Raw genomic sequence first — 72,089 nt, forward strand, 5'->3', positions numbered from 1 at the left:
GTGAGCATGGTAGTAGGTAGGGCATTGGATCAGTAGCTGAGGGTTCTCATCTTTAGATACAACCACGACTCAGAGAAATTCTGTGGGCTTTGGAAACCTCAAAGCCCATCCCCAGTTATACACCTCTCACAAGACCACACCTTTTAATCCTTCCCAAAACAGTTCCACCATCTAAGGACCTAGCATTCAAATATATGAGACTAGGGGGCCATTCTCACTCAAACTCCTAGAAGGGTTGCAGGAATGAACTTAGTGTTTACTTCCCTGCTCCAGGGAAATCAGAGATAGGCAGCAAGACACTAGAACAATATTTTGCTACAAAATCAGTGTGTTGTAGTCAGGATGCTTCAGAGTATGAACACACACACACACACACACACACACACACACACACTTGAAATGAAACATTAAGGGGAGTGAAAATGTATCAGATTCAACCATGGAAATAGGGACAGGAGAATCCTAGACTGAAATGAAAATTTAAAAGGTTACTATCCAGGAGAAATATTAGCTATGCCAGAGGGTCAGTGTTGAAGGTAAATGGCCAAGAATATGCTGCTTTTAGACTTGCCTGTGCCAGCTTGATCATCCATTCAGTGCACAGAGAAACCTAACACATTGCTTTCTTTCGATATGTCCATGTTGTACTGGAAACACCCACTGGATCATTATTCCAGTTGATCCATAACTTTTCACATTTAGAAAAATATTAGGGTTGACAATCTTCATGACGGGACGTTTCCTGAACGTCCTGGAATTTCACATCCATGCATCCAAAATATCTATGTGTTAATTTGTAATCTTTATCAAACACCCAAACCTATTTATGAGGAAGATTTAGTTTTAGATTCTTAGTACTCAGGTTTTGTTGTTGAAAAGTACCATATGCACAAATATTTTGATGTTGAGATATTTTTGGGTCTACTGTTGTTAAAAAAGAAAACATGAAAGCTATGTTTCACTGGAGTATTCTATTTTTAAAGCAACACAAAATAGAGGAATATAAGTACTCCCATGATTGATGGTGTCTTTCAAGGAAAGAGAACAGTGGAGAAGAAGGTTGACTACTGGAAAATCCACTGCCCCCAATGATCTATAATGTCTTCATATTCTATTGACTATTTTTGGACCTTGTTTGATAAGCAAACCATTGAGATTAAATAACAGAATTAATTCCAGTACTGTGTCAGGTCTGAAGGAGGAGTCAATCTACCACATTGATGTTCATAGTTTTCATATTTGAGATTGAGAGTAATAAAATCTTGCGCTTAAAATGTGGAATGTTGATTCACACTGCTCTACCATGGGTATGCCTGCAGCCATGAAGCTTTGTGAAATTTATGAGAAATGCAACAGGGTTGCAGTTCAGTTTGCCAGACATCACACAAACAGGTAGCAGTCAAGGCTAGTCACTGAAATACAAACGCCAACATGCTCAACTGGTTTAAATTAACTCTCTACACTTAGTTGACTGGAGTCCCCAAAAAGTCTAAATCTTTAAGGTGAACTTAGGTATGGTCCCTGTGTCCACATGGAGGGAAGATATTTTGGAAAAAAGTTTCTGTATTAATTAATTTATAATTTATAGCGTCATAGATTACCATTGTTTAAAAGATGGACATTCCTAAAATTCCCCACTATATTCTTACAACACTTAGTCTACCTAATTCAATGCTGACTTTTTTTTTTTTTTTTTAACCATTCTAGTATTTACCTAAACTCCTCTGAAAAATACAAAGTCACTCTATACTGTTCTCTGCTTTGGGAGATTTAAAGATGTACTTTAGCTATTTTGACGTTCCTCCAGGGTATAGCTCATCTGCTGCTTCTTCTCTTTCTGCACTAACATGTATCTAAATGGTGCTTATACAGAAAACAGTTGTGTTCTTTGCTGCTCCTGTACACTGTTCTTTCCCTGGTTCTCTGTCCTTGATGCTTTGCTGTTTTCTCCTATGGGTCAGATTTTGCTACCCAAGGAAAGCCGCCCTGTTTGTTTCATTCAATTCCTACCTTTTCATCTCTAGATTTGCTCTCTGGGAATTCTTTCCTAATATTTTTTTGTTTTGTTTTGTTTTAATTTTCTTTATTCATTTTACAAACCAACCACAAGTTCCCCCACCCTCACCTCATGCTGCTCCCCAGCCCCATCTCTTCTAATCCCCCAACCCTCTCCACTGCTCAGAAAGGGTACGTCCTCCCATGGGGAGTCAGCAAAGCCTGGCACATTAAGTCCAGGCAGGGCCAATCCCCTCCCTGCTGCATCAAGGCTGAGCAAAGCATCCAACCATAGAGAATGGGTTCTAAAAAGCCAGCTCATGCACCAGAGACAGATCCTAGTCCCACCACCAGGTATTAGTCTCCAGGCATCTGTACTGGCCTGCCCTTGGGGTTCTGACAGGATATACCCTCAGCTGCAGCCACTAAGAGCACCACCTGTGCACATTCACTACTTTCCCTTTTAAAAGGGTCCTACCTACTTTCCATTCTCTCTCTCTCTCTCACTCTCTCTCTCTCTCTCTCTCTCTCTCTCCTCTCTAACTCTGCCTGTCTTTCCTCTCTCCTACTGCTCCTGACCCTGGAGGCCCATCTTCCCCCTCCCCTTTCCCCTTTTTATGGTCTTTTTCCCTAATAAAAATCCCCTCTGCTTGAACCTTGTCTCACAGCATCTTTCTTAAATTACAACACCAGGGAACCCTCAAACAGACCAAACTACATAAGTTTTGCCCATATGCAGAGGGTCTAGTTACGTCCCATGCAGGCCCCCCAGATGTCAGTCTAGAGTTCACGAGCTCCCATGTTCTGGGAGCTGTCAGCTGTCTCTGTGGGTTTCCCCATCATGATCTTGACCTCCCTTGCTCATATGATCCCTCCTCCCTCTCTTCGACTGGACTCCCAGAGTTCAGCCTGGTGCTTGGCTGTGGATCTCTGCATCTGCTTCCATCAGGTACTAGAGGAAGGCTCTATGATGACAACTAGGGCAACCATCAATATGATTACAGGGTAAGGCCGGTTCAGGCACCCTCTCCATTATGGATAGGAGTCTTAGCTGGGGTCATCCTTGTGGATTCCTGGGAAATTGCCTAGCCCCAGGTTTCTCCAAAACCCACGATGGCTTCCTCTGTCAGGATATCTCTTTCATTGCTCCTCCATTCCATCCTGCACCCAACTTGACCATCTCATTTCCTTTTGTTCCCATCTCCCATCCACTCCCCTTTGCAACCCCAAGTTTACCCAGAAGGTCAAGTGTATTATCTGTTCTTATCACTTTCAAAAAAAAATGTTTTTGAGATTGTAATTTAATTACATCCCTGCTTGCCTCTTCTTTCCTTCCTCCAAACCCTCACATAGGCCCTTTCGCATTAGTTTCCAGTATTTTAAATTACAATTTATCATCCCATGTTGGGTTTTTATATTTCAAGTGCTTCCCTCTCTCTGACAGTTTTGCCGTCCAGCTTGCTGTTCTTATTGTAAGATAACAATGTCGCCTTTTACCTCTTTAAGGATATTAATTCTAGTTGAGGTTCATCATTTATAGGTCCCGAATTCCACTGCTTGATGTGAGAGTATAAATCGCCATATGGCAAGGATGATCTTTCCTCATTATTATATTTTTTGAAATGTGATTCTTTGTCCTGGCTGGTCCCGCCACCCTTCTTGGCCCCAAAGAAGCACACAGACACTATATTAATTATAAATCTGTTGTCCGATTTCTAGGGTTTTTTATTTGGTTAGCTCTGTTTTAATTATTTACCTATTTCTATTAATCTAAGTATTTCCATGTGGTCTTATCTTACCAGAGAAGTGTCCAGACCTTCCTCCACCATGGGGCAATTACTAAGCATCTCCAAAGAGAAGAGAGCGATTTTCTGTTTGTCCCTACTTATACCCTGATTCTGACCAGCTATGTCACTTCCTGTCTGGCTTATTAGCCAATCAGTATTTTATTCATTAGCCAATAAAAGAAACATATAGAGAAGAACATTCCCCCATCTATTATTATTGCTGTTGTTGTTGTGTTTTTCGAAACAGGATTTCTCTGTATAACTACCCTGGAACTAGTTCTGTAACCCAGGCTGGCCTCGAACTCACAGAGATGTGCCTGCTTCCCCAGTGCCGACCCTCAATTTTAATGATGTGCTCTTCATATACTCCTAAGACCTCAGCAGCCACATAATGTCCTCCACATCTTTACCTTCTTCCTGGTCTTAATGATAGATACTCCATGCTTTCTTATTTTCCCTTTTAGCACTCTCCAGAATTGCTTGCACCTTCATATACCTATCGATCGTGTATTCACGACAATCTTAGCTTCTCCTACGGTGTGTGCTAAAATGCTTATGCCTTCACATATTAGGCAGTTCCATTTAAATTATTTGTTATAATTTAAATAGTGGTAACAGCCACTGATCCCAGTTCCTCTACTGGAGGATGCCCTGAGTGAGGTAACATAGACTCAGAAAGACGAATATGGTATGTATTCACTTGTGAGTGGATATTAGCCTTAAAGTAGAGGAAAACCATACTACAATCCACAAGGAAGGCTGGGGCTGGTGGAGTGGGGAGCAGGGCACATGATTCTCACTGCGAAGGGGAAATAGAAAAAGACATCACAGGTGAGTGAGGGAAGGGTCTGGAAGGGTTGGCATAAGGGTTATAAGTGGACAACTGGAATCAGGGGCACCTCTGGGATGAGATAGAAGCATACTGCAATGGGAACTCCCAGGGATCTATGAGGGGGACCCCTAGGAAGAGTCCTAGCAATGGGAAGTACGGATCCTGAACAGCCTGTCTCCTATTTTCTTTCTTTTTATTTTTTTTGAAATGGGCAATTTTATGTTTTATTATTATTATTTTTCCCTACATTAATTAATTTTAATTTTTTATTTTTTTATTTTATATAACCAAGTCCATTTAAATGAAAACAAACATTTATAGACAATATTTGGGAATTTGGGCGTCGTTCTTTCCAAACTACTTCCTGCTGGTAAGGGACGCTGTCATGGGGGATTCGAAGAAGATTCAGAAATCCTGGCTGTAGTCTGTAAGGCTGCTTTGTCCAGCTGTTTTGAATGTAGGATCACCTTGTACTCTGTTTCAGGCGGTCTGGCTTGATTAAACCACATTAGTCTGGAAGGAATCCACAGCTTTTCATTTTCTGTGGAAACAAAAATAGAAATCCTTTTCCTCAGTAACTTGTCCTTGAACTTAAATTTTGGAGTCAAAGCATTTTTTTAAATTTAATTTATTATTTTACATGTCGATCCCAGTTCCCTCTCCCTCCCTCCATCCCTCCTTCCCTCCTTCCTTCCATTTTACCCTCTCTGCCCTCTCACATGCACTCTAACCACCCTCCCCTCCCATCCCCCCACCCCAATTCCATATGTAGGGGAATGCCATCCAGTTGGGGTCATATAGATCTGGCCTGTTCCCTATTTTCATGTCTTAGAAACATTACTTACATTAATGAGATGCCTCAGTCGGTAGTTCTGGCCAGTGAGCCTAATGACCTGCATTTTATTCCCTGAATCATAGTAGCAGAAAAAGAAAAACGATTCCTGAAATTTGTCTACACACACACACACACACACACACAAACACACACACACACACACACACAGAGAGAGAGAGGGGGGGGCTTAAAATATTTAAAACATATAACAAGATCACTGTCATTTTAGAGAGTTTCAAGAAGAGATTTAAGTGGCTAGTTTTGCCTATTGAAATGGAAATCTATCATATATATATATATATATATGTATGTATGTATGTATGCACAGAGATTTAGAAAAAACCTCTACAATTGATAAATAGCTGACAAGTAATGTGATGTCCTTACTGTGACAGTTCCTGGTATGTATGTGCCTTATTAACCTCCCCACAGACGAATATAAAACTACAGAGATTAGGCTACACTCAACTGTGCATCTAGCATTCTGTGTTCAAATTAAAGATTATTATGTGTACTACCTATCATACCCATCTTTGTGTCACCACGAAGAAAGCAAAATAAACACCCAACAAGTGCGAGAATGACTGCGAACAAGCACATGCGTGTGCTCACACACACGAGCATACACTTGCATGCATGCATGCATGTATTGATTGAGAGTATATGGTGAGAGGGGAAATGCTACCAGGCGTGAAAGAGACGCTCATGCGAAGAGGAAAAGATTGATCTGCAGAAGGGAAAAGAGCTACCAAACTGCACTAGAGGTCAGTCACCTCTAAGTCACAGGAAGCACCCACATAGCAGAGCCATTGCAGGAAAAGCTGCTGAGCTGATGGAGCCCTTAGACCACAGTCAGGGCACATAAGGGTCTTTCTGTTGTGCTTAGTCGTTGGTTGACTTGCCCTAAGTACAGGTACTCTGAGGTGTACATACTAATTAATTAATATAGGAAGATTGGAAATATCCTGGGCAATAACACACCCATTCTCCATGAAAAAAGGAGTTGATGGGGATGTTCTCATAACTGCTCAATAGGACATCCTTTACAAAACAGATATGACAGGTGTCAGGTACTAGATAATCATGACGATCCGATTATGGATGCTTTGTCTTTCTTCTGCTTATTGGAGTGTCTATTATTATTTCTCACTCTAGACAAAGGTGTGTTCTCATGCATATCTGAAGAATACATCCTGTACTTTATGTGTATTTTAATAATACCTGTTATATCTTGCTGTTGCTTTATTGAATGTGCAAATACCACTTGGGAAATTTTGGAAGCTGTTACAAGTAGACATGATTAAATCTTTGACCGTCAATGGCTGTACAACATTCACTAGTTTTTAGTCTGTTCTCTATTGCTAATTTATATTGTTCCTAAATTTTGCCCAGCCCGACAATGCTTCAATGCTTCCAGTTATATTGTATGGTCCCTCCAAGCTTGTCACTAGAATAGATACCACAATGTATAATTACCAGGTCAAGTGGAAACATATGCTTAGATTATTTTTTTTATCAACAATATGTGAGAATGTTCTGTGTTGGGGAAACAACAGGAGGCTTGAATACTTTCAAAAGATAAAATTCTGTAGGCTAGAGGTTGAATCGATTATTTTCAGTACAACTGTGGATAAGAATCTCATCAAACAATGACAAGCTTCACTACAACACAGTTTGGAAATTTGTGTGGGAATCTTTAAAGAGGTCCATTTTAAAAAGCTATATGAATTTAGGATGCTTGAGAAGTTAAATGGAGCTCAGCCTTCTGGAGGAGGAACCTAAAATTAGATGCCTTAGCCACTGAAAGCTATCACAATTCTCATCTGTCTCCAAGCAATGCATGCTGTAAAGATGCTTAAAGTAACTAATCCTTTCATTCAGATGAAAATATCTGGGGATGCTCACAGTATAATACAAGGGAAAGCCTCCTCTGTTCTTTCTTCCTTTCTTCCTTTTTTTCAAGTTTTTGGCTGAAAAATAATTAAAATTAGCATGTATAGCATTATGAATCATTGTAGCATTATTTTTAACACAAAATTTAGTTCCCATTTTTTCTCCTCATTCCCTGACCTCCCCTTGTGCTCTTTCATTTGCATATAACAGGATATCTGATAAATACAAATGAAAACTGCTTTGGAATTCTGTATCATCCAAATCAGAATGATTAGCCTTAGATGCTACAAGTGCTGCTGAGACTTGGGGAAGGAGAACTCCTTATTTATTAATAGCAGGAATGTAAACTAGTATAACCATCATAGAGGTCAGTGTGTAGGTTTGTCACAACATTTAAAAAAAAACATGCATCTTCTGTGTGACCCAGTTCTATCATGCTTGGGCATATATCCAAGGACTTTATGTCCTCATAAAAAAGCATGCATTTGTGTTTATTGCTGAATTAAATTATTCACAAAAGTAGGAAAATAAGAATTAGCCTAGGTGAGCATCCACCCAGAAAATTCCCTTTTGTGCCCAAGCTAAAGCAGACTACCTACAGTCCATCTCTGCCCTTGGCACTCTGTCCTTCCTAATCTCTGACAAGAAAGTTCAAAAGGGTATCAGCGTTGAGCCTTTTGAAATCTAGTGAATTAATCTAATGGAATTGTTTGGTGAAGACACTAAAACTCAGGTGAATACAGTGATCTCCAGGCATGTTTTAGAAGCCTACAAAGTTAGTGCTGCTACTACAGCCAAAACTTCCTTTGTTTTGAGACCTCATTTCTATAGGTATTCAAGACAAAGCTAAGACATGTTCAGAGATTATCTACAGGGCTTCAGTGTTCCCCCAAGGGGAAGCTTTCTCTCTCATATCTCCATTTGGTTGTAGACTTGAAGTTCAAAAGACACTTTGACTCAGGGCCAGACACACTGAAATCCACCCAATAGCCACAATTTTAAGGAAGCCAGTCAGGTATTGGGGCTTTATTCATGAAGAAAGAGGTGATGATTTGGCCATAGTGAAACCATATGTTTATGACATTAGTGATGAATATGTCTTATAGCCCATAGAAATAAATTTCAAACAGAAACTTCTCTTCTATACTCTTCTAACAAGAGACAAAATACCAGATGGGAAAGATGGGCTCTAGGCCCCACACCTTTCTGACTGAGGAACTATTTGTAGTTGAAAGTTTCTGGGGGAGAGAGAACCACTCTTTTTTCAAATTTTATTTTTAATTAAAATATGACATTTCCCTCCCCCTCCTGTCTAATCTCACACTCTCAAATTCACAGCCTCTGTGTCTTCTTTAATTATTATTGCTGCATACATATATAAATACATAAAAATACAACCTGCTGAGTCCATTCAGAGTTGCTCATGTTTGCTGGTAGGGTCCCCATGACCCAGCCAATGGCTCTATACTCAAGTACATATGGGCAGCACTAATTGTATTGAATGGGTTATTTTTTAAAAGACATGATGTTGGGAGTGGAAATGTATTGAGGAGGATATGGGAGGGTATGGAGGGAAAGTAATTGGGATAGATACAATCATAGTTAATTGTTTATGTGTATGAAATTCTCAAGACTAAGTAATACTGTAAAATGATGACCTCTGCACACTTTGTCTTTTTTAGAAGGACCAGGAAGAGCTTTTCACTAAGAATAATTCAAAATTATTAATTCAATAACTTTTCTCATCTGAACAATGATTGTTAATCCTTCAAACTCAGGCCACAGAAAGTTTAACACAAGCTCTTTGACACATTTCCATGATGAACCTTTCTAGGACATGCAGCCTCAGTGGTGACCCTAAGCCTCCTTCTAACATACAGGCTGCTTTTTAGTGCATTGTAGAGTAAGGTAAGGGGGGCATGGAGTGATGAAGCATGTTACTTTCTATATTTAGGTAACATTTTTCAGATACTTGAATGGCATAAAGATAAGCCATGTGTATACTTGGAGAAAAGCTTTCCAAGCAAGAGGAATTACAAGGACAAAGCCCTAGGTGATATCAACATAAGTACTGAGTAAATATTACAAGACATAAATGAGTTGATAAACATTAGCTATTATTACATGGCATGGCCGCAACACATATTGGCATCTTTCATAAATGTTCATTGACTATGTAAACTGTTGCCTAGGAAGAAGGCATGCCAATAAATGTTGAATTTCTAATATGATCTGGATACTTTCCAACTTTTGGGGCTCACATCTCCAACCCTTATTAGCGATGAGGCCCTGGACAGGAGACTTATTTTCTCTGTGGCTGATACATTCATTTGGAAAAATAAGTCTAATAATGCAGGGCCATCTATCTTGGGTTGTAAGAATTAAAGAAGTTAATCTATGTTACAGCATCTGGCGCTTGTCAACCTTGCCCATGCTTTTGCAATAATTATGTTATGGATGAGGATACCTAAGACTGGATGGGTAAAGAAGCTTGCCCCCTGGCAGGTACATTAAAGAAAATAGGCCAAAGAAATAGGAAGTTAGGTCTTTCCAATGGCAAAGCCCCTGTGACTTCCTATGCATACAGCCCACCAGAATGGGAGGATAGCTATGCAATGTAGGAGCATCCTGTGCTTCTTTACCCAGGCTCCAGGGAAATGAGCTTGAGTGCAGACTCACTAGAACAATTTTTCAGTGGTGTTTTCCTCATCTGGCTTTTGAACTGGTCCTTATCCTTTAGTACAATGCAAAACAGGCATCTTCTGAATGGATACTTGAAGGCTTCAGTAGAAAAGGTCTGTGTTTAGCCTGAAAAAAAAAATGTCACCCAATGCTTTGGTGCAAGCAGCAATTCCCCTCCAGTCCCTATTCAGTAGGGGATGATTGTCTCTTCTAGTTTTCTATTCACTGCCTGCAAGCGAACCCCACATTTATTTACATCGTGGTTGACAAAGCACTTAATCTTTACAATCTGAATGACTTACATCCATACAGAGGCACCCCATGGTCCCAGCAAAGAGTGTGCAGCAAATCCCTTAATTCTGACATACATTATTTAATTCTATTTCTGATGACTTTAAATCACAGTCTCTGTGTGCAGTTCTGTCTCAGCAGATGGCAAACGGACCATTTTTTCTCCATCTGGAGCTGGCTCTATGGCTATTTTTGGCTTAAGAGTTTGATGACGGGGAATAAAAAGGGAAATTTTGGGGTCTGCTGGTTGTTATCTTTCTAGCCATGGGCTTGCCTTCCCTTTCTCCTGATTTGTTTTATGGATGTCAACTTTCATGTCTTTGTGTTTCAAATTCATGTTATCCTCAACGTACAGCTTTCTTGTGATGAATCAGAAACGATAGACTAAAAACAGTGAAGGACAGGAAAAGATGGAAAGAAAGACTTCATGACTACAATAGTTTCAGAAAACAAATATCTCATAATAACATATTTTGTCTGTTGCAAATTAGTTTGGAGTTAGTTTACTCATCAAAATGCCAAAAGACAAATGAGAACTCAAAAAAGAGGAATGTGAAATTTGTGTATTTGCAAACACACTCAAATATGTTCTGGCTGTGAGGGCACGTGCTTCCCACCAGCTCATCGTGACAAATTTATCCCACAAAGCATTCCTCTCCGATGAGCTGCTGATAGACAGGGAAAGAAGCTTAGGTTAGGGAAGAATCGTTTACAGAATGAGGCATCGCCAAGAGACCTCAGAGAGCTTCTCATCAAGACACTGAGGTTGCAGTTGGATACACAAGACTTTTGTGGCTTGGCCAATATCTCAGGAGCTTGGGAAGGGCATATACTGGGCTGGAATCTCATCACAGGTTCATTGAGTCATGGTGTGCTCGTGAGCTGACATAAAAGACAACATACAAGATTTTTAATTATAGTTTTCAAAAGTTATGAGGATCTAGGACATCGCTAAAGAGAAAACAGGCTCATGACTTCAGATACAGAGAAATCCAACATTTCATCTAATGGCTTCCAAATACCCTTCCATGGCATTTGACATTCTGCAGCAGTATCTTGGAGAATGCCAGAGAGGAGACAAAGGGCCTCAGGAGCTAGAATTCGAGCAGAAATATCCCTCCCAGAACTCATCATTAAATCAGAACTCTGCTTTCTTGATCTTTTGCTCTATCTCATATACATGTACACATACATGGATGCATGCATGCAAGTATACATACATACACGCATGCATGTACATACATACATACAAGAACACATATCACGCACAAGCTTGCATGCATACATGCACTCAAACACATGCACACCATACATACATACATGCATATATGCATATAATCAAATAAACAGTCAGAAACCAAAGAACATCAAGATAAGGTGATTGGTGTCCCCTCCTCTGTGGGCCACCTCTCCCATCCCCAGTTTTGCGTCTGCAGTTCTTTACGTAGGGTTGAGACCCTCATGGCTTTACCCACACGCAGTTTGACTGACTTATCTATGGGTGTCATTTTTGTGCAGTTCACGTTTGGGCAGTCTGATGAGATTTTATGGATGTAGGCAGGAGACACAATCTCATAGCAAACTCCCTGATCCTTTGGCTTTTACAATCTTTCCACCCCTACTTCTGTGCCCTGAACCTTGGGTACAGGAGTGTTTGTTAGATGGATCCACTGGGTAATAACAATGAATGAAAAAGGGGGGTGCAGATTTGAAGGATAGCAGAGGGGTGGTATGTGGGAAGGTTTGGAGGGAGGAGGGGAGAAATGCTGTAACTGAGTTACAATATCCAAAAACAAAGGGGAGTGTGTAGGGGATGAGAACATGAGGGAAAGGGATGGAGGTTAAGAGGGAAGGGAAGGGATGGAGAGGGAGAGCACAGGAAGAGATATCTTAGTAGGGAGAGCCACTATGGGCTTAGGGAGAAACCTGGTGCTAGGGAAATTCCCAAGAAAACACAAGGATGGTCCCAGTTATGACTCCTAGCATTAGTGGAGAGAGTGTCTGAACTGGCCGTCTACAGTAACCAGATTGGTGATTGACTACCCTATTATCATAGATCCTTCATCCAGTAATTGATGGAGCCAGATGCAGAAATTTACAACCAAGCACCAGACTGAGCTCCGGGAATCCAGGTGAAGAGAGGGAGGAGGTAATACATTAGCAAGGCAGGTGAAGATCTTGATGGAGAAATCTACAGAGACGGCTGAACCAAGCTTGTAGAAACTCATGAACTCTGGACCGACAGCTGTGGAACCTCCATGGGACCAAACTAGACCCTCCATATGTGGGAGACAGTTGTGAAGCTTAAGTTTTCTGAGGGGCCCCTAGCAGTAGGACCAGGATCTATCCCTGGTGCAAGAGATATCTTGTTGGAGTCCTATGAGGGGATGCCATGCTCAGCCTTAATGAAGGAGGGAGGGGTTTGGTCCTACCCAAACTTAATGTGCCAGCCTTTGTCAACTGCCTTACCTTTTAGGAGGAAAGGATGGGTAGTGGGCTGGGAGGAGGTGGGGTGGGTCTGGGAGGAAGTATTTTGGTTGGAATGTAAAATGAATTTTTTTAAAACTTAATAAAAAAAAGGGAAAAAGTTAGGCTAATTGGGTTTCACTAGCATGTTTGTAGCTGAACAAATCATTATATAATTTTCTCAAAATTACTGATGGTGCTTTTGGGAATGCTCCAGAAAGATCTCACTTCTCTGGGCTCCTCACCCTGTCTCTGCAGTTTAGCCCTCCTCAGTCTGAATTAGAAAAGTCACATAGCTGGATCATGGGGGTGGGACCAAAGATGTTGATGCTGCATTCCAGAACTTGCCTTCCCCAGCCTGGTACCAGAGTCAAGGTAAACCAAGGGTAAACCCAGGCAGTTATGTTTTTAACCAGTATACAAATCAATGGTTCCAGGAATTACAAAAGGACCCCTCAAAGAGAATATTTTAGACAGAGATCTAAGAAAACTGAAATCCAATTCAGGGGCATCAGAGGGGTGTGAAGTACTGGCACCAATAGATGGACCAATTCAGGGTCCACTAAGAGTCTCATGACTCAAGTGGCCTAAGAAAGAAGGAACTCTGGAAGTCAGGAGAAAAGCAAGTCTGCTCCTCTGGCACAGGGCCTGCAAGGGTAGGCTTGTGGATACTTGACTGAAGATCCTCATCATACAACAGTATCTGTCCCGGGGAACCTTCTGAGAGTCACTACAGCTGGGACCGGGCACACCTCAATAACCTGTTGGGGCATTTTCTCTCACATCTGAACTGTCATCTGTCAGCTACATGCTATTCTTAAGTTCGGCATATACTTAGACTACCTAATTCTGTCTATTTCCTCTCAATTGCCAGTACTTGCAGGGTACTGGGCTCCTTTAGTTTTTTTTTTTTTTTTTTTTTTTTTTTTTGTTTTTGTTTTGTTTTTTGTTTTTTGTTTTTTTTTTGGTTTGTTTGTTCTACATTTTATGCTTCATTTTCTTTTTCTAAAAAGTACCATTACCAAGTTTGTCCTCATGTCAATGCTTTGCCGGTGCTCTGGGAGAGCCAAGACAGTTGGAAGGGATAGGATTGCATCCACAGGTACTGAGGAACCACTTGAATCTAGAGGGTGGGCATAATATTCAGCCTGAGATTAGCAAGGGATGGGCAGAAGGCATTGATGTTTTCTTTAAAGAAGAAGTACAGCCTTTGCTGAAGAATCAGGGAGCTCCGTTTCTGGCAGCTCTTTACTACAGCTCTGAACTACACAGAGACAGGGTCACTGGCATGATCTGATTGGAAAGTTCCTTAAAGATGGAGCTATCTTGCGTCTCCATGAGAGTAGCATTGCTTGTAGACATCAGTTACAGAATCTGCTGTTGACAGTGGAGAAACTCACGGAAATCATTCTTAAAGTCTCCCTGAGGCATAGCTGCCTCTTTTCTTCACATGTTTCTATTACTAGGGACCATTGAGATCTTCGGATCTGTAGGTTTATACTTTTCATTGCACTTGGGGAAACCTCGGATGAATGTCGCATCTTCGAGGTTTTAATTTCGTTTCTCTTCTTTAGGGTTTCAAATTAATTTCATATCAGGTTAGACATGAAAGCTGCTATTTTTCCCTTCTTAATCCCTTTGTGTAGCACCCACTCCCCCCCCCATCACACACACACACTATCATAACGGGGTTACAGGCTTGCACAACGATGCTCAAATTTCACACGGGTTTCTGGGATTTGAACTCATGTCCTCATACTTACAGAGCAAACCCTGTTGCCTACTGAGTCATCTAGTGTCTGCCATCACAAGCAAGTGACAAAAATAGCTTTGCTTTTTTCATAGGTAATTCTCCCGTCACTTTTGGATACCTTAATCTCTGTGACATCACTATTATATTTAAAGACACTTCCTTATTTCTATGAAATATCCTTATGCTAAACTATAGGGAGTATAGTTAATAATAACTCTCAATATCTTTGATACCAAATGACATATCCTTACGTAGTTAGGTCCACTGATACTGGGGAATGTTTCTTTTCCCTATGGGCTGAATTTCCGGTTTTCCTGCATATTTTTGACTTTTTTTTTTTTTTGGAAGATGCACGCATTAGATATAAATATTTTAAATAAGAAAATAGTTTCTTGCACTGAGTCTTGTCAAGAGGGATTGGAGCAGTTGTTAGCCTAATGCTCATTATTACTCACTAATGAGGCTATAGCCTTCTGTGGATTCTATACACCGGAGCCAATACTGCTCTGCAGCCTGGCTGGAGGTTCCATGTGCTACTCCCAGCCCTGGGTTGAGCAGTAGGCACAGTCACTATTCTTTCAGATGACTTTCTCCGGGGCCCTGCTTATTCCTTCTCTTCACACGTTCACCCATGCCCAGGAAGACCATCTGCAGATCTGGAGACTAGTTCTATCCGTTCAGCTCTTCTCCTGCCTTAGCCTTTTCCTGAGATTTCAAAACACCATCATCTGCCTTCTCAATCCAACACGTTCATGTGGAATAGGTCCCCTACCAAGTTGTGAGCACCGCAAGCAGGGCAGATCTCTTGCCTCCTGCAAGAGTTCGGCTTCCCGCTGCAAGGTGCTTAGCAACAGAGACTGTGAGCGAAAACTCGGCGCTGGCACTCAGCCCACGCTCACTGCTTTCGCTTTAAGAGTCTAATCAAAACACTAGTGACCGAACCTCAAATCCCTTCCAAGTCTCACGTTCTAGATCTCTCTCCTTCCTGGGGTGAGTTCTGATTCTTCTGCCCACCGTGGAGAAGGGATCCCGGCGGCTCTGCTGATCTAAGTGGCTGTGTGTCCATGGTGTTTTCCTTCTCAGGGCTGAGGGAGATTCCTGCAGCAGTGTTCCTTTAAAATCACCACAGAATCCGTGGAAACTAAATAAAGGCATTCACTTTTCTCACCATTTCCATTTCAATCTTTTTTTGTTTTGTTTCTCACTTTTAAAACAAGTGACTGCTAACTCTCTTCACTGTCAAATAATCAATGTCCAGCATAACATTCATCAAGTGGAAATGATACCTAAGTGTTGGTTAAAATGATAAATTGCTGTAAACTACACTTACTGATTGTAATTGTTTTAATGTGAGATAATTTGTGGGGTTTTTTTGGGTTTTTTTTTTTTTTTTTTTTGGTTTCAGAGCTGTGTTTCAGGAGTGATACAGTTTTGTTTTCCATATTCCTCCATAGGAGGCAAGGTAGATAAGAAGGCATGAGCTGGGTAGTTTCTACTCTATCTTATCAAATAGAGACTGTAAAGGAATTGTGAATTCTCATCCAGACGTTTCTGTCTCTGATATGCTCTAGAGTTTAAACGAAATTGTTATTTTTAAACTTGTAGTCTGTTTAAAGTATCTGAGATTTTAGGTGACCTCTTTCTGATTGAAAGTTTGAAGTCTATGTGGACAGTAGCCAATAATTTCGATTTCTCATGTAAATATGAAGAAATTTAATTTAAAAGATATAGTTTCCATGACAAAAAAAAAATGTTTCTCTTTATAACTTGACAACAAGAACATCTACTGGCTTCTTGCCAGGCTGAGAATTCAGAATCCAATTAAACGAAGCAATTTTAATTGACTTAATTAAAGAACGGCTCTTCAAATTGAGCACAAGAGCAGGTTTAAATAATCCTAAATAGATTAAAATACTGCAAAATCGGGAGAATAAGAGAGTGTCCATCTATATTTCACAGGGGTATTTCACGTGTAACCAGCTGTTTGTGCCCTGAGAGAAGATCAGGGCACTGGGTGATGTGGTTCACAGTGCATACTGCTCCCAATATTCATGTTGGGTGGCTCTGGAAAAACGGTAAAGGAGTGGTTCCAAACAATCCATCATCCCGTCTGCTTCTGTTGATGTATTACGTCCTTGTGAGGTCTTGGGCGTCCAGGGCAACTAGCTCCCCGATTCAGTGCTCTGTCCCTAAGCTCTATAGAGCAACCAAGACAGAACTGTCTGACCCCTTCTGTTGCCCATATTTGGATGGATGGCTTATTTATTTTCCATCATTACACTTGGAACTCTAAGATAAGGCTTTTCACTACAGGTTGGACATCCTTAACATGAAAATATAAATTTCCAATACTCCTAAATCGACTGCTTTTTGAGGACTGACATGATGCCATAACTAGAAGACCCCGCACAATGAAACTAGTTCAGATGCAAAATTATTAAAAGTATTATACCAACCTGACTTCAGGTCGTACACATGAGGTGCATACGATGCACAATGGAGTTTATGTTTAAACTTGGGTTCTATTAGCATATGTGAATAGACCAAATATCAAGTTATCTGAAACATTCTGCCTCAAATTACTTCATATAATGGACATTCAACCCATTTTATATTTGGATTTAGCAATGATTGAGAGATCTTAAAAATATTCCTGTCTGTAAACTGTATCAACATGGTTTAAGGAATGCAAATATGGTACATTATTACATTATCCTGAATATTATCAAATATTGATTGAATCATTATCACTCATGGGCCTGTGTTAGAATTCTACCATGGATAGAACTGATAATGCTAATCTAGATGGGAAAACTGGGGATTTGGGCTAAGGTTGCTTGAAGCTGAACTGTTCTCTGCATGTTACTAACTCTGTGTTTAGACTAGATTCTTTCCCTTGCTGGTTCCCAGTGTTCTCATCACTGGATGTGGTCCAGCTGGAAGGATCCTGAGCATCATGACTGTAAAATACGTGTTGTGCTGAGAAGTACTGTGAATCCTTAGCAAGGATGTGAGCAGTAAAGTGGCTGGGGACTCTGCCCGCAGACATGAACTGAACGACCATATATGTATCAATGTTTTTGCAAACTTTCAAGGATTCTGTTTCTTTATTTGGAAAAATAATAATACCATTTTTAGGGGTGGATGCTGTGAAAGATGAAAGGAGATACTTGGTGTGTTGTATGTAAGGAGTTCTTGAAATATTGTGCTAACTGAGTGATTTGTATCATTACACGGTAATATTTTCTCCTCCTCTCCTTCAATTCAGACATTAGTATGTACCCCAGGGTGTTTTCCAATGCCAGCTGCTTGTCAAGAAATGAATGCTGTGTGTCACTTTGATAAGCTGTTCTTTTCATGGTGCCTTCATGGGAGGAGGTTGTTTTTAATCTGTAGATGTCAAAAACACACTTAATAATATCTGCTCATCCTAAAGAAACCCTTTTTACCAACAGCATTTTGGTGCCTTTTCTAAAGCCAAAGTTACACTTAGACGACTGAAGCACTTTTGGTTAACCCCCCCCCCCTCTTTACATAAGCTGAAGAATTTTCACATTAAAAATGAAAAGTTGTAAAGAGAAAGACTGTGTATCTGTATGTATGAGTGTGTATGTGCTTATGTGTGTATACAAAAATAGGTGTGTATAAAGAAAGGTAGATAGGTAGGGCATTGGTGGTGCACACCTTTAATCCCAGAACTAGGGAGGCAGAGGCAGGTGGATCTCTGTGAGTTCGAGGCCAGCCTGGTCTACAGAGCGAGTTTCAGGTCAGGCTCCAAAGTAATATAGAGAAAGCACGTCTCTTAAAAAGAAAGGTAGATAGTAGACAGATGGTCACTGCAGGTGTCTGGGTAAGTAGATAAGCATCACATAGAGTCACAGAAAGGAGATATGGATGGAGATGGCTCCATCCATAAAATAAATAAAGTGTTTGCAGTTCAAGTAAAGGTATTGACACCAGACCCCAACATTCATGTAAAAGTTCATGTGTGTGAAACACCAACCTGTAATTCCAGCAATGGGAATGAGAAGATCCTGTGGGTTTGCTGGTCACCCACTCTAACCAATTGTTTAGCTCCAGATTCAATGTGAGACTCTGACTCTTAAAATTAAGGTGAAGACTAATAGGGGCAAATATCTGATGATGACCTCTGGCTTTCGCATGGACACCTGCACACACAGTCACACAGACACAGACACCCCTCACTTCCCACATACACGGGAGATCTTGTCCCTTTCCCCTTCTGTGAGGGACCTTATATGAATCTCTTAGAATCCTCCTTGTATCCTAGTTTCTCTGGCAGTGTGAATTATAGGCTGGTGATCCTTTGCAATGGAATCTTGAAATTTGCACATAAGTGGATGGAACTTGAAGAAACCATCCTAGTTTCTTACCTAGTTTGTGACTAGGTAAGCTAGTCACAAAAAGAGGAATATGGTATGTACTCACTCATATATGGATTTTAGACCTAGAGCAAAGGATCTCTGTGTGTTTTTTAGTGTAATGAAGTTCCTAATAAAGATTAACCTTTTACTTAAGCTGTTATGAGAAGGAAACTGGTATACAACTGAAAGAAAACTTCACAGTATCACTCAGTTTTCATGGTATCTCCAGTAAACAGACACAGTTGTTTGAGACTTTGAACTGAAATTGACTGGAGGTAGTAGGTACCTGTTGTTATTAGTGAGATGCTATAAATTTCCACAACGCAGTGGATCAGTTACTATAATTTTCATCTCTAGATAATATAGGGAAATACAAGGTAACTGTGTTAATCAATAGAAATGACAATAGAAACTGCATGATTGACAGTATCAGAGGCTTTTCCAGGAAAAAGAATAAACTTAAATTCAGTTAACTACCAATGCTGCACTTGCTATGAAAATCAGTAATAAGATAGCTTTAAAGATGCTGTTATCGCTTTCAACTATAGGGCAGTGTGTTGTAAGATAACACTTGTTCTTTTAACACCCAATCCAACCGCCCATTATTGCTTTGAAGATAGTAATCAGAACTAGGAGCAACACAGATGAAAAAGGAAATTGTAGTTCCCTCTCCAGGAATAAGTAGATTTTTTTTTTTTTTTTTACCTAAAACAGATTTCAGGATATGTTCAAAAGATATTTGTAGGAAAGAGGAAGCACATCTTAGAGTATTATGCCCAGAAAGAAAATACAATGCGGTATGTGAAATAATTTATTAACAAATGATACTGTCTTGGTCTCTGTTCTATTACTGTAAAGAGACACTGTGACCAAGGCAACTCTTACAAATTAAAGCTTTTGTTTGGAGCTAGTTTATAGTTTCTGAGGCTTAGTTCATTATCATCATGGTGGGGAACAGGGTGCTGTAGCAGTAGCTGAGAGCTACATGCTGATTCACACACACACACACACGCGCGCGCGCGCGCGAGAGAGAGAGAGAGAGAGAGAGAGAGAGAGAGAGAGAGAGAGAGAGAGAGAGAGAGAGAGAGAGAAACACCTAAGGCTGGCATAGGCTTTCGAAATCTCAAAGCTCAAGTGACCCTTCCCAGTGTCATACTTCCTCGAACAAGGCCACAACTGGTAATCCTTCAAAACCTTTCAAATAATGCCACTCCCTAGTGACTAAGCATTCAAATATGTGTGGCAATGTGAGCATTCTTATTCAAATTACCACATGCAGCAATCTGTTGTTATGTCTGTATTCTAGAACAGCATTTGAAACTACCTCTAGTGGCATGGAGCTGATCAAAATAGAAATTAATTTCCTGCTTATGCTACGTGAAAGTATTTGATAACCCATCATTTGATTATGTAGGAGTAAGGTTTTTCCTTCCGCTGCTGGTCTTGTCCTGCCGCCGCGCCAGCCCCAAATAATGCACAGAGACTCTGTATTTGATATAATGCTGTTGGCCAGTTACTTGTTTCTTATCAGCTTGCTCTGTCTTAAGTATTAACCCATTTCTATGTATTTCCACGTGGTTTCACCTTCCGGGTAATGGGGCAGGCATCTGGTCTCCCCGGTCTCTCCATGCAGACTTCTCCTTACTACTTCTTCTTTCCTCCTCGTTTCCTAGTCCCGCCTATCTAGCTTTCCTATTGGCCAACAGTGCTTTATTAATTAACCAGTATGAGAAACATATTTACAGAATGACATCTCCCATCAACTCCTCTTTTCTGTCTAAAAATAAAAAGAAGGGTTTTAACGTTAACATAATACAATATATCACACAACAGTTATCAAATAAGAATCACAGTTAACAATATTTAGTTCATTAACATTTAGCAAGATTAAAAGAAACTATTCTATCATTTATACTATATTTGTGAGTCTAAAGTCCTATATGTAACTTATCTTTAAGCTTAACTAAGGAAAACTATAACCATAACTATCTGTCTTCAACTCCTTCAAAGAGACAGAAGGATAATATATAAACTCTAGAAATGACAGAGACATATTGCCTTGTCAGCCACCTGAAGTTCTTCTGAAATTTTCCATCTTCAGCCCATAGGCCATAGTGTGTCTGGCAGACTCTTCCATGAAGCAGGAATTCTGTAGCAATGTCCATTTTGAATCAGCAGTCACTTTTCTGTGGGTCCTGTATGTCCAGTTTATACAGCATAAAGTCAAACAGTCCAGACAAGAGCAGTATCTTGTCTAAATGGCTAGTCTTGCCATATTGGAAGTAAATTCCATAATGAGTTTCTTCAATGTCCATTTTCCTTTTTGACGCAGGTGGTGTTGCCAGGAGCATTTATGTCTCATTGTCAAGAAAAACCCTAAACCATTTTAAATGCCATGTTCTGTAGATCTTTGAAAGGTTTAAAGAATGCGTATTTATCTCAAATACATCTCTATATATCTAGAAATACTAACTCTCCTAAGTATAAGTTTTGACTATGATAGGTAACTATCTATAATCTGCACTAAATTATACATTACATTTCTAACTGAGCTATATAAACACAATACCTAAATAAGAGGAGAAATATACATATCACAAAATTGACCTTAAATTGTTTCAATAAATGAAAATCCATTCCAAAACAAAGTATTCATATCTATACCATAATCCCATTTTTACTTTTAAAAAGATATTGGTTGTGATCATTAATCATTTATAACCAACCCCATTTAAATGAAAACAAACATTTATAAACAATATTAGGGAATTTGGGTGTTGTTCTTTCCAAACTACTTCATGCTGGTAAAGGGCACTGTCATGGGGATCCTAAGAAGATGCAGGAATCCTGGCTGTAGTCTGCAAGTCTGGCTTGTCCCAACTGTTTTGAATGTTGGATCACCTGGGATGCTGTTTCAGGTGGTCTGGCTTGATCAAACCACATTAGTCTGGAAGGAATCCACAGCTTTTCATTTTCTCTGGAAACAAAAATAGAAATCCTTTTTTCCCAGTAACTTCTCCTTAGACTTAAAATTTGAAGTCAAAGCATTTTTAAAATATATAAATTGAATTAATCCAGCAGTATTTCCTTTAACAGTTGTTTCCTCAGCAGTCAAACAATATAAAGACAATATAACACCATACAGTAACCAGATTCTCTCTGAGTTTTTCATTTTTATGTAGCTTATTATTACTCTCTTTCTTCTTCTATTTTTTAATTTTTTGAGACAGGGTTTCACTGTGTAACTCTTATCCGTCCTGGAATTTACTTTGCATACCAGGTTTACTTTGAAATCACAAGAGATCTGCTTGCCTCTGTCTCTCAAGTGCTGGGATTAAAGGCATGTGCCACCACACCCAGTTCCTCTTTGTCTTTTTAAAACCATGACCATGTTATTCTTTTTTTTTTTCCTTCCCATGTCTATGTATATTTTAAAACACATTGTAAACCTTTAACGCTTTTTTTTTTAAAAAAATGTGAATCTGTCTTTACTGTAAATCTTTACCTTTTTCTGGCCACGAGTCTTTTATCTGGTAAAAAACAACATTGCTAAAATGAAAGTTATAGTTGTTTCTGCCTCGGTTTATCAAAGATGGTGGTGGCTATTTTACCGCCAGCACTGAGAGCTGTGTTCACTGCCTTGGTTTATGCTGCATCCAGCACCATGTTGCTGGCTTGGAGATGTGGTCACTGCCATTGCCAGCTCTCATACACACCAATGAATTGTTAGAAATCCAGAGAAGCTTTTCTACTAGGTTGATAAGGAATGCTGTGGTAAGGGTCCATTAACACTTCCGGATCCTGTAGACCAACTCATTCTCTTTCAGGCATGGTTAAGAAAGCGATTAACTAAGTAGGGCTCACAGGGGCTCACAGAGACAGAAATGACAATCATGGAGCCTGCATGGATCTGCTCTGGTCCTCTGCACGTTATGGTTGTGTAGCTTGGTGTTCTTATGGGAGTGAGTCCTAACAGTGGAAGTGGAGATATCTGTGACTCTTTTGCCTGCAATTAGGATCCTTTTCCTCCTACTGGATTGCCTCATACAGCCTTGATATAAGTCTCTGTGCCTAGTCTCACTGTAGTTTGTCATTCCATTATCCCTGGGAAATAGAGGAAGAGTGGATCTGGAGGAGAGGGGAAGTGTGGAGAGGGCTTGGGAGGAATGGAAGGACGGACGGGGGGTGGAAATTGCAGTCAAGATGTTAATATATGAGAGAAGAATAAAACGTCTGATGCTTATGCTAGAATAACATTCCTAGTATCTTAGAGGGGATGGCATTCTGTACTAGCAGGGGCCACTTTATAAAACCTATCATTCATAAGCAAGGCTGATAAAATGGGCATCACAATTAGACTAGCAGTGATAGTGTATTTAATGGCAGCAGTTGATGACTGTGGCTAAGAGGTACCCTAAGAAGGAGATTGAGAAATAACTACCAAGGTACTACTAGGCTCCTGCTAATCAAAGACTGATGCTAAATACCAAAAATTTTAATACAGGATTCTTTCCATTTTCTAGACTTAACATAGTTCACAACCCATCACCAGATCCTCGGAAAATATCTTCACTGTCATCAAATCTATGTAAAAATAGTACATATAATAATCCATCTTCCACCCCTTCCCCAGAAAAAAAAAATTGTTGCATTTTCCAGAATAGGCACTGGGGAGATGAATAGCACAGATGATTTGAAGACTGCTGATTATACGTTCCAAACTGTTATTAATGCCAGGAAAGCTAGATGCCATTTCATCCACTGGTTATGGCGTTAATGAGACTTGATACAAGCTATGCAGTGAGTTAGATTCACTCTGATCTTTCCACATAATGCATGCAATGAATTCACACATTGTGGCTTCACTGTGCAGTTCAGAGTTAACAATGGGTGATGATTCTTGCCATGGAATTAATCCCCCTGGCATCTTAAATGACAGTTTCATACCAGCAGAAGTAAGTTTGTAAACCCTGTCAATCAAAAGCAAGGATAATGTAAAGAACCAAGGCATATGCATTCTCTCTCATATCATGTGCCTCTTTATCTGTCTCTGGTGGTACTTGAAATACATAATGGTCATGGTAGGCACAGCCAAGTGGAGTCTCTGAAGCTGACCCCAACTCCACAAACCAAAAACCGTTAAATCAGAATCAGTAATCCCTGTAGGGCTGATAATAGATTAATGTCACGTCTCCCCATCTCCGTCTGTGATATAGAAAACGTCTGTTACTGTGTTAGCTACATTTATGTAGCTGTGACCAAAATACCTAACGGTAACAATTCAAGAAAGGGGATAATTATTTGGATCACATACCTTGAGGTGGAATCCATCTTGGTAGAGAAAGCATGGTATAGCGGTTAAGAACATGATAACCAGAAAATGGTGCAATGAAGGATGGAGAAGTGAGCCAGGGCCAGATGCAGCCACGAGGACATACCTACAATGATCTGCTTCCTCTAACTTCTCACCACCTACTTATAGTACCACCATACTATGACTCCATCAAGATCCTAGTCCCTGAGGAGGTCCCATCACTTCCAATATGCCCATCAGTAAGCAGCAAATGCCAACACGAGAGCCTGTAGGGAACATTCCACACGGAAATAATAATTATACTGTTGAATGTACATGAACAGACTCCATCAGTTGATGAGGACCTGAGACAGAGAGTAGGAGTTAACATTCCCAGGGTAACTACATTCGTGATTGAACATCTACAGTCTCCCCATTGACGGATGGGGACTGGAGACACAGGATAGGAGATAGCACTCCCAGGGGTAATCTTCAAATAAGCGTAGGTGTTGAGGGGATATATCCACTAGACTCTTGTTCTTTGGAGTTGAAATGCTGAAGCACCTCCTCCAGAGTTTTTCCATCAGTTCCCAGAAAGACAAATCTCCAGTATCCCAATCCCACAGTGGCTCAAAAACAGACTATATTGGCTTCTTTTCTAGTAGCATTTTCTCTAGGAGCTTAAGCCCAACAAAATAAAATAAAACAGGCAGGATGAATGTTATCTCCAAATTGATTGAAATGATCTATGCACAAGATCAACACTCCAGTTTACAGGTACGAGAAATGTGAAACATATCAAAAATAAATCTCAAGTTGCTTTTGATCAGTTATAAGAGAGCTTTCTAAAAATATCCAGAAAATACAGGCAAAACAATGATAAAATTGGAAAAGTAACTACGACAAATTATATACATACCCAAGAGACTTATGACTCAGAAAGATATATATGTATATATAATGTTTATAATATATATATTTGTACATATATCTAACAATAACAAAGAAAAAGAGATAGCAAATCTGACAGGAAGTGAGCTGGGTTCATGGAAAGGACTTAAGGGAGGATAGGGAAGGGGAAAATGATGTAATTATGTTTTAATGAGAAATGAAAATATATTTATACAGAAAGAAGAGATTCTGGTTAAAACCATGTCAGTGGGGGATGGATGAGCAAACTGTGGTACAATCATACATCAGTATAAAAATGGAACATCAAAGTTCATGCATTGCAGTCAGTTTCAAAATGCTTATAATGATGGAAACAAAAGAAAGAGCTCACTAATTCAATTAATGTAAAATTGTAAAAACATTACAGACTCATCTATAATGATGGAAATATTTTATATTGTTTGGTGTGTGTGTGTGTGTGTGTGTGTGTGTGTGTGTGTGTGTGTGTGTGCCTGACTGTGTATGGGTGCAGGTTGGGGCATGCCCGGGTATGAATGTGGAGGTCTGAAGGCAGCCCTGGGTGTCGGTTCTCTCCCTTCACTCTGAGACAGGTTTCTTGTTTACTCTGCTTGTTCTAGGCCAGCTGGACCATGGCTTCTGGGATCTCTCCTGCCTCCACCTTCCATCTCGTTACAGGTGCACTGGAATGCACAGACTTTTTATCCCCCCTGCATCTGCCCAACACTCCAGCAGCAGCGGTCAACACATTCCTTAATATCTTTCCACTTTATTTTCTGAAATAAGAGTCCTTAACTTAACCCAGAGCTCACCAACTTGATTAGACTAGCTAGTTCACAAACCTCAGAGATCATCATGTCTCTGCCTCCCTAGTGCTAGGATGGCGGGGATACCTGGATTTTTTTCCATACATATATAAGCACCAATGTATTTCTGCCATGAATAGTCTAGAGGTCTCATTGTGGGTTATTGGCTCATTAGGCCAAGTTGTAAAGGAGATGTTCAGCTATAACAGTGTTGGAGGGTCACGTGTTTTCACAAAGCGTCCTATTTTGAGAAAGACGGTAAAAGACATTCAGAGAATTCAGAGAAGATCCAGGAAATTTTGTTTGGCTAGAACTCATGTCAGAGTTTCTAGATCAATGAAAAGAAAGAGATGCATCTGAAGGGGAGGCAGTCACAGCTGCAGAGAACTGAGGAGTCCAAGGATAGGAGCTATACCTGTATCCTCTGTCTTCTTATGGGGCTGGCATACACAGGTGCAAAGTACATAATAAGATCCATTCTGGTTTATTCAGATAGAAAGTGCAGTTGAAGCTGAAGGTATTGGTGAGGGGTGGGGTGTAGACTTGTACCAGGAGTTTGCAGTGGCAATCATCTCTGGTATAATCTTTGAATTTCATTTACATATATTAAATCCTTCTGCTTTAACTTGTGCTGTTTAGGGCATTTCTGTTTTATTCAACCAAACCTAACCACACCTGTTTCTCTTTACATTCTGCTATGCATCTGGAGTCTAGATACCCCAATTTAATCACTAGAGTACAGTATGCCATCAATGTAGCACTCAAACAATAAGATGAATTAACATAGGGTAATTTATAGATCCAGAAAAAAAATTGAGTTCAAGAACTTAGAATCATTTTCATAGAGGAATGTGGATATTTTTCTCAGAGGAAATAGTACATCGAAGTCTTCAGAAATTGACCCTGATGCTGCAAACCACTCAAGGTGTTATTTTGGTTTCCATTTGGCTTAGCAGAATTAATAGACGATTCATTTTCTTGCACCTTTGATGGCATTCACTTTTATGGCCAATGTTCCTAAGAGCAAGAATCATTATGTTACTTAGATAATTAAGCCAAGTGCTATTCTTCCTGGGATGAGTTCACATGTTGTTATGATGAGATGAAGTTGCTCCTTAGAAGTAGCAAATGCAAAGCAACATCTCAGTATGAAGGCCACCCAAGAGTGCAGGGCAATTGAAGGATGCAGACAGCAGTCCCCGTAGCTCAGTGCTTCTGCTACTTCCTCAGTAGGAGTCACCCATCACTGCATGCCTGAAAAAGGTTAAGGTCCCTCAGATTGCTGCCCCATGCCTTTGCTTGCATGGCAGTCATTAGCATGCTTGAATGGTCACCCTCCTCCATCTCAAGCTTGTCTGGGTGTTTGATGGATGCTTTGATTTGCATGTGATGAAAGGCAGCATGCATTTCAATTAACAGGAGGCTAAGAGTTCCAGAAGTCCTCTTGCCTAGTATCATCAGAGAGCCAATGAATGGAGTGGTCACAGCATTGGGGAACTGAGTTCAAATCCCCATTAACCCAGCTGATGTGAGAGCCCATATAAGCCATATAACTATTAAGAGTTTGTTTATTGTGCCGCCAACAACTCAAATTCACTGAATTCCTCCTAAGATATAGGTGGTCCATTGGGGAGAGTTAAAAAAAAATCAACTAGAGTTTCTGCCTTATAAAAAGTCCATGGTGAAAAACAATACTGGCAAAAAAAATCAACTAATGAAATTGTTCATAATGATATGCTTCTATATTCATAAATCACAGCTCTGTCCAGTTGTCATCAAAATGCTTCTCCCAGCAGCAGATGAGAGTGGGTACAGGGACCCATAGGCAGACATTTTGCAGAGAAAGGGTCTAAATTGGAGGGATCCATCCGATCACTTCCCTTGAAGATCAGGAAACCATGCAGAAGAGAGGGAGGAAAGACAAGGTCTCAGAAGGGATGGAGGACACCAGGAGAACATGGCCAGCCAAGTCAACTAAGCAGGATTCACATGGGCTGAAATGGCAAACACTGGCATGGGTGGGTGGGAGGGTGGGTCTGCACCAGGTGTTCTGCATGTATTTTATGGCTGTTAGGTTGGCGCTTTGTGGTATTCCTGTGTATCTCTGACTCCTTCACCTACTCTTGAGACTCTTTTCCTCTTATTATGTTGCCTTGTCTGGCTTTGAGAGGAGGTCTTTGCCTTGTCTTTTTGTATCTTCCTTTTCCCTATTGGGTTGTCATCCCTTGGAGGACTGTTTTTTTTTTTTTTTTTTTTTTTGGAAGAAGAAATAGATGGGGAGTGGACCTCAGGGAGAGGGGGTGTGGGGGAGAACCTTTTCCTTGAGGAGAGCCCATGTGGACTCAACTACTCCATTCATTGGGAATAATGACCTTGCAAAGCTTCAAATGTTGGACACCTCTGAGGTCTGTCCAGGGATCTGATGTAGTACTGAGGACAAAAGCTCAGAGCACCATATGAGACCAGCTCTCTACTGTCATACTTCCTGTGTGAGAGGAGAGATGTTGGGAAGGACAAAGTCCACATGCAAACTGCCTGCCCTGTGGCAGAGTCCCCGGTCACCAGAGCCTAAGGAAGACTTAAGTATATCTTGGATTATGTGGTGGCTGTGTAGACTAGCAAGCCTCAGGAGATGACACAGAATTGAGATTCTAATTCATGGCTAATGTGGCTACCAGTGCTTACCTGATTAAGTAAAGGAGATGGGATGTCTGTATGACCCAGATGACCAAGTAAATTGCATGTTTGCCCAAGCAACTTTATTAAACTGCGTTCTTCTTGGGAGGAAAAGGAAGAAGTTTTCTATATGCTCTATGCCACAAAGACAAGCTAGGTTGGCAGGAGAAAGAGTAGAGGAAAGAAAAGGAGCAGAGTGAGGAGGAAAAGACAGGGAAAGAATAGAGGGATCTGGAGAGAGAGGGAGAAGGAAATGTTGGACGTATTGGATAAAAGTAGTTCATGGTGGAAATGTCATAGTCTACACTGAGTAGTTTTTTCAACAAGATGATGTTAATAAAAGAATTTAAAGTTTAAAGTGCTCAGTAACTAAAACATACACTAATGCTCCAGAAATAATAATTTTACAAGTCGGTAATAATGCATTTAATGATGGGCTTGAATGTACTTGAACTACTCCAAGCACTGGCTCCGTAAATATTTCTAGCATTCATTAGGGGTATGGGGGTGGGGGTCAGTTCTGCAGGAAGCCTCAGACTTGGCCTGTTCTGCCCTCTCTCTTACTTACAGTGTTCAGACACTACCGTAGACTGTGCTGGAATGGCAACTTCTGAGACGGGGAAGGAGTTGCCATAGTAACCCGGCCTCTCTTCCAGTCCCTCTCTTATCCCCTAAAACAGGGTGTTCTTTGAGTTTTTGCATGGCTAATCTTGTTGACCCAAGGAATAAAATTCAGGATGGGTTTCTTTTTGTAGTTCCTCAGCTATGGTACTAGAAAAAAACATGAATGGGTAAAGATTCCCTGACTCTTGAGGGATTGGTTGGCAATGAATTTGTAGACTTCTGTTGTCCCTTGCTGCCAACCTATAATTATAAACAAATGTCTGTAAATGGCAGCATAGTTTGCTACACTATGTGCATGTGTGCGGGTGTGTGCGTGTGTGCGTGTGTGCGTGTGCTTGTGTGTGCGTGTGTGCGTGTGTCTTGACTCACTACAGTTAAAGAAAAGTCAGTACCAAGCCGGCAGTGCACCTCTTTCACAACTCTTTGTTTCTTTTTCTGTCGCTGTGGAAACTAGGTATCTTTTCACCTCTCTCTCTCTCTCTCTCTCTCTCTCTCTCTCTCTCTCTCTGTGTGTGTGTGTGTGTGTGTGTGTGTGTGTGTGTGTGTGTGTGTGTCACTGTCTGTCTGTCTCTTTCTCTCTGTCTTTTCGAGACAGAGTTTCTTTGTATAATAGTCCTGGCTGGCCTGAAACTCATTATTCACTTATAGTGGACTAGGCTGGCCTCGAACCCACAGAGATCTGCCCCCACTGCCTCCTAAGTAAGGAGAAATGTAAGAAAGAAATCTTTAGTTTTGTAGTTGACATTAAACACCTACCTTAGGTTTGATTCTTTCTGCCTCCTTCTCAGGGTGACTCCGTAGCAGATTTTATTTAAGAACCCCTTTCCTATTATTTCTTTTCATCTACCCACCCCAATTTTTAGGAACAAAAGTATAATACTGACACTTAATGTTTAATTACTGTGGTTCTGCTCATTCAAGCTCTATGGGATCCAAGATCACTTTGCTTTACACCAAGCTTATTATCAAGCCCTGAAGCACTGTGCTGCACAAACAAATATACTGTAGAGATTTCCCGAGCACACTGATCAAGGAAAAATGAACACAGATTAAATAAAAAAAAAAAAATGTATCAGTACCTGCTCCACCTGTTTGGAGGGGAAGACTTGTTTTCACAGGCATCTGACAGGGGCAGATAAGGAGTGTGGAGAAGTCACTTCTGATCAGTGAGTTTGTGTCCAGAGGCACCAGCTGCAGCTAATTCACTCTGGTATTTCGGGGATGGATTTCAGAACTCATCTAATGAGTGTCCACCGTGGCCTTAATGAGATCCTTGCCCAGACAAGATGAGCGCCCAGCAGGCAGCTCTTGAACACAGCAAGGCACAGATACTGAAAGTTCATTTTCCCCAAACATACCAAATATTTTCCACAGAGCCACCTAATGGAATCAAACTACCCTTTCTGCAGACTGCAGTTGTCAACAATGTCTTACACACGCCAAATAAAGTAATGCTAACACTTGTACTTCCAAGTATGTTGATTCAAGTGTGTGTGTCAGGTTGGCCCAGGGTGGTTGTGATGGTTCTACCAAGTTAGTAGACACTAGGCTAGCAGAGATCCTTGGTAGGAGAGAAGAGCACACTGGTAACAGGATTATGGGGAGGCTCCCAACTATGCTGAGCCTCAGTTTTTAACCAAGTTGACACCAATGATTTTCAACCAAATATAAAGGAACAAAATTATATATAAAATTAAATAAAATATGCAACAGATATTGAGTGTTGGTGAATGTAAAATTCTATGTTCAGAAAAAAATATCTATTCATGTAAATAATACTTAACCAATTAAAAAGCATAACTAAAGTATAATAATTTCACATATACAAAACAAAAAAATACAATGAATATTGAATCCACCATCTGTCTTATGACTTTGAATCTTCCAACTTAGGGATGTACTATGTATCTCTAGTTACATAAATAGTCTTTAAGGTCTTTCAAGAAGGCGTAAAATTCTCTCCCTTGAGAATCATTATATTGTTTTCTAGATCCTTCCATTATTCATTACTCTAATTTTAGCTGTTTAACTTGAGCTAGAACTACACTTTCCAAACATTTCAATTCTATCCTTTTCATGTGTTTTACATATGGATTTTCTTTTCATAAAATAAAATGGGGGGATTTTTCAGTTTCTAGGGTCCATTCTGTCAACAACACTTGAATCTTTGCTGCTGATATCTTATGCTTGATTATTTTTCTTGCCTTTTAATTCTTTAAGTATCACATAAAAAATGAATCAGATAAAGACTCGTAGACTGTATCATTTAAGGCCTTATCCAGTGTTTCTTCTGAAGATAGTGTCATTTGAGATCTAATCTCAGGATTTCTTTTGAAGACTATCAACTCATCAAGGTAAGAAATCAAGTCAAACCCTGCCCATTAAGTTGCAGGCACATTCCCTCATCCTGGAACTGGGCTTCTAATTTCATTTTCTTCTTTCTAACAAGGAAGGTCCAATCAGATCTCTTAACTCAGGATATGGTAAATACATTTGGTTCTTTAGCAGTCTCAGATGTTATAGTTAAACATATGAGATGCTCTTTGGATTATTTGATTCTCTTCCTGAAAACACTATTTGTTTCTAGAGAATTTCTTCTCACTGGTATAATATGATATCCTGTGTCCTGACCAATCGTGTTCCCTAATTAAAGGAGGCTACCAGATAACCTGTGGTGAAACTTAAGTGTAGTAGTGACTTCAGCAAACAGAACCTGGTTTTCATTCAGGTTTGCTACACAGGATCCACCTCTGATGGGAGATGTCATTCTGTATATGTTTCTCATACTGGTTAATGAATAAAGCACTGTTGGCCAATAGGAAAGGAAGATAGGAGGGACTAGGAGACAAGGAGGAAATAGGAAGTAGGAAGGAGGAGTCAGCATGGAGAGACCGGGGAGACCAGACGCCTGCTCCACTCCCTGGTAAGGAGACCACGTGGAAATACATAGAAATAGGTTAATAATTAAGACAGAGCTAGCCGATAAGAAACTAGTAATGGGCCAACAGAATTATATCAAATACAGAGTGTCTGTGAGTTAATTGGGGCTGGCGCGGCGGTGGGACAAGACGTGGCGGCAGGCAGAAAAAACCGTACTCCTTACACACCTCCACTAAATGCTGCAGCTGATCATGAACAGAAGTATCTCTTACTGGTAAGACAATGCCAATAGGCCTTATACGATTCTGATGATGTGTTTCTAGTACATAGTCAAGCCAGCTGCAAAATTATACCTCACTTCATTAAGCAAAATTTAGGCTAACCCTGATGTCAAAGAATTTTCCTTATTAACATTTTCCCTTTTTGTTCCCTATGAGGTTATAGTAGAATAAATCCAGTGGCCAACTTCTGGGCTTAAATTGGCTGATGACAGGCTCCTTGGACTCTTGAACCAGACAAGTGGGTTTGCCACAGTATACATCTTATAGTAGACAACAGTGACAGAGTAATCATCAGTCTCATCGATGCCTGTGGCAAAGCCCGCCAAGGATGCTGTGAATGCTTTCCTTGCCTGTTCTACTCCTCTAATAAGGGAAAAACTGTCCTAGCTACTTTCCTAACTATGTTCTTAGTAGGAATTCCAGTGCTACTAATAGTCTTGCTTTTTACATATTACAGATGTTACCTTGCTCATATGACAAGCTCCAAAGATGCAAACCATAGACGAATGGCTGATGAATTATCACCATCAGTTAGGTTTTGTCCAGGCCCCTTAAATAGACTCTCCTCTGAGGTACTCTGGCTACTGCCCCTTCATTCTCAGTTTGAAGCAGCTAAGAGTTGTCATTACTCCCAAACACCCTAACATGAGTTAGGATGACCTCTTGGAGGCAGTGAGAAACAAGGAGTTAGACAGACTCCATAGTAGTCAGACAGATAGGGAGAGGGGCCACAGTTAGGCAATAAAGGCAGCAAATCTCCAAGATGACCAGCAACTTCCTCAGCCTCCTGACTTGAGACAAAAGCCATCCTCACTGATGGACTGGCTCAACAAACTCAATGTCAGATCAGGACATATGTCTCAAAACAGTTGTTACCAATCAACCTTCCTATCTGTCTTCAAATGACCAACCTAAAATGGGGAAGGAAAATTCTTCATAGGCTTAAAAACAGCAGCCCTTTAAAACAGACTGATTTTTCAAATTCCCAAGTAGATTCTCTTCTTTACAGATGGTCTTTGTGTCTTCTGAATGTATGTGTGTTTCTTTACCCCCAATAAATGTCTTTTAAAGAAATATATATATATATATATATATATATATATATATATATATATACATATATGTGTGTATATATACATTCATATATATTTGAGATCATTGGCAATTTTGACATTTATTTTGTAGTTTATATTATTTTAAAATTCATCTTTATGTAAATAATAAAGTTTAGATTGATTGTTTCTCAATTATTTATCTATCTATTTTTGTCTTGCTTTATACCAGATAATATCTTCTGGTCAATGGTAGATGTTAAGTAACACCCACTAAGCGTTTTCGAGCTTCAAAGTTTCATAATAAATCTCCATTCTCCTCACAGAATGGAGTTAATCATATTCACTATTCTAACAAATGTCTGCCTCTTCTTAGTTTTTTTTCCTACTCTCAACCTGTAGCATAATAGCTCATAGTAGATATGTGATGACTAGCTGAATTTTGAAACAGTATCATGAGATCATATGCTGAATCACTGAAAGGGTGGTGCATATAAATGATGCATTGAGAGTTTAGAGAAGTTTTACTATGAGTTTTAATAATTGAGGGATTCTTAAATTATAGATCACAAATTTGAATCGGGCTTTAAATTATACCAGTACTGGTGTTCTTTTTATTTCTTTATTGGCAAAAGAACACAGTTATAAAATCTTTCCTCTTCATAGATTTTTAAGTGTTTAATATGACATTGATGTTCATAAACACAATTTCATATAGCAAATTTCTAGTACTTGATTTATCTAGCATGAGAAATTTTCTTTCTTCCTTCCTTCCTTCCTTTCTTCCTTCCTTCCTTTCTTTCTTTCTTGTCTCCATTCCTTCCTTCCTTCTTTTTTTTCCTTCCTTCCTTCCCTCCTTTCCTTATTGGTTAGTTAACTTTATGGTTCTGAGAACCCAGATTCTTGCCTAAGCTTAGGGAACATAGCTGTAAGCCTAGTTTTTAGGAGCTGAGGCCTGAACACTAAGTCTGACACTACCCCGGGTTACTTACACAGAGAGTACAAAGCTAGCCAAAGTCATCTCTATGTAAGGAGAGAGGCGAGGCTTGAAAAATCATCAGCTCATTATCCCGCTAGGCATCAGCTCTTTATCCCGCATCTTCATCAGAACTGGGATACCATTTTTTATTTTGTAGATTCCCTCAGTGTTACCTGGAATCATATCAGGCTCTAGGATTTTGTAGTGTTTGGTTAACTGTAAGGTTTTTGTAAATTTCTATAAGAACTCAAACAGAAAATCCAAGCCATCAGAATCACAGGAATAAGACATATCAGTGCAATGGTAATCTTGTGTGAAATCTCCCCCACTTCACTTTGGCTAGCTTTGCACTCTCTGTGTAAGTAACCCCAGATAAAAGCTGATCGATCCATGTCATTTTGTATGAACATGTACACTTTTTTCTAAAGATTTATTTATTCATTATATATACAATATTCTATCTGCAAGTAACCCTGCAGACCAGAAAAGGGCAGCAGATCTCATTACAGATGGTTGTGAGCCACCATGTGGTTGCTGGAAATTGAACTCAGGACCTCTGGAAGAATAGTCAGTGCTCTTAACCAATGAGCCACCTCTCCAGCCCAAATGTGCACTTTTAACAAGACCTGCTGATACAGACTACCTTGCATGTCCCTTTGTAATTATGAACTAGTGTTTCAATCGAACCTGAATGCAACATCATACAAGAGGGCTGTTGAGGAGAAGCAGTGTAGAAATGTGTTTCCAGACCCGTGGCAATGTGGGTCATGAGTATCTTCTGAAGTCCCTGTGGAAAAGGCTTTGTTTGCAAAGGGTCACCTGCCAGATTTGCTTTTCTCTGTTTTGTTAATTTAAAAACCAAATTGACAGTGTAATACTTGTGTACAATGCAATGTGATTTGTTCAGCCTCCACTGCAAACTCTCCATCCCCTCTCACTTGGCCATATCTCCCTTCCTTCTCTCTCTCCCTCCCTCCCTCTCCCTCCGCTCTGTCCCTCCCTCCCTCCCTCCTTCCATTCCTTTTTTCTCTCTGTGCCTATACAGGCTATCATATTTTTTGAGTGTTCGTTTCCTTCCTCTGAGAGGTAAGATTTACAAAATTCAGAACTTTGCTGCTCTGTCTCTTGCGAGGAATGCACATTTCTCTATCCTTTAACCTAATTTTTGCTAAAACTTTGTATCTGGATCATTCAGACACTTGATACCCTTATAAATGTCTGATCTATTCACTGAATAGGCTATTAATATGTCTTCTTCATCTGTACCATAAACAGACTTGCAATTTCTACTCCCCAGAAGACATCAAAAGTACAATAGAACATTTATAGAAGCAAGCTCAAAATCCACCTGGGGCTTCTGCACTGAATGTCACGGCAGCTTTAAGCCGCAACCCCCAGAAACCAGCTGGGTGGCCCTTTCCTCATAATTTAATTTTTCAAACAAGATGTTACTTTTCCTCTTTATATATCTGACCTACTTGAGAGCAGTGGGTGGAAATGAGCAAAGCTTATGGCCGAAATTACAACTAGTTTATCACATGACGATCTGAACATTAACAAATTAAAATGTATAGAAACATGCAAATGGTATGCCCAAAGGCTGTACTCATAATAAACCAATTAACATGTTTTTGAAATGTGGCAACCTACAGTGTCTAGTGAGGTGAAGCAACATATATTGACAGCTGTGGAAGCTGACTAACTAAACAGCTCGAGCTGAAAACACATTATAGTTTAAGCTCTTGAAGCAAGCCTGAACTGACAGAAATCTTCCTTGTGTATTTGGATTCATTACTTACTTTTGAACATAATAAGTGATTTATATAACAAATAAAAATTAAAAAGTAGACCAAAATGTCTCAACAAATACCAGAAAACTGTCTTTTTCTATTCTTTATACATAACAAAATTCTATGTTGCCAGAAAACAAAACTAAACTGTATTTGGAAACACACAAAAAAAATAATAACTCCCTTGAAAATAACTTCTAGGCACAAAGCAAAAGAAGAAAAACAAAGACAAAATTCAGTAGCAAATCTGAGTAGAGGCAATTCTAAATGACGAGGATGCATGCGTTCTAGAACTGGCGGATTTCACAAATCCACACAAACAACAGTCGGATTGCATGTTCTGTAAGGAAGAACGCGGGACGCCTTTGCCAGCAACACCAGTCCGCCAGCTGGAAATCAGCATAGAGCGAGAGGGCGGGGCCTTGCGGCGCAGCACAGATGCTGGGGACAATTATGTGACACAGCAACTGCTGCTGCTGGGCTTCAACTAAGAACTGCGAAGATGCCAGCGTCCTCCCACGGCAGGATGACTGGGGGATGACTGTGGGATGACTGTGGGATGATGGAGGGATGATGGAGGGATGATGGAGGGATGACGGGGGATGACTGTGGGATGATGGAGGGATGACTGTGGGATGACTGTGGGATGATTGAGGGATGATGGTGGGATGACCGAGGGATGACTGTGGGATGACCATGGGATGAATGTGGGTTGATGGTGGGATGACAGTGGCATGAATGTGGGATGACGGTGGAATGACTGTGGGATGACTGTGGGATGACTGTGGAATGGTGGTGGGATGACTGTGGTATGACGATGGGATGACTGTGGGATGATTGAGGGATGACTGTGGGATGATGGAGGGATGACTGTGGGATGATGGTGGGATGATGGAGGGATGATGGTGGGATGACTGTGGGATGAGGTTGGGATGACTGTGGGATGACTGCGGGATGACGGTGTCATGATGGTGGGAAGACTGTGGGATGATGGTGGGATGATGGAGGGATGACGGTGGGATGACTGTGGGATGACTGTGGGATGATGGTGGGATGACTGAGGGATGAGGTTGGGAAGACTGTGGGTTGATGGAGGGATGATGGTGGGATGATGGTGGGATGACGGTGGGATGATGGTTGGATGATGGAGGGATGACTGTGGGATGATGGAGGTATGACTGTGGGATGATGGAGGGATTACTGTGGGATGACTGTGGGATGACTGTGGGATGATGGTGGGATGACGGTGCGATGATGGTGGGATGATGGAGGGATGACTGTAGGATGACTGTGGGATGACTGTGGGATGACTGTGGGGTGACTGTGGGATGATGGAGGGATGACTGTGAGATGACAGTGGGATCACTGTGGGATGATGGTGGGATGACTATGGGATGATGGTTGGATGATGGTGGGATGGTGGTGGGACGACAGTGGGATGACCGTGGGATAACGATGGGATGACTGTGGGATGACAGTAGGATGACTGTGGGATCACTCTGGGATGACTGTGGGAAGACTGTGGGATGACTGTGGGATGAAGGTGGGATGACTGTGGGATGACTGTGGGATGATTGAGGGATGACTGTGGGATGATGGAGGGATGACTGTGGGATGACTGTGAGATGATGGTGGGATGACGGTGGGATTATGGTGGGATGACTGTGGGATGATTGAGGGATGACTTGGGATGATGGAGGGATGATGGTGCGATGACTGTGGGATGATGGTGGGATGCCAGTGGGATGACTGTGGGATGATGGTGGGATGACGGAGGGATGACTGTTGGATGACGATGGGATGATGGTAGGATGACGGTGGGATGACGGAGGGATGCCTGTGGGATGCCTGTGGGATGATGGTGGGATGACGGTGAGATGACCGTGGGATGACCGTGGGATAACGGGGGGATGACTGTGGGATGACTGTGGGTTGTAGCAGGGATGACTGTGGGATGATGGTGGGATGACTGTGGGATGATGGTGGGATGACTGTGGGATAATTGTGGATGACTATGGGATGATGGTGGGATTACTGTAGATTGATGCAGTGATGACTGTGGGATGATGGTGGGATGACTGTGGGATGACTGTGGAATGATGGTGGGATGACTGTGGGATGATGATGGGATGATGGTGGGTGTAGAGAGCCACTGGTGCCATTCCCGAAGATGGTGCAGGTTTCCTGTCCATAAGCCAGCAAAGCGCAGATGCGTGATCCAAATCATGGGGTGACCGTTACAAGCCTTGCGGGCTGCAACTGTCAGTAATGGACACGGCTCCTCTCTATAAGCAGAGCCCTTTTTCCTCCTCGGGGTCTTCCCTCAACTTGCTGTAATGATCCGCGCAATAAACATAGCTGCAGAAGCATACTGTTGTTGAGCTTCGTTCTTGCAGGCAAGGAGATAGCGCTCCACAAGTGGTGCTGAAACCCTGGAAACTGACATCAGCGGCACAAGGAGGACCCTTCAGTCAGCTGGAGAGGATTCAGAACTGTGGCAAACAGGTAACAAAATAAGGTACGTTCTGATAGACATGCTATCAGGAAAGCATGTCAGAAGCAGAACGTGACGAAAAGTTGGGTGCACGCAAAAAGAAAAAGGCTAGCAAAGAGAAAGTAAAAGAGCCCCGAGAGACTGATGAAAAAAATAAAAATAAAAAAAAAAATAAAACAGAAAAGAAACAGAATAATAAAAAAAGCCACAGATGGAGAGAATCTGGATACTGTATGGTATTATATTGTCTTTGTATTATTTGACAGCTGAGGAAACAACTGTTAAAGGAAATGTTGCTGGATTAATTCAATTTATATATTTTAAAAATGCTTTGACTCCAAAATTTAAGTTCAAGGACAAGTTACTGGGGAAAAGGATTTCTATTTTTGTTTCAACAGGAAATAAAAAGCTATGGATTCCTTCCAGACTAATGTGGTTTGAGCAAGCCAGACCGCCTGAAACAGAGTACCAGGTAATCCTACATTCAAAACAGCTGAACAAAGCAGCCTTGCAGTTAAGTCAGATGTTTCCTGTTTTAGAGGAGGATGGAAATCGTACTCATCAACCTTTGGAACAAAGGAATTGGCTGAATCTGTCCATGCTTATGGCATTAATGCTAACTACACCTCCTCACAAGTAGAGAGACTGTCTGCTATGGCTATGACCCCTGCAGACTGGATGTTTGTCATAAAAGCATGCCACACTATGGGGCAATATTTGGAATGGAAAGCCTTATGGCATGATCTTAGCCAATCACAGGCCTCCATTGATGCACGATTAAAAGGAGGATTGATGGTAGTCAGAGAATTGATTTGGTGCAGGACCAAATTGACACACTCTTGTAGCTAGCCCAAATGGGCTGTCAATGGAAATATTCCAATTTATGTGTCACCAGTGTACAATATGAAAATTATACAAGAGCTGCAAACCTTTCTAAACAACTTTTTCAGTATCTTTTAGGTGAATAGGAGAATTTGATAGCCTGATGGACCAACTTCGAATGGCTATCGTCCATGTGAATTCCACCCGTGTGGACGCCTCTCTATCAGAAGGATTGTTCTCCTGGATCTCCACCGCTTTTTCCCACTTTAAGGAGTGGGCGGGTGTAATGGGGTTGGCCTGCTTTTATGTGGTGGGGTGGTGCTCCTGCTCTGGTTGGTGTGTAAGCTACGTGCTCAACAGACACATGACAAAGTGGTTATCGCTCAAGCCCTAGCTGCTATGGAGATAGGCTCCTCTCCCCCTGTGTGGCTAAGCATGTTTAAAAATGGACATTAATTGTCCAATAGGACAGCCCTTGCACCCTGAGTCTTCTATGACATTGCACCAGGTTAGGGTGTCCATTTTTTACCAGAAACAGCCCTAATGCTCTGTGGGGTTTTTTCCCATCTCACGCAGACAGGTGCTTCTTTAGTTTAGCCCACTGTAATAAATTCTTCACGCTCAGGTTGTCTGGCTTAGCACTGCACTCCAGGTTGTCTCTGGCCATGAGCAGCTCCGAGGAGGGCAAGTCTGGTTGCCTGTGGGTTGGTGTCCTAGGCCCCACCTCCAGGGAAAAGATGCCGGACGGGTATGGCACTGACTTGGCTGAGTACCAGGACTCAGGGTCATTACAATGTCCATCTCGTTACTGGAGATCAGACCACTACCCTTGCCTGTTGCGTTTATAAAACAAAAAAGGGGGAGATGTAGAGAGCCACCAGTGCCATTCCCGAAGATGGCGCCGGTTTCCTGTCCATAAGCCAGCAAGGCGCAGGTGCGCGATCCACGTCATGGGGTGACCATTACGACCTTGCAGGCTGCACCTGTCAGCAACGGGCACGGCTCCTCTAGATAAGCAGAGCCCTTTTTCCTCCTCGGGGTCTTCCCACCATGTGCTGTAATGATCCGCGCAATAAACACAGCTGCAGAAGAATCCTGTTGTTGAGCTTCTTTCATGCAGGCAGGCGATAGCGCTCGAAAGGTGGGATGACTGTGGGATGACGGTGGGATGACTATGGGATGACTGTGGTATCACTGTGGGATGATGGTGGGATTACGGTGGGATGATGCTGGGATGACTTTGGGATGACTGTGTGATGATGGTGGGATGAGGGTGGGATGACGGTGGGATGATGGTTGGATAACTGTGGGATGACTATGGGATGATGCTGGGATGACTTTGGGACGATAGTGGGATGACGGTGAGATGATCGTGGGATGACTAAAGAATGACTGTGGGATGACGTTGGGATGACTCTGGGATCACTGTGGGATGACTGTGGGATGAAGGTTGGATGAATGTGGGATGACGATGGGATGACGTTGGGATGACTGTGGGATGTTTGTGGAATGACGGTGGGATGACCGTGGGATGACGGTGGGAGGACTATGTTATGACTGTGGGATGACTGTGGGATGATTGTGGAATGACGGTGGGATGACCGTGGGATGACGGTGGAATAATTTTGGGATGACTGTGGGATGACGGTGGGATCACTGTGGGATGACTGTGGGATCACTCTGGGATCACTGTGGGATGATGGTGGGATGAATGTGGAATCACTGTGGGATGACGGTGGGATATTGGTGGGATGACGGTGGGATGACTGTGGGATGACTGAGGGATGATAGAGGGATTACGGTGGGATGACTGTGGGATGACGATAGGATGACTGTGGGATGACTGTGGGATGATGGTGGGATGACTCTGAGATGACGGTGTGATGATGGTGGGATGACGGTGGGATGATGGTGTGATGATGGTGGGATGACGGTGGGATGACTGTTGAATGATGGTGGGATTATTGTGGGATGACCGTGGGATGACTCTGAGATGACCGTGGGATGACGATGGGATGACGGTGGGATCACTCTGGGATCACTGTGGGATGATGTTGGGATGACTGTGGGATCACTGTGGGATGATGGTGGGATGACGGTGGGATGACTGAGGGATAATGGAGGGATGACGGTGGGATGACTATGGGATGACGGTAGGATGACTGTGGGATGACTCTGAGATGACGGTGGGATGACTGTGGGAAGACTGTGGATGACGGTGTGATGACGGTGGGATGATGGTGGGATGACTGTGGGATGATGGTGGAATGACGGTGGGATGACGGTGGGATGATGGTGGGATGACGATGGAATAATTTTGGGATGACTGTGGGATGACGGTGGGATCACTGTGGGATGATGGTGGGATGACTTTGGGGTGACGGTGGGATGACACTGGGTTCACTGTGGGATGATTGCGGTATGACTGTGGGATGATGGTGGGATTATTGTGGGACGACCGTGGGATGAATGTGGGATGACGGTGGGATGACGGTGGGATGACTATGTTATGACTGCGGGATGACTGTGGGATGATGGTGGGATGACGGTGGGATGACGGTGGGATGATGGTGGGATGACGATGGAATAATTTTGGGATGACTGTGGGATGACGGTGGGATCACTGTGGGATGACTGTGGGATCACTCTGGGATCACTGTGGGATGATGGTGGGATGACTGTGGGATGATGGTGGGATGACTTTGGGGTGTCGGTGGGATGACTCTGGGATCACTGTGGGATGATTGCGGGATGACTGTGGGATGATGGTGGGATGACGGTGGGATGACGATGGGATGACTGTGGGATGATGGTGGGATGACTGTGGGATGACTGTAGGATGATGCAGGGATGACTGTGGGATGATGGTGGGATGACTGTGTTATGACTGTGGGATGATGGTGGGATGACAATGGGATGATGGTGGGACAACTGTGGGATGACTGTGGATGATGGTGGGATGACGATGGATGATGGAGGGATGAGTGTGGGATGATGATGGGATGATGCTGGGTGTAGAGAGCCACTGGTGCCATTCCCGAAGATGGTGCCGGTTTCCTGTCCATAAGCCAGCAAAGCGCAGATGCGTGATCCAAATCATGGGGTGACCGTTACAAGCCTTGCGGGCTGCAACTGTCAGTAATGGACATGGCTCCTCTCTATAAGCAGAGCCCTTTTTCCTCCTCGGGGTCTTCCTGCAACTTGCTGTAATGATCCGCGCAATAAACATAGCTGTAGAAGAATACTGTTGTTGAGCTTCGTTCTTGCAGGCAAGGAGATAGCACTCCACAAGTGGTGCCGAAACCCGGGAAACTGACATCAGCGGCACAAGGAGGACCCTTCAGTCAGCTGGAGAGGATTCAGAACTGTGGCAAACAGGTAACAAAATAAGGTAAGTTCTGAAATACATGCTATCAGGAAAGCATGTCAGAAGCAGAACGTGACGAAAAGTTGGGTGCACGCAAAAAGAAAAAGCCCCGAGAGACTGATGAAAAATATAAAAATAAAAAAAATAAAACAGAAAAGAAACAGAATAATAAAAAAGCCACAGATGGAGAGAATCTGGATACTATATGGTATTATATTGTCTTTGTATTGTTTGACTGCTGAGGAAACAACTGTTAAAGGAAATGTTGCTGGATTAATTCAATTTGTATATTTTAAAAATGCTTTGACTCCAAAATTTAAGTTCAAGGACAAGTTACTGGGGAAAAGGATTTCTATTTTTGTTTCAACAGGAAATAAAAAGCTATGGATTCCTTCCAGACTAATGTGGTTTGAGCAAGCCAGACTGCGTGAAATAGAGTACCAGGTGATCCTACATTCAAAACAGCTGAACAAAGCAGCCTTGCAGTTAACTCAGATGTTTCCTGTTTTAGAGGAGGATGGAAATCGTACTCATCAACCTTTGGAACAAAGGAATTGGCTGAATCTGTCTGTGCTTATGGCATTAATGCTAACTACAGCTCCTCACAAGTAGAGAGACTGTCTGCTATGGCTATGACCCCTGCAGACTGGATGTTTGTCACAAAAGCATGCCACACTATGGGGCAATATTTGGAATGGAAAGCCTTATGGCATGATCTTAGCCAATCACAGGCCTCCATTGATTCACGATTAAAAGGAGGATTGATGGTAATCAGAGAATTGATTTGGTGCAGGACCAAATTGACACACTCTTGTAGCTAGCCCAAATGGGCTGTCAATGGAAATATTCCAATTTATGTGTCACCAGTGTACAATATGAAAATTATACAAGAGCTGCACCTTTCTAAACAACTTTTCAGTATCTTTTAGGTGAACAGGAGAATTTGATAGCCTGATGGACCAACTTCGAATGGCCATCGTCCATGTGAATTCCACCCATGTGGACGCCTCTCTATCAGAAGGATCGTTCTCCTGGATCTCCACCGCTTTTTCCCACTTTAAGGAGTGGGCAGGTGTAATGGGGTTGGCCTGCTTTTATGTGGTGGGGTGGTGCTCCTGCTCTGGTTGGTGTGTAAGCTACATGCTCAACAGACACGTGACAAAGTGGTTATCGCTCAAGCCCTAGCTGCTATGGAGATAGCCTCCTCTCCCACTGTGTGGCTAAGCATGTTTAAAAATGGACATTCATTGTCCAATAGGACAGCCCTTGCACCCTGAGTCTTCTATGACATTGCACCAGGTTAGGGTGTCCATTTTTTTTTTTACCAGAAACAGCCCTAATGCTCTGCGGGTTTTTTCCCATCGCAGGCAGACAGGTGCTTCTTTAGTTTAGCCCACTGTAATAAATTCTTCACGCTCAGGTTGTTTGGCTTAGCACTGCACTCCAGGTTGTCTCTGGCCATGAGCAGCTCCGAGGAGGGCAAGTCTGGTTGCCTGTGGGTTGGTGTCCTAGGCCCCACCTCCAGGGAAAAGATGCGGGACGGGTATGGCACTGACTTGGCTGAGTACCAGGACTCAGGGTCATTACAATGTCCATCTCGTTACTGGAGATCAGACCACTACCCTTGCCTGTTGCGTTTATAAAACAATAAAGGGGGAGATGTAGAGAGCCACCGGTGCCATTCCAGAAGATGGCGCCTGTTTCCTGTCCATAAGCCAGCAAGGAGCGGGTGCGCGATCCACGTCATGGGGTGACCATTACGACCTTGCAGGCTGCACCTGTCAGCAATGGGCACGGCTCCTCTAGATAAGCAGAGCCCTTTTTCCTCCTCGGGGTCTTCCCGCAATGTGCTGTAATGAGTCCCGCAATAAACACAGCTGCAGAAGAATCCTGTTGTTGAGCATCGTTCATGCAGGCAAGGCGATAGCGCTCGAAAGGTGGGATGACTATGGGATGACTGTGGGATCACTGTGGGATGAAGGTGGGTTGACTGTGGGATGTTTGTGGAATGACGGTGGGATGACCGTGGGATGACGGTGGGATCACTGTGGGATGACTGTGGGATCACTCTGGGATCACTGTGGGATGATGGTGGGATGACATTGGGATGACGGTGGGATGACTCTGAGATGACCGTGGGATGACGATGGGATGACGGTGGGATCACTCTGGGATCACTGTGGGATGATGGTGGGATGAATGTGGAATCACTGTGGGATGATGGTGGGATGATGGTGGGATGACGGTGGGATGACTGTGGGATGACTGAGGGATGATGGAGGGATTACGGTGGGATGACTGTGGGATGACGGTAGGATGACTGTGGGATGACGGTGGGATGACTGTGGGAAGACTGTGGATGATGGTGTGATGATGGTTGGATGACCGTGGGATGACTGTGGAATGATGTTGGGATTATTGTGGGATGACTGTGGGATGACTCTGAGATGACCGTGGGATGACGATGGGATGACGGTGGGATCACTCTGGGATCACTGTGGGATGATGGTGGGATGACTGTGGGATCACTGTGAGATGATGGTGGGATGACGGTGGGATGACTGAGGGATAATGGAGGGATGACGGTGGGATGACTATGGGATGACGGTAGGATGACTGTGGGATGACTCTGAGATGACGGTGGGATGACTGTGGGAAGACTGTGGATGACGGTGGGATGACGTTGGGATGATGGTGGGATGATGGTGGGATGACTGTGTTATGACTGTGGGATGACGTTGGGATTACTGTGTTTTGACTGTGGGAAGACTGAGGGATGATGGTGGGATGACTGTGGGATCACTGTGGGATGATGGTGGGATAACTGTGGAATGACTATGGGATGATGCTGGGATGACTTTGGGATGATGGTGGGATGACGGTGAGATGACCGTGGGATGACTAAAGGATGACTGTGGGATGACGTTGGGATGACTCTGGGATCACTGTGGGATGACTGTGGGATGAAGGTGGGATGAATGTGGGATGACGATGGGATGACGTTGGGATGACTGTGAGATGTTTGTGGAATGACAGTGGGATGACCGTGGGATGACGGTGGGATGACTATGTTATGACTGTGGGATGAATGTGGGATGATGGTGGGATGACGGTGGGATGACGGTGGGATGATGGTGGGACGACGGTGTAATAATTTTGGGATGACTGTGGGATGACGGTGGGATCACTGTGGGATGACTGGGATCACTCTGGGATCACTGTGGGATGATGGTGGGATGACATTGGGATGACGGTGGGATGACTCTGAAATGACCGTGGGATGATGATGGGATGACGGTGGGATCACTCTGGGATCACTGTGGGATAATGGTGGGATGACGGTGGGATGACGGTGGGATGACTGTGGGATGATGAGGGATGATGGAGGGATGACGGTTGGATGACTGTGGGATGACGGTAGGATGACTGTGGGATGACTGTGGGAAGACTGTGGATGACGGTGTGATGATGGTGGGATGACGGTGGGATGACCGTGGGATGACCGTGGGATAACAGTGGGATGACTGTGGGATGACTGTGGGTTTTAGCAGGGATGACTGTTGGATGATGGTGCGATGACTGTGGGATGATGGTGGGATGACTGTGGGATAATTGTGGATGACTATGGGATGATGGTGGGATGACTGTAAATTGATGCAGTGATGACTGTGGGATGACTATGGGATGACTGTGGGATGACTATGGGATGACTGTGGGATGACTGTGGAATGATGGTGGGATGACTGTGGGATGACGTTGGGATGATGGAGGGATGACTGTGGGTTGATGATGGGATGACGGTGGATGACGGAGGGATGACTCTGGGATGATGATGGGATGATGGTGGGTGTAGAGAGCCACAGGTGCCATTCCCGAAGATGGTGCAGATTTCCTGTCCATAAGCCAGCAAAGCGCAGATGCGCGATCCACATCATGGGGTGACCTTTACAAGTGTTGCAGGCTGCAACTGTCAGAAAGGGACACAGCTCCTCTCTATAAGCAGAGCCCTTTTTCCTCCTCGGGGTCTTCCCTCAACTTGCTGTAATGATCCACGCAATAAACATAGCTGCAGAAGAATACTGTTGTTGAGCATCGTTCTTGCAGGCAAGGAGATAGCGCTCCACAAGTGGTGCCGAAACCCGGGAAACTGACATCAGCGGCACAAGGAGGACCCTTCAGTCAGCTGGAGAGGATTCAGAACTGTGGCAGACAGGTAACAAAATAAGGTAAGTTCTGATAGACATGCTATCAGGAAAGCATGTCAGAAGCAGAACGTGACGAAAAGTTGGGTGCACGCAAAAAGAAAAAGGCTAGCAAAGAGAAAGTAAAAGAGCCCCAAGAGACTGATGAAAAAAATAAAAATAAAAAAAATTAAACAGAAAAGAAACAGAATAATAAAAAAGCCACAGATGGAGAGAATCTGGATACTGTATGGTATTATATTGTCTTTGTATTGTTTGACTGCTGAGGAAACAACTGTTAAAAGAAATGTTGCTGGATTAATTCAATTTATATATTTTAAAAATGTTTTGACTCCAAAATTTAAGTTCAAGGACAAGTTACTGGGGAAAAGGATTTCTATTTTTGTTTCAACAGGAAATAAAAAGCTATGGATTCCTTCCAGACTAATGTGGTTTGAGCAAGCCAGACCGCCTGAAACAGAGTACCAGGTGATCCTACATTCAAAACAGCTGGACAAAGCAGCCTTGCAGTTAACTCAGATGTTTCCTGTTTTTGAGGAGGATGGAAATCGTACTCATCAACCTTTGGAACATAAGCAGGTTAAGGAATTGGCTGAATCTGTCCATGCTTATGGCATTAATGCTAACTACACCTCCTCACAAGTAGAGAGACTGTCTGCTATGGCTATGACCCCTGCAGACTGGATGTTTGTCACAAAAGCATGCCACACTATGGGGCAATATTTGGAATGGAAAGCCTTATGGCATGATCTTAGCCAATCACAGGCCTCCATTGATTCACGATTAAAAGGAGGATTGATGGTAGTCAGAGAATTGATTTGGTGCAGGACCAAATTGACACACTCTGGTAGCTAGCCCAAATGGGCTGTCAATGGAAATATTCCAATTTATGTGTCACCAGTGTACAATATGAAAATTATACAAGAGCTGCAAACCTTTCTAAACAACTTTTTCAGTATCTTTTAGGTGAACAGGAGAATTTGATATCCTGATGGACCAACTTCGAATGGCCATCGTCCATGTGAATTCCACCCGTGTGGACGCCTCTCTATCAGAAGGATTGTTCTCCTGGATCTCCACCGCTTTTTCCCACTTTAAGGAGTGGGCAGGTGTAATGGGGTTGGCCTGCTTTTATGTGGTGGGGTGGTGCTCCTGCTCTGGTTGGTGTGTAAGCTACGTGCTCAACAGACACATGACAAAGTGGTTATCGCTCAAGCCCTAGCTGCTATGGAGATAGCCTCCTCTCCCACTGTGTGGCTAAGCATGTTTAAAAATGGACATTAATTGTCCAATAGGACAGCCCTTGCACCCTGAGTCTTCTATGACATTGCACCAGGTTAGGGTGTCCATTTTTTACCAGAAACAGCCCTAATGCTCTGCGGGTTTTTTCCCATCGCAGGCAGACAGGTGCTTCTTTAGTTTAGCCCACTGTAATAAATTCTTCACGCTCAGGTTGTTTGGCTTAGCACTGCACTCCAGGTTGTCTCTGGCCATGAGCAGCTCCGAGGAGGGCAAGTCTGGTTGCCTGTGGGTTGGTGTCCTAGGCCCCACCTCCAGGGAAAAGATGCGGGACGGGTATGGCACTGACTTGGCTGAGTACCAGGACTCAGGGTCATTACAATGTCCATCTCGTTACTGGAGATCAGACCACTACCCTTGCCTGTTGCGTTTATAAAACAATAAAGGGGGAGATGTAGAGAGCCACCGGTGCCATTCCAGAAGATGGCGCCTGTTTCCTGTCCATAAGCCAGCAAGGAGCGGGTGCGCGATCCACGTCATGGGGTGACCATTACGACCTTGCAGGCTGCACCTGTCAGCAATGGGCACGGCTCCTCTAGATAAGCAGAGCCCTTTTTCCTCCTCGGGGTCTTCCCGCAATGTGCTGTAATGAGTCCCGCAATAAACACAGCTGCAGAAGAATCCTGTTGTTGAGCATCGTTCATGCAGGCAAGGCGATAGCGCTCGAAAGGTGGGATGACTATGGGATGACTGTGGGATCACTGTGGGATGAAGGTGGGTTGACTGTGGGATGTTTGTGGAATGACGGTGGGATGACCGTGGGATGACGGTGGGATCACTGTGGGATGACTGTGGGATCACTCTGGGATCACTGTGGGATGATGGTGGGATGACATTGGGATGACGGTGGGATGACTCTGAGATGACCGTGGGATGACGATGGGATGACGGTGGGATCACTCTGGGATCACTGTGGGATGATGGTGGGATGAATGTGGAATCACTGTGGGATGATGGTGGGATGATGGTGGGATGACGGTGGGATGACTGTGGGATGACTGAGGGATGATGGAGGGATTACGGTGGGATGACTGTGGGATGACGGTAGGATGACTGTGGGATGACGGTGGGATGACTGTGGGAAGACTGTGGATGATGGTGTGATGATGGTTGGATGACCGTGGGATGACTGTGGAATGATGTTGGGATTATTGTGGGATGACTGTGGGATGACTCTGAGATGACCGTGGGATGACGATGGGATGACGGTGGGATCACTCTGGGATCACTGTGGGATGATGGTGGGATGACTGTGGGATCACTGTGAGATGATGGTGGGATGACGGTGGGATGACTGAGGGATAATGGAGGGATGACGGTGGGATGACTATGGGATGACGGTAGGATGACTGTGGGATGACTCTGAGATGACGGTGGGATGACTGTGGGAAGACTGTGGATGACGGTGGGATGACGTTGGGATGATGGTGGGATGATGGTGGGATGACTGTGTTATGACTGTGGGATGACGTTGGGATTACTGTGTTTTGACTGTGGGAAGACTGAGGGATGATGGTGGGATGACTGTGGGATGATGGTGGGATGACAATGGGATGACTGTGGGATCACTGTGGGATGAAGGTGGGATGACTCAGAGATGACGGTGAGATGACGGTGGGATGACTATGGGATGACTGTGGGATGATGGTGGGATGACAGTGGGATGACGGTGGGATGACTATGGGAAGACGTTGGGATGACGGTGGGATGACTGTGGGATGACCGTGGGTTGACGGTGGAATGACTGTGGGATGACGGTGGTATGATGGAGGGATGACTGTGGGATGACTGTGGGATCACTGTGGGATGACTGTGGGATGAAGGTGGGATGATAGTGGGATCACTCTGGGATCACTGTGGGATGACTGTGGGATGACGGTGGCATGACTGTGGGATGATGGTGGGATGATGGTGGGATGACTGTGGGATGACGGTGTGATGACTGTGGGATGATGGAGGGATGACGGTGGGATGACTTTGGGATGATGGTGGGATCCCTGTGGGATGACAGTGGGATGACTCTTAGATGATGATGGGATGATGGTGGGATGATGGTGGTATAACGGTGTGATGACCATGGGATGACGGTGGGATGACCGTGAGATGATGGTGGGATGACGGTGTTATGATGGAGGGATGACTGTGGGATAACTGTGGGATGACTGGGGGATGATGGTGGGATGACTGGGGGATGATGGTGGCATGACTGTGGGATGACGGTGGGATGACTGTGGGATGACCGTGGGTTGACGGTGGAATGACTGTGGGATGACTGTGGGATGACGGTGGTATGATGGATGGATGACTGTGGGATCACTGTGGGATGATGGTCGGATTACGTTGGGATGATGGTTGGATGATGGTGAGATGACTATGGGACGATGGTGGGATGAGTGTGGGATGACTGTGGGATCACTCTGGGATCACTGTGGGATGACTGTGGGATGATGGTGGGATGACTTTGGGATAACTGTTGAATGACGGTGTGATGACTGTGGGATGACTGTGGGATGATGGAGGGATGACGGTGGGATGATGGTGGGATGACTTTCGGATCACTGTGGGATCACTCTGGGATCACTGTGGGATGACAGTGGGATGACTGTGGGATCACTGTGGGATGACGGTGGTATGATGTAGGGATCACTGTGGGATGACAGTGGGATCACTGTGGGATCACTGTGGGATGACTGTGGGAAGACTGTGGAATGACTATTGGATGATGGTTGGATGACTGTGGGATGACTGTGGGATGACTGTGGATGACGGTGGGATGACTGTGGGATCACTGTGGGATCACTGTGGGATGATGGTTGGATGACTATGGGATGATGGTGGGACAACTGTGAGATGACTGTGGATGATGGTGGGATGACGATGGATGACGGAGGGATGACTGTGGGATGATGATGGGATGATGGTGGGTGTAGAGAGCTACTGGTGCCATTCCTGAAGATGGTGCAGGTTTCCTGTCCATAAGCCAGCAAGGCGCGGGTGTGCGATCCACATCATGGGGTGACCGTTACGACCTTGCAGGCTGCAACTGTCAGCAATGGGCACGGCTCCTCTCTATAAGCAGAGCCCTTTTTCCTCCTCGGGGTCTTCCCGCAACTTGCTGTAATGAGCTGTGCAAGAAACATAGCTGCAGAAGAATACTGTTGTTGAGCGTTGTTCTTGCAGGCAGGCGATAGCGCTCAAGGGTGGGATGACTGTGGGATGACTGTGGGATGACCGTGGGATGACATTGGGATGACTGTGGGATGAATGTGGGATGAGTGTGGGATGATGGTGGGATGACGGTGGGATGAAGGTGGGATGATGGTGGGATCACTGTGGGATCACTCTGGGATCACTGTGGGATGACTGTGGGATGATGGTGGGATGATGGTGGGATGATGGTGGGATGACGGTGTGATGACCGTGGAATGACGGTGGGATGACCGTGAGATGACTGTGGGATGACCGTGGGATTACGGTGGGATGACTGTGGGATGATGGTGCGATGACTGTGGGATGATTGAGGGATGACTTTGGGATGATGGAGGGATGACTTGGGATGATGGTGGGATGACTGTGGGTTGATTCAGTGATGACTGTGGGATGATGGTGGGATGACTGTGGGATGACTGTGGGATGACTGTGGGATGATGGAGGGATGATGGTGGGAGGACTGTGGGATGACTGTTGAATGATGGTGGGATGACTTTGGGATGACGGTGGGATAACAGTGGGATGATGTTAGGATAATGGTGGGATGATCGTGGGATGACCATGGGATTATGGTGGGATGACTATGGGATCACGTTTGGATGACTGTGGGATGACTTTCGTATGATGGTGGGATGACGGTGGGATGACTGTGGGATGATGTGGGGATGACGGTGGGATTACTGTGGGATGATGGTGGGATGATGGTGTTATGATGGTTGGATGACTGTGGGATGATGCTCCACTCCACTGCAGGTCAGTTTCTGCAAGCACTGAGATCACACAGCTCACTCTGTCCCCAGCCAGTGCATGTCACTCTGATGTGTTTGCTTTGTCCACACTGGGATTCCCTTTGGGAAGACTCCTCAAAATCGACAGACAATTCTACAACTGGAAGAAATCACTAATAGAGGACCTTGGAGAAAATTTCCCTGCTACAGTTAATAGTTTTTCATGATAAATGTTCCCAACTTGGTCATGGGTTTGGGTAGTTGATCTCCATTTGTTAGTGCAGTTTTTGGAAGTTGTTGGTCATTTTGGTGATGAAGACCTGATGGCGGATATTCGCACCACATAGGCATTCACCATTCATTGAATTAGACAGGTTAATACCATTTTTAATTAGAGTGATTATTGAGTGGTGTTTTAATTTCTTCTCCTTTTCATCTCAGGAGTCTGCCTGCATACTGAGTTGCTAGTAATAGTTCAATCTTTGATGATTCTTCTTTGTTTATCGAGTTCATGTGGGAAAATATTACTCAATCCTGATATATTTAATTTTTTTGATTTTTTTTAATTTAAATTTGAAACAAGGTTGTTTTACATGTCAATCCCAGTTCCCTCACCCTCCTCTTCTCCCCTGTCCCCTCAACCCTCAGTCCATCCCTTTTCTCCTACCCAGGAAGGGTGAGGCCTTCCATGGGGGAATCTTCAAAGTCTGCCATATCATTTGGAACAGGGCCTAGGCCCTCCACCATGTGTCTAGGCTGAGAAAGTATCCCTCTATGTGAAATGGGCTCCCAAAGTCCATTCATACACTAGGGATAAATACTGATCCACTGCCAGAGGCCCCATAGATTTCTCAGTCCTCCTAACTGACCCCCATGTTCAGGGTCTAGCTCAGTCCTATGCTGGTTTTCCCAGCTATCAGACTGGAGTCCATGAGCTCCCCCTTGTTCAAGTCAGATGTTTCTGTGGGTTTCTCTAGCCTGTTTTTGACTGCTCTGCTCATCACTCCTCCTCTCTGTAACTGGATTCCAGGAGTTCAGCTCAGTGTTTAGCTGTGGGTGTCTGCTTCTGCTTCCATCGGCTACTGGATGAAGGCTCTAGGATGGCATTTAAGGTAGTCATCAATCTCATTAGCAGGGAAGATCATTTGAGGTAGCCTCTCCACTATTGCTTAGATTGCTAGTTGGGATCATCCTTGTAAATCTCTGGAAATTTTCCTAGTATCAGAATTTTCTTTCAACCTACCATGGCTCCCTCTATTGGGCTCGTTTCTAGCACTCTTCTTCCGTTCTTCCCCTGACTCAAACCTTCTGATCCTGCATGCCCTCTTCTCTCCCCTCTTCCCCCCTTCTTTCTCCTAATGTCCTCTCCCCTCCCCCAGTGTTTCCAATTTCCTGGGAAGATCTTTCCCTTTCCCCTTCTCTGGGGACCATGTATGTCTCTCTTAGGGTCCTCCTTGTTTCCTAGCTTCTCTAGTGGTGTGGATTGTAGGCTGGTGATCCTTTGCTCTGTGTCTAAAAACCATATATGAGTAAGTACATACCATGCTTGTCTTTTTGTGACTCACTCGGGATGGTTTCTTCTTGTTCCACCCATTTGTCTGTGCATTTCAAAATTCCATTGTCTTTTCCCACTGAGTAGTACTCCATTGTGTGAATGTACCACATTTTCTCCATCCATTCTTCAGTTGAACATTTAGGTTGTTTCCAGGTTGTGGCTATTAAAAATAATGCTGCTACGAACATAGTTGAACAGAGGTCCTTGTTGTATGAATGTGCACCTTTTGGGTATATGCCTAAGAGTGGAATTGCTGGATCTTGTGGGAGACTGATTCTCTTTTTCCTGAGGAACCTCCACACTGATTTCCAAAATGGCTGTACTAGTTTGCACTCCCCCCAACAGTGGAGAAGTGTGTCCCTTTCTCCACATCCTCTCCAACATTTGGTGTTTTTTTTATTTTAGCCATTCTGACAGGAGTAAGATAGTACCTGACAGATGTTTTGATTCACATTTACCTGATGGCTAAGGTGGTTGAGCACTTTCTTAAGTGTTTTTCACATTGTTAGATTCCTCTATTGAGAATTCTCTATTTAGTTCTGTACCCCACTTTTTAATTGGGCTATTTGGTGTTTTGGTAACTAGTTTCTTGAGTTCTTTGTATATTTTGGAAATCAACCCTCTGTCAGATGTGGGGTTGGTGAATGTGTTTTCCCATTCTGTGGGCTGCTGACTATGTCCGTGTCCTTCCAGAAGCTTTTCAATTTCAGGAGGTCCAATTTATTGTCGAACTCAGTGTTTTTGCTCCTGGTGTTATGTTCAAGAAGTGGTCTCCTCTACCAACTCGTTCAAGGGTACCTCCCACTTTCTCTTCTAAGAGGTTCAGTGTGGCTTGATTTATGTTGAGGTCTTTGATGCATTTGGACTTAAGTTTTGTTCATGGTGATATGTCAATCCTGAGTTTTTATCATAGGAAATGTCTTTCTGCCTCTTTTTGTGCTTACACAGGCTTATTGCTATCACTGCACTAGCATATCTTACAGGCAGGATACCATTGTTGAACAGACACTTTAAGGATGTTTTGAAGTTTATGTTTCTCTTTTGGAAGCATACAGACTATGTTCCTGTACCAAATACGTTAGGGTAGGGGCGAAGCTTCTATGTGGGTACTTGCTCAACTTTTGTTCAATAAGTTGTATAGGTGCCATCTTTTTGCTGTGAATTTGTAGAAAGAAACCTGTAGTCTTGGCAACAGTCTGGGTTATTTGGAGATTTCCATGTGACCCAAAGAGTCAAAAACTCAACTAGATGTAACTCAATCCCAGTACCGAATCTTCATTTGGTGACAAGAGATGGCCAGCTAGGGCTCTGTCTCCAGCACTGTTTGGTGATTTCATTTAGAACACCTTCATATATGTATGTGTTTTAGGAAGCTTTACTGTATTAGGTTCCTATATGATTCCTCAAATGCCCTTTGCCATTATTTGTTTCTTCCCTCATTCCCTCCCTCAATCCCTTCCCCTCTTGCCCTAGGCATCTGGGTGTTGGAACATTATAATTCTAGGTGCTGGTATCTGGTCTTGACTTCGTCAGGCAGGTGTTTTATTTCTTGGTTTCTGTTGTCCTGTCTGGGTCTTAGGAGAGTATTGTGGCTGTATGTTGCCTGGTAAGGAATTCTTCTAGAATCCAGGTAGATGCGTCAACTGGGGATTCAAAGTAAAATAAGTTTCTTGGTATTGGGAGCTGATACTTAGGAACAGAGAGTAATGTGTGGTGAACGAGAGGGTCCATAGCAGAGAAAAAACAACAGGGTATTCCACTAAGATCTACTTTGTCCCCTGGAAATGGGGGCAGAGAGCAAGGAGAGGCCATAGCAGGTATTCTGATACAGAGCTGGGGATTAGACTTGGGTGCTGGACTCCGATGGATGGAGGGAGATGTAAGGATCTGCTGTTAGCCTGCCACTTCTCTGTGGTTTGCCAATGGATGCCTGATTGGGTTGGAGCTTAGATAAAGCAGTGACTAGTGGGACGGAATTTGTGGTAGCAAGATCTATGTGATCCACCGGAGATAGGGGGTTATAGCAGGAGGTCTCCTGAAGAGCTAGAGACAAGTTTGGGGGATTGCATTTGGAGGAAAGGAGGAATATATGAAGATCTGCAGTTAGTCTACCTGTTTCCTTGACCACAGGTTCCCAGGGACTGCGGGCTGCAGATGGGGAGTGAGATAAAGGCATGAATCCAGGGAATGGAAGTTAGAAAGGGGAGATCTGTGTGTTTGGAGGCGAGGACACAGAAGAGGGGGAGACCACTGATAGTGGTCTACTACAGATCTGGGGGTGAGACTGGGGATTGGACTTGGAGGAACTGAGGGGGTGAATATATATATAGTCAACCTACTTGATTCCCTGACTGGTGGCCAGTGGTTTCCAGGGAATGCCTTCTGGGAGTACCCTTTTGTCTTTTCTTATTCAGAGGACATTTATGACATGATGTATGGGGCAACCTCACATTGTTTATGCCACGGCATGTGAAATAATGGCAGTATCTTCTAAGGGGAGCACTTCTGGAGTGAGAGTCAACAGGGTCTGTGAGGATCACGATCCAATTATTATATCATCTGACCTCTGCTCAGGCCTCTCAAATCCTGAATGGAGACACGGGAATTTATTCATAGACTGGGGTAGCTATGACCTTGATTATTTCTAGAACCTAACATGAGACAAATCAGATGAAAAAGACTCTTGTTGTGAGCCTCTGGTCTCTATATATGCATGTACCCAGACATACATGCACACAGGCATACACCACAGACACTCAAATGAAAAATGAAAACCCTCCAAATTTGCAAAACTGTCACTATGTTTTCTTTGTTTATAAGTAAGGTAACTGGGCCACAGATTAGATAAGACATTTGTCTTCAGTGTACCATTTCTGGGTTATAGAACAAAGAGTATTTTAAAGAATTTTTCACCACTGTGTTACCGAGGGCCATATAAACTACAGGAATGGACAAGGTCTCAGAACGGGTACACAAACTGAGAACTTACCATCATTTTTAGATTCTGCTGTACTACAGGGTTGAACTGAGATGACTTCACCAAGGAGGCAAGAAGGAAACCAAGTCTTTGTGTCATGGATGTCAAGATATAGTATATAGAACGAAGGCCTTCATTGCTAGTTTCATAAATGAGCACACATTCCTTGTTCACAAATGATCCAAGAAGGATACAGAGTCACGGCCGCTGGAGGGTAATTGATTCCTCTCACCTTGAGCTAGTCCATAATTGTTCCTGTCAAATTTTACGAAGGCCATTTCTTCCGTTGGTTTTGAGTATCTGAATAGAGAGAGTTACTTCCGTCATGAATCACACATAGCTGTATGTTAACATGTTCACAAAATGAGCAAGCTTAATAAGAATGCTTCCTTATTCAACACAAGCCAAGTAACTTCTTTCAGATCACACAGATGGGCAAGACATGTTCCGAACCACGCATCCTTCATGTTAGCTGGTATTTTATAAGGCTCCTCCCTGACGCTGAGTGCTCCCTTCTGGAGACCACAAATTGCAAAGCAAGGTGCATACAGGACTAGGAAGAAGGAATTGTTTAAGTCTCCCTCTTCACTTCTGCTAATTCCTTAGCTGTTGCAGTACAAGTCTGATTTCCACAGAGCCTTCTCTGTGCGTTGTTTGACTCAAATTTCCTTATTTTTATGAAGATGCTTGTAACATTGGTTAGCAGTTCATGCTGCCCTGACATGACCTCATTATAAATAATCACATGTGTGATGCCCCTAAAATGACACAGTTCATCCCAAGGAACGACTCCCACAAATGCATCTTGGGAAAGATACAGTTCTACTCATTGCAGCAAGTACATTCTGTCAGCTGAGGCATTGCATCCTTCTTGTGAGGTCTGAAGTCTGATGGGAGATGCCATTATGTATATATGTTTCTCATACTGGTTAATAATAAAGCACTTTGGCCAATAGGAAAGGAAGATAGGAGGGACTAGGAGACAAGGAGGAAGAGGAAGTAGGAAGGAAGAGTCAAGATGGAAAGTCTGGAGAGAGCAGTATGCGGCAGCCGGCTCCAGTAAGAAGAACATGTGGACATACATAGATTAACACAAATGGGTTAATAACTAAGGCAGAGCTAGCCAATAAGAAACTAGTACCTGGCCAACAGCATTATATCAAATACAGAGTCTCTGTGCATTATTTGGGGCTGGCGTGGCGGCGGGACAAGACCAGTGGTGGCCGGCAGGAAAAACAGTACACCTTACAGAATTCAGTGTGTGAATCCATATAACTGAGCAACTAAAATGATGGGTTGTCTGTTCAGATCGACACTTACCAGTTCTGTACTTTAACAATACTAGTTCCTTGTCTGTCCTTTGCTATCAGCAATAAAGGAAATGAATGGAAATTCTAGCTAAGCATCACAAAACCTGTCTGCTCTGGATATCTTTCCTATGGTTTATAAGGGATTTTAGTTTACAAGCATCTGACATTATTTGCTCCATGCAGAACTTCAGATTAGACAACCAAATTTTAGTCTTCATTTCCAGCCTGGGAAGGTGCTAAAAGAAAGGAAAACAAACTGGCTTACTCAAGAAAGAAAACTGAAGTCACAGAGGCAAAATGCTACCGGTTGTCTTTAATTTACGGCAAGCTTAAATCCAAGCAGATTAAGTTTAAAGATTAGGGACCTAAGGCGGTCCACACTCTATTGATCATGTCCTGTCATGAACCAATATTTATGTGAGTTAACCTTCAAGAAGAGACAATACACCAAGACAGAACTGTAGTGCATGGATGAGTGCTATCTCACTTTAAAATTTCAAATCCAGTTCATTTTTCAAAGGTTCAATACCAATTTTATTAAATTTATCCCTAATATGGTACCTTTTCACATCTACATGGTGCATTCCCACAACATTTAGCAGGAGGGTGGTTGGAAATTGAATTGGTTGCTCAGTCATGCCTTCTGGAAATCAGGAGAGGAAAAGGAATGTATTGTGTTAGTTTTTGAGATTCACCCATACACGTCCTTTCTGTGAAGCCTCCTGCAAGGCTTTCAGCATGGACAGCACTGGCTGATGATTGCAAAATTGCTCTGCCTTAGCAATTAGAACTCCTGTGGTGCCCAAGGAATCCAATTATGGTGGGGAAGTCGTATAGTAATGTGGGAAGTTATCCTGATCGAAATGATATTTCACTAAGTTCAGTGAAGATTAAGCTTGAATAATGCTGAGGTGTGAAATCTCAATTACACATTCAGTTCCAAGGGAAGAGGTGAAGAGGTGCTTTTCTCGTAGACGTGTGAGAGAGAGAGAGAGAGAGAGATTGTGTGTGAGTGTGTGTGTGTGAGAGAGTGTGTGTGTGTTTTCTCACCTTAAAAATATTGAAACTTGAGTCCTCTGAAATGCCTGCAAATGCAGTTCTAAACATGAACAGACAGGGTGGAGTAAGTGGAATTAGTCTGCTTTTGTTGGCTGGTTCTCTACTGGTTAACTGATTTTACTTCAGAGGCATGAAAAAGAGATGAGGTGTTGTAAAGAAACTGGTCGTATTGGTCACTCTTCTTGGTCACATGGCTGCCAAAACAACTTCTGCAAAGAAGTGTTTTTATTTCATCGTGGTTCCAGAGAGATAAAAGCCCATTATGGTGGGAAGGCGTGGCAGCAGGGATGTGGGGTTGCGAGGGACAGACTTGCAGCCAGAGACAGGTGAGGCAGCGGGAAGCAGATGTGGTAGCTAGGAGATAGGCGTGGCAGCAGGGGGAGGGACGGACGGACGTGTCGTGGGGAGTGGCGTCAGGGATCAGGAAGCTGACCACAGTTCTCATCTTCACCTGAAATATGAAGCAGAGAGAAAATTGGATGTGCAATGAAGTTAAGAGCTCTCAAAGCCTGTCCACAGGTATGCACTTCCTCCAGCAATGCTGCGCCACTCAGAAGAGACCGGGTGTTTTAATGCCTTCGCCTATGGGAACATTTCCCGTTCCAACCATCACACCAACTCATCCAGGACACTTTGCTTTGGGTGTCTGTTCATTTGCGTTTTACTCTGTGTGATTCAGACAACTGGCCTAAAGCTCTCTGGACCTTGGCTACCTGTTCAACTACTAACATCATAGTGCTGTTACATCTTCAGGAGTCCAGCAGCAGTTCTGTGATGGGGTGTTGCCAAAATTCTCAGGAGGAAGTAGTTAGTCTTGCTTTCGAATTTGGCATTTAGAAATCAATACAAACCCAATAAACACATACAAAATCTAATATACAACTAGCGGCTTCTATAGTTTTTAATCCCCCGAAAATGTACTTTTAGACATGTTAACATGTATGAACACCATGCTTATATTACACTGAAAGATAATTTAGGACCCAAAATTAATGAGGCATAAAAGATTATTCTAATAATGCAAAAACATTGATAAAATTGTGGCAAATATGTATAGGAAAACATACACACACTCCCACACAACCTACAATCAAATGTAATCATTTGTGAATGATTATATTATATTTGTGAATGATTACATTACATATGCACACACAGCATACAAATATGCATTCACATGTACATACATAAGAAAAACTACAAACATATATACTAGTACATATATACAGAAACCACAAATATACATACCCAAGTTCGCACTTATCTCTTTTGCATAAATAATGAGAATTTTATCATGCAATAACATTTTAAGGCTGCTGGGAAGAAAATGAGTAGAAATAAAACTAACGAATTATTAGAATGATCAAGTTCAAGTAGGATTTCAGGGGAAAAAAAAATGTTGTATTAGGTGGACAAAAGCAGAGAACCCAAAGGAACCCAGCTTGGAATGAATGAGACAAGCCAGTCTATAATCAATCAGTATCTACAAGACAAAACATGGGTCGATAGATGCAGAGTTGTATAGACAGCTATATTTTCCGTGTCTGTGGAGGGGCACCAGCCCTGAAGAAAAGACACCGAAGGTCTCACAGGATGTGAGTGTTCCAGGGTGCGCAGTCAGCTCCTCCACTGTGACCTGTTACATGGCAACGTGAGCAGACTAAGAGATGACCAGACACTGAAGCACCGAGTCCCATCATGCTTTGAGCCTGTTTTCACAAAAGATCAGCATTTGAACCTGGGCTTGAAGATCAGTGGCTGCCCTCACCAATGTGAGGAGCTCCGCCGGCCCATCAGGCCAGACCCACATTAGAACAAAGATGAGATGTTTATTTCTTTTACTTTATTCACAGAGAAAAGGAGTCTTTGTATCATTTACAGTCCTCTGATTCTTGCCTCCCAAGGTTGTCTCAGCATCCTGGATACAAGACTGGAAAGAGATTTCTAGAAAACGTTGGCTCTTATTAAGCCTCATTTGGGCACAAAACCAACATTCACAGTCATCCTTATTTAGAACCCAGGATTTACAACAATCTACAGGGAAAATAGGATTTACAGCAGAGCAGACAGACAAACCTTCTGACTAATGGATGCATTAGCTTGCCTTGTTCTCTTTTACCTAGCTTTCTTATACTGTAACCACTCGTTGTATGTAATGTTTCTTGAGATAGAGCCTCACTATCTATCCTTGGCTGCCCTGAAACCTGTTATGTAGAATAGATGAGCCTCACAAGGTATGTGCCGCCACTCCTGCCCTGAATACAGAATGGCAATTGATTGATTCTTCAATATTTTTCATGTATGAATGAAATACATTCTGTTCACATTCATCCCTCTTCTACCTCCACCACCCTCCTCTTCCCATCAAGTCCCCATCCCACATTCCTACCTTCATGTAGTATTTTTACTTTGTGTAAAGGGGGAAGAAATAATGGAAGAACTGTATGATGAGGAGAGGAGAGGAAACATGATGTGGGTATGATATGCCATGACATTCACAAACTCACAGCGGCCACAAGAGTCTCCATACAATCTGCACAAAAGTGAGCCCCTAACAATTCAGTCACAGGTTCCTGCCCCATCCAGAAGTTCTAACAGCAGCTGAGGGCTGCCGGTGGTGAGGTCATTGTCCTTGGCCATGAAGACACTGGTGAATTATCCCCGTTAGAGTGGATACCTTCATATCCATGTCCATGTGAGCAACCTTGGCTAATCTCAGTGGGTTACAAAATCTAAATATTAAAAATATTGGAATGGGACCGTTTCTATATTTCTATCATAATAAAGCCATGATGCACCATGACTGAGCTGGTTTGCTGCAAGCAAACACCTGACCTAAGCAACTTTAGGAAGGGAAGGTTGATTTTGGTTACAGTTTGAGGGATAGTCCATCATGATGAGGAGTGTGTGGGTTAGCATGCGGCTGCTGCTCACATTTTATCATCAGTCAGGAAAGAGACAACAATGGGTGTTTATGCTTACATTATGTTTTTCCTTTTTAGGTAGTGCATGGCGCCTGCCTATGAGATGGTGCTATTTATATTTGGGCTCAGTCTTCCTGTTTTAATTAAAATACTCTACATAATCCCTTATGGGAGTGCTCAGGGCTCTGTCTCCAAGAGACTCTAGAACGTGTTCATCTGACAGTTAATACAAAGCATCACGGTGATTAATTCATAATCCACTACTGTGACCATGCACCATGTACCACACCACTAGATCTTCAATTGTCTTATAATTGCCTCCCTAAGTTTTAGTATTGATATAGGTCAAGAATTCAAGATGCTAAATGTCTTGTGGCTTCTCCAAGACTACACAAGCATAGAAAAGCTATATTTTGAACCCTGCTTTACCTAACCCCTAAGTCTTTTCTCTTTAAAATGGTATGTTTGTTCTCTGCAATATGTTTTCTTTCTTTTTGAGAGTAACGAACATTTCCCTTGACTATCCCTAGCCTTGTGGAATATGCTTAACCACTGTTTGAGCTGGCTTTGAGTAAAAGAATGAGAATAGAAGGCTCTATCTAGGCTTCCTGCCCAGACTCACATACAGCCCCAGCATTCCAGAGTACACCCCCAAGTTTCCTTCCCGGGGTCTCTGGAGCCATGTCTCGGGAAAATCTGGAGCTCACATACTTGTACAAGGGCTTTCTAAATGGGCTGAAAATGTATGAAAAGAGTTTATGGTGCTAAATTTTGCTCTTGAAGCAGGCAATCTCAAGCTCTGAGTGTTTTAATTACTTATGACAAAACAAAGAAGCCAACTTAATAGGATAATTGCCCATGAAACAGAATTAAATAGAATCAAAAGAAAATTTGAAGCAACAATATTCTCTTGTCTGAGGGAAGAGCAAAGCTAATTGTTTTCTGCTGGAGCTCCTTCTTGGGTGTTTCAACTGTGTCAATTCTTTTCAAGCCTCTTGAGTAGTTGTGCTTTATCATTTTTACCTATGTAGGAAGTAAGGTTTCTCTAAAGTTAGCCTTTGGAGTCAAAATAAAAAGAAACGTCCTGTCTTTTTTTTTTTAATTAAAATATAATCTCATCATTTCCCCCCCCCTTTCCATTTCCTTTTCTTCTCTCCAACCCCTAACATGTACCCTCCCCTTTGTTCTATCTCTCTCAAACTCAAGGCATATTCCTTGAGTATAACCTGCTCAGTCTGTATAATGTTACGTGTAATTATCTGATTTTAGGACTGACTATGTAGTATTAGGTAACCAACTTTGGGTCTCTTCTCTGGGGAAGATTATTTTTTCACTCCCTGCATTCCTTTAGTTGCCTGTATGTTTTGGGGGAGGGTTGAGGTCTTGTGAGATTTCTCCCCTCTATATCAACATGCTAATAGACCAACGTCCTTGTTCAGGTCTTTCTTAGGCAGCCATGATGTTGAGATTTTAGGGACATAGCATTCTTATGACAGACTTCCTCTGGGGGTAAATCTATGTTATGGTTTTCAACGGTGACCTCATATTAAAATAAGCATGCTTAGTTATAATCCACTAACATGGTGGGCTGCAGCATTCCCTCGGAGAAGGTGATGCCCACATCATCTCCCAAGATAGAATGACAACACCAGTGTTGGCATGGCTCTAGACACGGTCCATCAGGCACTGTTGAACGTTCACTGCTGCACTGTTTCAGGAGACACCATGACACTCGTGTGAGCTCTGAATGCTGCATGCTCATGGCACACTCCTTGGATTCATAAGAATACATCACAAGAAAATAAGCTCCATTCCCCTCACCAGAAGTTAAGTTTAAAGGTTTGTCTATTGAGAATTTCATTCCTGAGTGCTGTATTTGTGTCATTTCTACCTCTCCTCTGACACGTGCACTTTTTCCTATGTCCCCAACCCCATGGTCTTTTGTTCTTTAATTATTGTTACATATATTTGTGTAACAATATATACATATATATATATACATGTATATATATGAGTATAATATACATTTAATTTTATATAACATACAATGTAAGTATATGTTGTTATATATTATATGAGTGATATATAAACACATTGAGTCCACTTAGTGTTGCTCATATGTCTATGTGTTCAGGGCTGACCACTTGGGTTTGGGCAATCTAACTGAAAGACTGGTTCAATGTTGATTATCTTAATATACTGTAGTTTTTACAATGATAGCTTATGTAGCCATAAAACTATAGTTTAGATTCCTATTTAATAATAGAGGAAGGTTTATAATATGCAATATATGATGTATAAACCTTGGTTAATATTTATTAAATATAATTGATAATTTGTGCATATATATGTGTGTGTGTGTGTGTGTGTGTGTGTGTGTGTGTGTGCAAGTATTGGCGATCAAGTGTATATATTAGTTACATATAAAGTTGTTTTTCCAAAATTCAATTTTCTACAGATTTAGCTAAATCACAAAATGTAAACAAATGATGATTAAAATCTGGGATGATTGAGATAAGTGCAAAATGCATAGATGTTCTCAATAACTGACTTCTAAAGATGAAAGTAAAAGTCAGAGGGAATCTGTAGTGTAACACAACAATGCCATCAGGGACCATCTGTGAGAAACAGTACCCCTACAAAAGAGCACAAGAGGGCCTGGAGAACTGAAATTCAAGTGAGTACTAATTAAAAACACTTTTGATGAATAAATGAAAAAGAAACACTGTATTTTTCTAAATATCTCATATTTTATATAAGAAAATAATAACAAAAATTAGGTTAAAACATTTTGTCTAAACAGTTCTGCACTCAGAGTACTGTATTTTCTCACTCACAGCATTCACAATTAGTCACCAAAAGAGCTGTAGAAATAGTTTGAAAAGAAAAGAGGGATCAGTGGTAAAGGGATAAGAGTGAATAATGGGGGAAGTAAAATAAACAAAGTACACTATATGTACTCTAATTTATCATTACATAAAAATATAATATAAGATCCCGATTCTGCACATGTGATCTTTCTTGATGATAATTAAAATACTTTTATAGATATTGTTTAATCCCCTCAAATAGTTTCTTTGGGTCTACAGAAAATAGAGTCCAAATCTTGTTGAGTTAGAACAGGGTACCCAAATATTCAAGCAATTACAGTTTATGCTCCCTAATTAGAATATTGAGAAAGATTATTGGGACAACTCTGACTCAACCATCAGCTTGCAGCTGACCAACTTTGTTGCCATAGTCACAACATACTCTAGATTTGAGACACCAATGCATCATGGGCATTCAGTAAAATTATATCACATTTATGAGGTGAATTAGAACCAAGATTACATGTTAATTCTCTGTAAAATAATTTTGAATCTTCAAGTTTTTACTGATGAAAGAATAGTCCTTTGACTATCCCTTTAAATTTACTTTTCTTCATTTAGAGATCTGCTTCCCACGACACCATTTATTGAAGAGATTTCCTTTAATCCGCTGTGTTTTATTGGCATCATCTACAACAAATACTTATTGCATTACTTGTTATGCAGCAGACAATGCCTCATAACAAAAGGATGTTGGAACTTCTTGCATTTTGTGAATTCAGTTTTGGAATCTGATTCATTGTTTTCAGGTTCAAAACATCTCCATCTCAGAGAGGACAAGACCAGGCGGCAGAAACACATAGAGACAGCTTACCTGAACAAGGAGGAGCTAATGGGCCACCAGACTGATAGCTGGGAAGCCAGCATGGGACTGACTCAGGCCCCCCTGAATATGGATCTCAGCCAGAAGGACTGAGCAGTCTAAGAGACCTCAGACAGTGGAGCCAGGATGTATCCCTGGTGCACAAAAGGACTTTGCAAACACATCCCCCATGGAGGGTTAACTGCCTTAATCTAGAGACAGGAGAGAAGCCCTAGTCCCTACTTCACACGACCTGTCAGATATACATGACCCCAACTGGATGGCATTGTCCTACAAGTGGAATTGGGGTGGGGGGATGGGAGGGGAGGGGGGTTAGAGGGCATGTGAGAGGGCAGAGAGGGTAAAAGGGAGGGAAGGAGGGAGGGAGGGATTGACATGTAAAATAATAAATAAATAAAAAAAAAGCTTTGACTCCAAAATTTAAGTTCAAGGACAAGTTACTGGGGAAAAGGATTTCTATTTTTGTTTCCACAGAAAATGAAAAGCAGTGGATTCCTTCCAGACTAATGTGGTTTGATCAAGCCAGACCACCTGAAACAGAGAGGTGATCTTACATTCAAAACAGCTGGACAAAGCAGCCTTACAGACTACAGCCAGGATTGTTGAATCTTCTTTGAATCCCCCCATGACAGCGCCCCTTACCAGCAGGAAGTAGTTTGGAAAGAACAACGCCCAAATTCCCAGATATTATGTATAAATATTTGTTTTCATTTAAATGGATTTGGTTATATAAAATAAATTTTAAAAAAGGAAAAAAAAAAAAAAACCAAAACAAAACATCTCCATCTCCTGTTAAAGAATCTCTTCTCCTACCTCTGAGGTAGAAAATAAAACTCCCAACTTTTTAGGCAAAATCTTAAAATGTCAGTAAAATTAAAGTTTATACTCAACAATTATAGTGTAAATACCATAGGGTGGATAATCTAAGACGCAAATATTCATCTTTTTATTCTCAATAATGTATACGACTTTGGATGTAGTTGTTTGCACTAGAATTTGAATTTTTAAAATGTAGTTATATCTTTTTCATCTTTATGTTCCAATGGTTAGCATGATACCTGGCTATATTACGTTATAAGAAATACTAGATGAGTGAATGAATGAATTGGTTCCAAAATGACAGTTAAATAAATGGAAACAGTGATTTGCAATATGAAGCTAAGGAAAATAGTACAACTTGGGATTCTCTTAACCATGTTCAACCCTGGGCATGTATAGAACTCATTACAAATTCCATCCAGCATCACTAATCACTGAACTACCCAAGACCACCACAGACAAAAAAATATAGGTTATTACCCTAAGGATATTCATTTTAGCCAATTTACTGAAGCTGCAAGTTTGGGGATATTTTATTATTAGAGTTTTAAAAAATCCACACACTTTCCACAAGCTAGAATAAATTCTTGAGTGCAAAATTCACTTATCTGTGGAATACAGATAAGTTATGGCCTTGGTGTAATCTGGGTAAATTGGGATCATAAAACCACCAGAGATACAAAAAACAAGGTGGTCTTATCTGCTTTCCTGAAATTAAAGAAAAAAAAATGATGACACAGGAAAGACCCCGTCTTTGTAGATTTCTTGTGTAAGTTATGCAACTCATTTAAATTCATGGACACTCGATGTGCTTAATCAAATACTGACTGTGTCAGGAAATGACAGCAGTGTATACAATGCATAGTTGCAGCAGCACAATAAAGACTTTTGACTTGCTGTCGTGCATAAAGCATACTTGGAATTAGTTGAACTGGGTAGGGTATGTGAGTGTGTTATAAAGGTATATGTTTGTATGTGCTATGTTTGTGGTGTGCACATGTCTATCATTTATGTTCATTTTGTTTCAATCTTCCTACCAAAGGCCTTCTAGACACATTCGTTGTGACATTCAAAGCCCACATTATGTGACTTATCCTTAAAGGCTATTTTTCAAAAAGTCTCCTGCATACAATTTTAAATGTTCTGTGTCATGTAGCTCTGCCCTTTAGAAGCACATAAGGTTAAGCCAGGATGGAACATTATTAACTCCTTTCCCAGAATAGCATAATAGTAAACATATGATTCCATCAGAGCATCTTTTCTCAGAATTATTGTAAGGTTCATATGGCATTTTCTATGTGATGATTACTTTATAGTGACATTTAATACGAAAAGCAGCTCTCTTTCTAGGACCCAATCACCCAGCCTCATCCCTAGCACTGTGACGCAACACCAGTTGCACCCTCCCCCAACTCCTGCCAACATCTGTGGATCCCATAGACCATTCCCTCCTAAACACCCTTCACCCCACTAATCACTTTTTGCAACCCCTAACTCCAGCAGGCATCTCCTTCTAAACTACAGGCCATGCCTGCCAGAAAATCACAGACATTCTCCCTTCTCTTTCTTATCCCACACTCAATCCTCCAGCTCTACATCACCAGCTCTACAACAGATCACCCTTCGTAGACATCCATGTCCCTTGTTCCACATGGGTTTTCCTCTGAATCCCACAGACCATCCCCTATTATCCTCCCTCTCCATACTCATTGCTTTGCCCCAAACCCCAACTCCAGCAGGCACAACTTGCTATCCCATGGGCCATTCAACCCAGAGCACCAGGTTGGTTGAAGTCAGACCAATACCTCTCCTGATATCCATTCCCTACAGGCTCATCCCCGTCTCTGTACCTCTGCTGTGCTATCTCTTTCCTCTCTGACCTAACCCCTATGGATCACAAAGACCTCCTCCTCCAACCTTCCTTCCTGGAATTCATCCCAGTTACCTAGCATTCAATACCAGCAGGTACTTGCTATGAACACACTAGCTGAACAGGCTAGGAAAACAGGCAACACATAGCTATCACACTCTCCAAAAACCCAGACAGGAAACAGAAATCAAGAAACAAAACACCCACCCAACAAAGACAAATCCAGAAATGACCATCCAGACATATAATCATCCCAAAACCCAGGTACAACCATAAAAATACCTTCTCTGTGCCTCGTGGAAATTTTCCAAAACTCGCTATACACTTGGACTCAAAGCTAGTCTCAACAGATATAAGAAAATTGAAACAACTCCCTGCATTCTATCAGACCATGAATTAAAGCTAGATATCCACAACAAAAGAAAGCTTACAAACCTATGGAAATTGAATAACTCTCTACAGAATGTCATTATTCGGTAGATGGGTCAAGACAGAAATAAAGAAATTAAAGGCATTTTGAAATTAAATGAAAATGAATACAGAGCATATTCAAATTTATGAAACACAATGAAAGCAGTACTAAGGGGAAAGTTCATAGTACTAAGTGCCTACATTAGAAAAAAAAGTTGGAGCAATCGCAAAGTAGCAGCAGCTAAACAGCACCCCTAAAAGCTCTAGAATAACAAATAAGTAATCATACCCAAGAAGAACAGATGTCAAGAAAGTCAAACTTGAGAACAGATACATAGATCCATAGCCAGACATTGGGTGGGCTCAGGGAATCCTGCTGGAAAGAGGGAGTAAGGATTATTAGAGCCAAAGGGGTCAAGAACACCACAGAACCAACTATCCTGGCTCTTGGGAGCTCACAGAGTTTGGCCCAACACACTAGGGAGTCTGCATGAAACTGAGTCAAGCCCTCGACATATATGTGACAGTTGTGTATCTTGGTCTGACTGTGGGACTCCTAACTGTGGGAGCAGGGGCTCTCAACAATGTCTGGGCTAGTTCTTGGGAACATATTCCTCATACTGGATTGCCTTGCCCAGCCTGAATACAAGGTAAGATGCTTACAACTAGATATGGCATGCTTTGCTGATAACCATGGGAGGCCTGCTCATTTCTGGACATAAACAGAGGAGAAATGCGTTGAGTGGGAGTGGAGAATGGGAAGAGAATAGGGAGGGGAAACAGAGGTCAGGATGCAAAAAAAAAATAAATAAATCAAAAGGAAGAATAAGAAAGAGGAGAAAGAAGACAGTAAGAAACAAGGAGGAGTGGAGGAAGATTCTAGGAATCAGAATTATGTAAACTAGTTCTTTCCATTCCACATTTGTGAGATGCTCGACAGTGTTCCCATGTAAAGGTGTTCTTTGCAATCAACGTTGTAATCACATATGTTACACAAATAAAATACACATTTGCATTAATTGTACAAAATATTACAACCAAAATTCCAAAATATTGTCTTCCACATGTATGCTGATGCCAATACAATTACATTTCGTTATGATTACAGCACAGCATCTGATTATGAGGAAACTTTTTAATCAGTTTGTGTATCAGTGTCCTTATCTTTAAATGCAATGCTTACTGATATCTGCCCATAATATTAAGCATTAATCTATCCATTAGTGTAAGTATCACATAAAGACTGGCATATGTAAATAAATTCTCACTAACAAAGTGAAACCTCAAAATGAATGAATAGTAACTAAATCACATGTAGTGAGATGTCCACCCTGCTCTCACCTGTTGCACTGACCACGCCCACTGGGGTGGGGACAGGTGTGGACTGACCTGGAAGAAATAGGTCTGAGGCCGGGGACCCCAGAGCTCTCTCTTGCTTCCTGGTCAGAGACAGATAGCATCCAGAGGTTCATTGGGATAAGAACCTGCTGTCTGTGTTGTAAGTTACCTTCCCCTGAATAAACATCTATTCAGCCCATCTTTTTGCCCCAATCCATATGTTTCCATGATAATCAGACATTTTTCTTTTCCATTTTACTAGATTGTCAGTCCTCGAAGGGAAGGGAGGAGGGTCTTCCTTTTATGTGCATGCGTGTAATGTGCATGTATATGTTCTCACATGTGTGGCAGCAGACAGAGGGGCAAACCGTGCTCTAAACCACTGAACAACTTCTCCAGCCCCTATAGTTCACAGACTTAAATAGAAGGAGGAGGAGAAGGAAGTAAGTAGAGGAACTTCAGCAAAATGATGCCTGGGGCTTACATGCATGTTTGTGACTGTTTTCTGTGGTGGTGGGGATGGAACTCACGACATCATGAACCGGTAGAACGCTGCATTCTACCAGTAAACTGTATCTTAGCCCAAGAATTGTAGTTTATGCATATTTACTTTGCCTTCTTAAATTTTACCTGAAAAATGAAGACAAGCTGGGGAGCTGGAGAGATGGCTCAGCAGTTAAGAATACTGTTCTTGCAGAGGACCTACCTGGGTTTGGTTCCCAATACATCATGGAGGCTTGCAGCCATCCATTTTAACTCCAGTCCTAGGGGATCCAATCCCCTCTTCTGATCTCAGTGAGCACCAGGCAAGTATATCATGCAGACATAAATGTAGGCAAAACACTCATAATATATTAAAAAAAAATATCAAGGCATGCTGGGTCACATCTTTAATCCCAGCACTTGGGGGCTAAAGCAGGAGGATTTCTGTGTGTTTAGTTCAAGGCTAGCCTGGTCTATAGGGAGAGATACAGGCTAGCCTAGTGAAAAACTCTGTCTGTGCCCCCTCCCCCCAATAAAAGAGCTGGCTGTCGTCCAGCGCCCATGGATCTGTGCAGCCAGGGACTTGGTCCTGGAATTGACTGGTGTAGAACCAGGATGTGAACTGTTTGGAGCTCCCAGTTGCTAACTCTGCTCTTACAGCTATGTGTTTAGGACTTACATTCCCCGGGTCTGAATCTTGCTGTGTAAAAAACAAGATTGGGCCTCTATCCATAGCCTTTCCCACTTTACAGATTCCCAGGCTTGTAGCATGTGGGCCTCTTTGTCTACAGCCCATTTCTTTCTTCAGACACGGACAATCCAATGAAATTCTCTTTTTGTGGTGGCACTTCACAGAGCTAGTCTGTTTTACTGTCCGTTCTTCAACCCATAAGTTCTGCCTTCATAAAACTTGCACCAGAAAATGGCATACAAGTTGACTTGGTGCTACCAGGGCCTCCAAACGCAAAATGGCTACCCTACTCTCTTCTGGTCAATGACCACACACACACACACACACACACACACACACACACACACACACACACACACACCAAACAAATTCCCTGAGCTTCACTTATGAGAGGCCAGAGACCTTGGGCTCCAGAAAATGAATGGACCAGTTTGTTTTCCAGTGCTGGGGAACTGTGGCAAGGAAGCCACAACCTTGTCCATGATAAGTAAATGCTCTGCTACAGAGCTATCCCCAGATCTTGCCAATTTTGTTTGAGACAAGGTCTCATGTACCACAGGCTGGCCTCAGGCTTGACATGTTGGGTAGGTTGATCTCAAATTTCTGGCAGTCTGACTCACCCTACTGA

Source organism: Phodopus roborovskii, unplaced genomic scaffold (assembly GCF_943737965.1).
Source record: "Phodopus roborovskii unplaced genomic scaffold, PHOROB, whole genome shotgun sequence".
Classification (NCBI taxonomy): domain Eukaryota; kingdom Metazoa; phylum Chordata; class Mammalia; order Rodentia; family Cricetidae; genus Phodopus; species Phodopus roborovskii.